Raw genomic sequence first — 62,319 nt, forward strand, 5'->3', positions numbered from 1 at the left:
CACTACACCATAAGACAATGAAGCACTCCATTCATCTTCCTCATCTTTTCCATGCCAACCGCCAGGCTATTTCATTCTCACTTCAGTCTGGTCTTTGAATGAAACAACACGCTAGTCACAGTGATAATGAAATAGCCAAATTAATAAATCATTACCGTGTTCTGTTATAAATATTTAATTTCTCACAAACAGTCATAATCATTCAGCACATGCCTATATCTATATAAGCTCATATTACGTCCACTGCAGGACTGAATCTTCCCTGTGGAAGGAAAGTGATAGCCAGAATTAATCCTTCCCCATGTTGGAGGCGTGCAAATGGACCAGAGATGTTTGCAGTTGTAGTGATCATGTAAAACCCGAATTATTGTATTAGCTATTTTCGTGTGTGATAGTGTTTCCATGTGTTCTCGGTAGATCCGAAAAGGTGCAGACACACTTTATGTAAGTATATGAAAGGACGGACTACCAGCATCCATTTTAAATATCCTCCGCGGTGAGGGCCAGAAAAATGATACCCTAACAACTGAGCCATCGCAGCTCCATAAACAAATATAATGATCTAATAAACAGGAGAGGAAATCCAGTTTTCTTAATACCCTTCACTAATATCTCTTTGTGTGCTTTACGAGGAGGTATACCCCCGGACGAAGGTGACGTATTCTATAGACAAGTATATTTTTCTTACCTGCAGGCTATTTTGTTCACCTGAGAATCCACTTTATTATGACTGAAGGGGTTGAATTCAGGCTTCATTTACCCTGTCATTTACTAGGGACCCATTAAGTTATTTCACTCAGACTGTCACAAGATTTTGTTCAACTGAGGGAAATTCTATTTGTCAGAGGGATATAAACTATCATGATTCATTTTTAGTGTGCAAGAAATTCCCTTGGCTATATGGAAGGATCTTGATTTAGTCTCAGTAAACCACCCAAGTGTATCCTTGACAACCAAAATGATAATACATCCAATGCACGACCTCTCCCCCCCAGTTGAAAACAATCATCTCGTGAAAAAAAAAAAAATATATATATATATATATATATATATATATATATATATATATATATATATATATATCATGTTAGATTTTTTTTTTTTATCTCTTGTCCGTAAACGCTAATTATAATTAACTACGTGAAAGATTCTCCTCACCAAACATTAGTGTAGAGCCATCGAGACTGTGTGGAACCAGATTGTCAATATGTGGGAACCAGGGAAGGAGAGGACACGGGCAAGCCTCCACCAGCACACCAAGGACGAGTGGGAGTTGTTCAGACGAAACCAGCAAACCATTACCAACATTGTTTCTTCGGTATCACGAAGAGCGCAAGAGGTGAGACAGGAGGCCACTGGACTACTTACAAAGGCTTTCCTGGTTGCTTTGGCTTGACCAATGTCGGTAAACACTGACAGATATGTTTTGGGAGTTTGGGTAGGATTTTGTTTAATTTTCCTTTTAACAGATTATGGGAGATATCGTTATTATATCCATCCATACGCACAGACATCAAACTTATTTACCTTTTATGTACAGTTATTTTCAATAGCCTTTTCACATATAGATGTCATAAGAACTGACATGATATTGACCGTATAGAGGGAGTGTACCGAGAGGATGATCAGATTTACTGTGGACACAGCCATGTCAGAGGTTGCATATGATATTTAGTTCCAAAAAATAATTACACGTAAGGGTTGAGGATGTTTCCTACACAAACATTACGGAAGTCAAAACCATCCAGATTCCACTCTGCATCCGAAGTCAAAATACACGGATAAGCACAAACATCTGGCTCCGCACTAATGTTTGATCTGTCACGTCAGTATATTTCTCTCACGAGCCAGCCCTTGAAATCACCACCTATCTAAAGCTTGTTATCTGACGCCGCTGTTCAAGGTGTAATGCAGCATTATCTACCGAATATTAACTTCTTTATTTCATGCCCTGAATGAAAGAAAATAGATCATGTGACCACCACTTCCCATTTCATTCTCCCTCCCCTACCTTCCCTCCCTCCCCTCCCTCACCCCACCCCCACACCTTCGCTCGTCCCCCCACCCATCTTTCCTTCTCTCTCTGACCCCTCCCCCTCAGCCCCTCTTACTCCAGAGTGACCGCGCATAAAGAAGTCAGCCTGAGGCACGGGGTTCCAGAGGATAGGTACTTATTTATGACCGCGACTGTAGCCACATACAGATATTAACAGCCTTTCACTGAGGAATAGTACTTAATACACTGATTATGAATTCTAATCGTCCAAATGGGAATCGTCAGTCCAGGAATCCTCCATCTAGGAATCGTCTAAGTGGAATGGCAAAATCGCCTAAAAACACATGATCGTCCAGATGGGAAACGTTCAAGCGGGATCTACACCCCTACATACCCCAGTTATTAGTGGGAAATGGGATCATGATGACGATGACGATGATGATTACGATGTGGGAAATGGGATCATGATGACGATGACGATGATGATTACGATGTGGGAAATGGGATCATGATGACGATGACGATAAAAGCTCACAATTAATTCCGGAATGACGCTATCGCCATAATTCATTTTCTGTGCTAGATATGCTAACAACCTTTGATGCTACGTTACAAAATAAAAGGAAAAGAAAGAAGGAAAGGAAGGAAGGAAGGAAAGAAAAGAGGGGAAGAAACCATACTTTTATTGATCAAACATTATGATTTTCTTGTGGCAACTGGCTATTAAAAATCTTACACAGAGCATGTGATAATCCCAAGGCAAGGGTTAGAGCAGACACAACTGCGTCGTTTTCCACTTAATGACGAAGAAAAAAAAAGAGACAGTGAGCAAAGACTTTTTAAAACTCATCATTGCGACCTTCCTAGCCCAAACACAGTTTCACAATAATACGTACATGTTTCTTAACTGTTCATTTAAATAGTGCCGTATAATTACGACTGTAATTACTGGTCATGAACTGAGCTTCTCGTGACCCAAACATTTTTTTTTTTTTTACACTGTGTACGAGTGTCATGACTGTCCATTTTAACAGTGAAGCAAATATTTCTGGCCGCAGTTATGGTCATGAACTGAGCAACTCCTTTACCCAGCGTCTCTCTCTCTCTCTCTCTCTCTCTCTCCCTCTCTCTCTCTCTCTCTCTCTCTCTCTCTCTCTCTCAAATTACTGTGTACGATATTCATAACTGTTCATTTAAATAGCGGCGCGAAATATCTAGCTATAAGTATTGGCTATGCAATGATCATCACCGGAACCCACCATATTTTTTTAGATACTGTGTACGGGTTTCACAGCTGTTCGATATAAACTATGAGGTAATATTTCCAACTGCACCTTCTAGTAATGCTCTGACTATAATGGCCGTCAGTACTCACATTCTATTTCTAATTTGTACACACCGCATGCTGGCTGCTATCACCTCCCATTGCTTACTTGATTGGCAACTGTATCTTAAGTTCTTGTTTTATCTATCTATCTATTTAACCCTCCATCTGGCTATTGATGTCTGTCAATCTCTAACTTGGCTGATTTTCGTCCCGTTTCCTGCTTAATTCACGTAGTTCTGTCACAACATATTATAATACTACAACTCTTAGTTTTTCCTACAGCACTTCTTCGTGACCAGCATCATATTCTAGTGCTTTTTATTTTTTGTAACGGCATAGCATTTAAGATGGAATGATACCAGTTTTAGCCGAGGTTAAAGTAACAAGACTAATCCAATCACAGGGTGCTCCCCTAACATGAGTAGAATCGAAAGGAAGGCGCAAGAATATGCTAAGAGAGAGAGAGAGAGAGAGAGAGAGAGAGAGAGAGAGAGACCAGCGGATTCAAAGGATGAGTGTACAGAAAATTACTTCGTACCTCAGAGCTGCCAATTAAAGCTCCATTATCCTCCATTCAGTTGAATATCCAGCAGTAAGTTTTTCAGTGTGTTGATGTATTTTGTTCTTCTTTCTTGCTCCTTCCTTCAACTCAGGAAAAGCCCTTGATGATGGGGGGATTATTACACGCTGTATCCAATCTCTCCAGTCTGAAGGAAACATGATTAAATATATAAACACGTCATTGTACCGAAGGGGTTAACTGACAGTACCAGTTTTAAGGATAAAGTTGTGACATTATGGAATGCATCTCTTGACTCACGATGAGGACTTGTGTGAAAGGGAAGCCGTCATGTTCCAGCACCGATATAATAGGGCGGTAAAACTGCCTTACTATACAAACGTCCCTCTTTCCCCTCCTATCCCCCGACAGGAGAATGATGTATTATGGAAGAAGGGTTGTGTTGGCTTGCAGTCCACCGGGTTCAAGTTCACTGCTATATTGATGGTAGACCAGTGTACATCAACAACAGTTAACATCAGTCATGACCGTCCTATGAAACCATTAGTCAAAATTCCTCCAATCATTTTTTCGATCCTAATGATTTATGAATGACGGGTGGGGGATGGGTGGGGGGATGGGGAGAGCTGGGAACAGGGCGAGAGGCGGGTGGAGTTCCCTTCGCCCCCCCCCCTCTTCCCCAGGTGGACAGGGGTAGGAGGGAGACACTCCTGAGTCCCCTGAGCAATATTTAGTGCTCTCCGGTATATTATTACTAGTTGCAGCGTGCCAACTATCAGAACACTTCGCCGACAGTCTTCTGCCAGCACTCCCGCACTGCACATTCCTTCCGGGACGTCAGACAGCACAGTGTCTTCTCATTGGATGTTACTTATTTTTTTTTTTTTTTAACATTCTATACATCTGCGTTCGTTATAGATTCTTCACAATTACATTAGGTGCTGGAGAGAGACGCCATCGAGCGGTGGCACCGTTATAATTGGGTGGTTCCATTGCCTGATTATACAAACGTCCCTCTGTTCACTGGGTTCACGTTTCAGATGACCCTTGTGCTACATTAATTACTGCTACAATTACATTCTTTAAATTACGGAAGACTTTCCTATAAAGGTTCCATTCCTACCTATAAAACTGATTAACCAGTTTCCCTTAATTTACAGTACTACAGTAGTTATACAAAACTGTTGTATTCGGGTACAAATCCCCGACTTAAAATGGGGACTGAATGTGTTCTTCCCTCTGTGCTCTTGTGCTGTGTGATTCATAATGCTCTCACGAAAAGAAATCATGTAAAACTTTGTATCGCGACAGCCGGCAGTGCAACGACTTTTTAAAACCGTGTTGTTACGGGGAGTGATAATCGAAACTACCACTGTCTTCCCTGACGATGTATGAAAGAAGAGTGCACAAAAATATTTCATGTAGCACCGTCCATCGCCACAGCCGAGAACTTTCGATCGTGATGGGACTAATGTCTGGGACAAAACTTCGCCCAAGATTTTAGTCATCTCAGCTTCTGTCATCTCAAATGCAAGGTCAGTGCTGGAAATGCTCTTACTTGCAAAGTCTTTTGTCTGTCATCCACGTACGTTCCTTTCCATGGTGAAGTAACTCTTTAAAGGACTATTTTGTGGAAAATGGTTAAAGTACATATTTATTTGATAGGCCAGTGAAAAAATTTCCTGAGCAACTGATACCAGCCCAAACAATGTTCCTTTAAAGTGAATAAAGATGTAGTCTACACCCCCCCCCTCTTTTTTTTTTTTTCCCTTTTCTCTGAGAGATTTCAACGAAAGTATAAAATGCCTTTATTCAAGAATATCAAAGTTTTACCCAAGTAAAAGCTTTCGCTTCGTTAATCTGATCTCTTTCAAAATTGGATCACTTTCGTTTTAAGGACTCTATGCCAACTGTCGCGTTCGTTGCTTATTTACTCATCTTCTTGCCTTAGTTAACAAATAGGATATACTGACCATACCTTATATGCCTTGAAACACGCACCGGCGAACATATGGGTCAATCTTACAGAAAGAGTCACAGGCTCCAGTCGCCACAATATTCTGCATTGAGGGACCATGGTATTCATTTTAACGTTCGTCTCAGAAGCGAACATTCTAAAATTCTCGACAGATGCTCTAGTGACAGAGTAAGAATTTTAGAATCTCTGTATCAATTTGCACAGGCCCCAGCTTATGATCATGCTTCCTCCTGAACATAGTTTAATTCACGTATATGCCTTACTTTTTATCTTTAGCGTTCATCACTTACGCTAAATATCAGCATTTCGCTCGTCACAACTTTGTGCTTTACTTTTCCAGCTGAACATCCGGCTCCCCAGAAAGAAATGAGTAGTGCATATTTCTCATTTTCACTTTCCTCTTCTGGCTATATTCCCAAGCATCATATGTTGCTTTCGCCAATAATGGTTCTCTCTGATATGATGCGTCAGGAAGGAAGGCGGCGGGCATGCCTTAGTGTGAGGTAGACCAGAGGAATAGTAGCGCGAATAATAGGACGAGTTGCAACTGAAGCTGCCATTGTCGTTCCAGCTTCGTGTGCGTGTGGGAGAGAGTAAGTGTGCACAATGATCGAGAGCATCTCCCCCGCCGACCAAGACTTCCTGGACAACTGCCAGTACACCGACCGTTGCATCCTTTATTATGCCAGGACATTCGGCCCGGGATTCCAGTCCACAGGAGGACCGACCACCACCAAGGTATCTATGCACATTAATCCTCGCAAGGTTGGGACGATTCTTGTATTCCACATAATACCATATGATTTTACTCAGTTACGAGTGAGTCATAAGAGTCTGAGAGTATGAGGAAGGTGAGTAACTGAGCCTGTTCTATATCCCCAGGACTTCATAGCAAAATTAAACCTGGCACCAGGGAAGAGGGTTCTGGACATTGGCTGTGGCACGGGAGGTTCAGCTGTCCTCATGGCCACGCTCTACGGGGCTAATGTGCACGGCATCGACTTATCCACGAACATGATTAATGCGGCCAGGCAATACAGGGACAAGCTGGATCCTGAGCTGCGGGAGAAGGTAGATGAATCCACTTGTAAATCTCTTTAATCCGATGACATATTTTATAATTTATTCTTGTAAATGTCGGAAGCTTTATTTTAGCTTAATAAGGGTCCTAAAGTACCGTAGGGGTTTATCAATGCTAAGTCTAACTCCTCCAGTTCGAAAACTCACATCACAGCTAAAAACAGGTACAGTCGTCCGAAGGTGGCTAGAGCCAGCTAGGCAATATATCATCGAAATGACGGAGTTAAAGTCTTGATCTACGTGGATACAAAATATCCAGGAACTGATTAAGTACAAATCGAATGTCTGAGGTTTGGGTTACTTGCTTGTCAAACTGTTTTAACGCGATTCAGATCCCTAGACTGTTCCCTGATCCACCATAGATCGATCACGCGTCCGTTTGGTCAGCAGTCCACTGCCTTACCACCTGACCACCATTGCTCTCTCCACTCCAACAGCTGGAATTCTCGATGCACAACATCCTGGAGGTAGAGCTGCCTGAGGAGTCCTATGATGTGGTTTACAGCCGCGACGCCATCATGCATATTAAAGAAAAGGACAAACTCTTCCACAAGATCTACGTAAGTGCAGCGTGTTCATGCCAGGGGATCTTAATCTGTTTCTGGAGATTTCGTAACATCTCTTCCTTTAGCGATTCATTCAAAAAATTACACTTCAATATCCTCTTGTATGTTATTGAAGAACTGGAGATAGGAAAGCATTGGCGTTTTTTTTTTCCTTTGTTATTCATGCAGCCCACGGATAATATGATTCAGCTTAAGACAGACTTTTCGTTCCATGAGTTATATAGGCTTCATTAACCACGTTACTGTGATGACGTATTTCACATTTTCTTAATATTCTAAGACGATTTCGCTCAGTTCAGGAGAGACGTTTCGACCAGGAGGGATTAAACATGACTTCCATTACTCCCTTCAGTGCAAGACATCCTCTCCAAGGTGGGTAAGATGCTTTGGAGGAAGCAAGAAAACAAACGCTTACTAAAATAAACAAAGCAAAGCAAATGATCGGATTGGCAACCCAGTTCAGTGCGGAGACGTTTTTTACAGTTTATTCCTGCTGCCACCAAACAATTTTCTTCACCTAAAAGAAAAGCCCCTGGCAGTGAAGAGGCAAATGAAGGCTGTCTCCAACTATGCCAGTTTGCGAAAGTCTGTTCTAAGTGAATATAATCGTCTAACGTCAACATGAATGTAAAAGGCATGTCATGAATTTTCAAAGTCACTGAATTAAAAGGAATTCATAAATAAATAAGAGCGTTATGAGTAAACAGATTATATACGTCATGATTAACAAAACTAAACTGAATGAATAGACTAAATATAAAAATAAAATGTCCGGGATAGATAGTCATGATTTTATACCCGTATGGGGTGGCCACAAACAAATCTCCTCCATGTCGACCTGTCCACCACCATTCCACTGCACTGCTCCCAGTTCACACCTCTCTCTCTCATACTGTATACCTCTCCACTCCATCCCTCCATCTCATCCTAAAACACACACACACACACACACACACACACACACACACACACACACACATATATATATATATATATATATATATATATATATATATATATATATATATATATATATATATATATATATAACCATGAATAAACTGAAAATTATGCGGGGTCTAGTATGAAAAATTTGTCCTGGGTTGACTAAACCGCCTAACAATATTATAACTAACGTAAAAATCTGCTTTGAGCAGAGGTGGCTTAAGCCTGGCGGAACCTTCTTCGTTACGGACTACTGTGTGTACCCCACCACCCGCTACACCAAAGACTTCCTCGACTACATACACAACCAAAGGCGTAAGTAACACCATCTCTCTCTCTCTCTCTCTCTCTCTCTCTCTCTCATATACTCGTGTATATATATATATATATATATATATATATATATATATATATATATATATATATATATATATATATATATATATATATATATATATATGTATGTATGTATGTATGTATGTATGTATAATATTATCACACTGTGCCAGGCTACTTTATGCTGACCGTGGAGGGTTACGGTGAGAAGCTAAGGTCTGTGGGGTTCGGGGACGTAAAAGCCGAGGATCTGAAGCAGACAGCAATGAACGTCAACCAGAGGGAACTGGACGCGTTCACCGCCAACCGCGACTCCTTCATCAAGGAATTCTCACAGGAAGAATACGACGCGGTGGTTAAGAGATGGGTCGACAGGGTGAGGGTGTGGTTTTATTGTAGTGGGTGTATTAACAGTAGAGTGAGGGTACAGATGTTGTACTAGGTTTATCACTGACAGGATGAGGTGTTGGGCTGTTATAGTGACAGCATTAATGGCAGGGTGAGGATATAGGGATATTGTAGTGGATGTAGTTCTAACAATGCGAACTTGTGGTGATACATCTGAGGATATTGCTGTGGGTGTATGTTTGTGAAACTGTTTTTTAATGGTATGTCTGATATTTTCAGAGTCGGTTTTTTGAAGAAGGCGAGATGACCTGGGGAGCGATTACAGCTCGTAAGACCATCACAGCCAACGCCTCTCATTAGTGTGACCCTCTGTACTGCCACATCCTGTAGTATGACCCCATCAGTAATGCAACCCTCTGTAGTGTGACATCATCTAGTATGATTACGCCTGAATGCTAAGACCTCCTCAGTATTGTGACCCTCTGTAGTGTGACATCCTGTAGTATGACCCCCTCAGTACTGTGATCCTCTGTAGTGTGACATGTTTGTAGTATGACCCCCCCCCTTCAGTAATGCGATCTCATCCCCTGAACTATAGTATGACTCCCTCCCTCTCCCTTACCTGCAGAATGATCCTCTCAGTAGTGTGACACCCTTCCCCGACCTGTAGTGTGACCCTCCAGTCTAAATAGTATGATTTTCTTCTGACCTCAGCTGTGACTTCCTCAGTAATGTGACACTCTTCGTCTATCCTAGTGTGACTCAGAGTACTGTGACTGCCCAGGTGTAATCGTATTGTATTCTTGCAGGAACGACAAGGACAAAGGGAGTGCAAAAACTTTCCACATTTCTCGTTCTTAATGCAAATGCAAGTGTTAGTTACGAGGGGAAAATTATTACAAGATGCCCAGTGAATCCAAGGCCGTCATCTCTGGACTCTTAGACAAATGGAGTCCCTAACAGTTCAAGGCAATGAGGAGGTGCACATAGTAATATTATGCTTTGAAAGATAATTAAACTCAACACACACACACACAGACACACACACACACACACACACACACACACACACACACACACACACACACACACACACACACACACACACACACACACACACACACACACACACACACACACACACACACACACACACACACACACACACACACAGAATATGAGAGCCCACTTTTGGTCTAAGTGTAGAACATAATACTTGTTTGAAGTCTTTTGCAATATAGGGAAATTTATCCTCTTTTCTCTAGCGAATACGTATAGTTGATAATTTATCCAGGCAGAAATTATGTAAATACACTTTTAGTAACGTACGACCAGTAAGGTGCATTTTGTGAGCGCGTGGCGAGCGAGCAAGCGCCATGTTATTATCATTTCCCTCTGACATAAAATAGGCGGAATCTCCGATTTTTGATTGCTAGAGTTGATGCCCAAAAACAGTGTTACAACGGAAAATCTTTTTTTTTATTGGCTTTCGTAACTGAGATGTTCACCGATTTGAGCCGAACGCTCCCATGGAAAACTCAAGAGTCCAAGGGGTTCCTGAACGTTTATTGGTGAGTTTTTAGTTGATAATAAAATTTACTGAATGAATTTATCACAAGCAGAAACAATTTCAGCTCTACTTCACGTACGAGAAAAGTTATTAGCTTCTGGTTAGCGTGACGGTCGAGTCGGGCTGGTCCAAACTTAAAGAGTATAAATATCACTCGCTCGCTTCGCCCGCTCGCTCGTAATAATATTTTGCTGAGTATACTGTGAGTAATACTGGATAATTATTAGGAAAGACTTGTTACAATAATCATACATTTAAGTGATATTCGTAGGGATGAAAAGGGTCTCTTTGAAGATGGTGGTGGTGGTGGTGGTGGTGGTGGTATAAGTAATTTCCAAGTGAGAAGCGTAAGAAACAACTTTGACACTTCGATGCAACTCAGTTAATACATGTAAAAAAAAATGTTCTGACTACGACAAATGAACAGATTATTTCGATCAGTGTTGATTGTGTTCCTTATACCGTCACTACAGGAAAATAAAGCATATGAAGAGACACGTGTTTATGTTTGTGAATAATCCCAAACGATCAGTAATAATGCCAATGAAAAGCTGGCTGTTATGTTCTTACACATGGTGGTCCCTAAACAGTGCTCCATAGGACACTCACTCGGAAATATTTTGTGTTGTGGGGATAACTCAGTCTGCTGGTGTGGGCGGATCTGGCACTATAAAGTCTGAGAAGGGTTATGGGAAATATGAAATAAGTAAATGAATGTAGGAAAAACAGTAATCAGTGAAAATTAAATGATGTCGGACAAAACAGCGGTAAGTAAATGATGTCGGGCAAAGAGTGTTAAGTAAATGATGTAGGGAAAACGGTATTAAGTAATCTCTCTCTCTCTCTCTCTCTCTCTCTCTCTCTCTAAGATGAAGCAATAGTTATGAAAATGATGATGATATTCCCCTCAATCTAAAAGTGATTCCTGTTATCAAACTTCTAGTCAGCACATCAGTATCATCATCCCCGGTCTCCCATCGGCACCTACTGATAAAAGATAAACAAGACCCCTCCCTCCTCTGATAACCAACTTCAAATACACTTGTTCAGTTTCCAAGACAATCTACCTAACACCGACCTTGTTTATGCAACCACTACTCGAGATGCTTCGTATAGATTACTTAATGAAGTGTCTAAGGGAAGGGGAGGAGGGGAAGGAGGAGACCGAGGGTGAGATGGAGGGATGGGGCGAAGAGGTATATGAGGGAGGAGTGTGAGAGCTGGAGATACGACAGCCTGATGGTGGATGACGGAATGACGAGGAGAAGACTTATTTGTGGTTTCACCCTATCGGCATTGATTTGTTTGCCTGTAGATAGACCTGAGGAGATACTACAGCTCTTTCAAAGTCATTGCCTGCGGTGCTTATACTAGAAAAAAAAAATCGTCCGTCGTAAATTGGAATAAAACACGAAGTTCTTCAATCTTTTGTTAACCGAGACAGTTTTTAAATTTTTGGTGCCCCAGGTTTTTCTTCAGCATAGCGCAATCGTCTGACGTTATCCGAGACAAAATGTAAAGTGAGTCAATCGCAGCCAACGTACGATATTAAAAGCAAGATACTGCATACCCTGACGAGTGATTATTATTATTATTATTATTATTATTATTATTATTATTATTATTATTATTATTGCAGTAGTAGCAGTATTGTTTAACCGCACCAGTACGGTGACGCCTTTTTAATATATTCTTGCTACCTCCAGTCAATTTTATTCATCTAATGAAAGCCTCCAATATTGTAGGCGTTAATTAAAAAAAAAAAAAAAAAGCTTTCGCATGGTGGCACCGACATAACCACGCAGCTCCACTAACTATAGTTACACCAACGTCCCTCACTACTCCCTCTATCCCCTAAAAGGAGGAAGGGTAACTTCAGCTTCAACATGTAGTCCACTGGGTCCACATTCAGATAAACCTGGGGCTACTGCTACTACTACTACTACTAGTTCGGCAGGTCTCTCCTAGACCTCGTAAACCCGTCAGGATGTAAACAGTGAAAGACGTCATCGCAGTAGGCACAGCGAAATCATAGCCAACAGATGATGAAAAAATCTACGGTCTTCTAGTGCAATGTTTCACCTACTCAGCGCAAACTATCCCTCCAGTTAATCGTTCGGGTGCTTTGGAACGATCGGGGATTGTAAAAAATCATTAGCAATATGTATTGCATCAAAGAATAACATCTACAGTATATATGTGATAAAAAAAAAATGCAACCAAATTTATCAAAACCGGTCACCAAGTTAAACCTCCTATGAATTCTCTGCCTGCATCGCACCTACTACAGTACTACGGCAGTCACCTAACTCCCGTCTAGCATCAAACTCTCATCCCTTTTCTGTCCATCTCTCAAATGCAAGAGTTAACCGTTACTCCCAGTCCTTCATGTATGCAACAAGTCAACTCTGGAACTGTCTCCCTCTGTCTGTATTTCGTACTGCCTATGACCTCCAGTCTTTCAAACGCAGTGTGTCCACTGTCCAAGGATCTCGAAATGAACAAATCTTGATTTTGGCTCTCTGTTATCTTGTTTTTATTTTTTTTTCTTGGAGGGAACAATTGGCGGGCTCCTTGCCTATGGTTCCTTCTTCAAAGCATAAACAAACAAAAGTAGTATGTGTTGAAATATAACCACATTTCTTAAAACCGATCACTAACATAGCAGCCAGTACCGGTATGTGTTCAAATAAAACCAAATTTATCAAAACCGATCACTAAGATAATGCGGCCAGTATATATTAAGTGGGAGGGCGAAGATTCGATTTCACTGCAAAACACCCAGATTGGGTCGCATGAACCCCTTCATTTTGATGACGTCTTTTATGGTATATTTGGCTACTCTCAGATGCTTTTATTCAACTCAGGAGAAGAAAAAAAAACAGCAAACGAGGTAATAAGCACTGTCCCCACCCCTGTCCGCTCAGTAACACTCTCCTGAACTGAATATTGTGTGATGCAGCAAGAATATAACAAGAAAAATTCAACCTACGGAAAGACATAATATCAATCCTCGTAGCAACCGTAGTCATAACTTCGCACGGAAGTCTCCAAAGCTCAGCATAATTGCCTGGAGATGGCAGAAATCTAATTTAAAAAAAATCATACTGGAGTTATCATCTAAGTACTCGTGGCAGGTGCAGTCGAAACAACCTAAAAAATAAAGTCTTATGCTCAGCAACATCGTCTGGAGATACCAAGGATATAATAGAATAATCAAGGGAAGCTATCGTCAGTTCAAGTATTTAATAGAAATAAGCAAGGGAGCTATCATCTGTTCAAGTGCTTGTGGCAACCGCAGTCGTAACGTCACGCTGTTTAGCGTTCAGGCAAAAATGTACGGCTGTGACCTTCGTCTCTGTGGACCGTGGCTGCCAGACGTAGGCCCAGCGCCATTTTAGTCCATTTCAGCGGCGGCACTGGCACTCGGAGGCAACGCAGCGCTCAGACAACACCACGTCATTCAAGGTGAACCACGACGCTAATTATACAGCTTGAGTCGATCCACTAAAATACCAGATTTTCCGAGCTCGGATGAGTAATTCTGATGTTAGAAGGTTGTGTACAACGTGTGAAGCAAATACGGAAACGTACTTATTGCAAGTTTTGCGAAATTCAGAAAGGTTGCCTGGCGCCTGCGGCATGCAGTAACAATGTGCTGCGCGTTCACAGAACTGCTTCCCTATTTCACTGTAAACACAAACTGTACCAAATTATAGCACTTTCATTATTATTACATCATTTTTCACTGATGTCTATGAAGAAAGACGTGTTTACCTGTAGGTATACGACGCTCGCGCTTGCACACACACACACACACACACACACACACACACACACACACACACACACACACACACACACACACACACTTTTAATATATTCAGAATCAGTCACTGATGTCATCTTGTTTCATTAAAATTACCGTCACATTATGTACGTCAGACTAATTTTATTCAAATGAATCTTCCACAGTAATAATGTAAGCAAGAAAATTCATAGGAATCGAACAATCCGTCTTGAATAATAATAATAATAATAATAACAGTAATGTCAAGCTTCATTTTCCAATTCATGCCTGATGTATCTGTACTCATATTGGTGTGTGTGTGTGTGTGTGTGTGTGTGTGTGTGTGTGTGTGTGTGTTCTTACCTAACTGTATTTTTTTCTAAGATTCAGTTAAGTTCGTCATGACCCGTGTCTGTTTCGATTTCTTATATCCATCCATCCAACCATCCATCCGTCCATCATCTAATCCTCAGTTGCCCCATCAGGATAGAAGAGGCCCGAGGCTAGACTAATTAGTTTCAACATTTAAGGCAAGGGTGACCACCTTCATATTTCCCTGAGCAGAATTATGTGAACAATAAACCCTAACCAAACCTCAGATGGAAGTCTTTACAAGATTCATCCAGGAGGAACACCTTAATCCACTGGACTACTTGACGTCACTTGGTTATATCGTCACCACCCAGCAAAATAAATTATTTCCGTAGGTACAGGAAGCTGTTTGGCTTACTCAGCAGAGAGAGACAGACAGACAGACAGATAGACAGACAGACAGACAGAAAGAGGGGGGAGGGGTACTACATGGAGTGAGTGGATGATAAGCGTCCCCACCTGCCACAAACGATATTCTTATACATTTCTTTAAATTTATCAGTGGCTTTGATACACCACTTGATAGCTAATTCTCTCTCTCTCTCTCTCTCTCTCTCTCTCTCTCTGAAAGTGACCATGGTGTTTACGTGAACCCCCTCAGTCCGATTACATCAATGCAATTTACTTCTTGATACCTCCAGGTGGTTTTATTCAAGTCAGGGGAGAGACTGCGAGATGGAGGGGTTTAGTGACAGCTTTCATTACCTCCTTCGCTACCTGAGTGTTTTTCTAAACAGAAAAAAATCATCTGGCAGCAGCAATTTATGAAGGCTATTTCTAACCTCTCCAGCTAGAAAAGAGACTCAAGAGCTGAATAAAATCGTCTGAAGGTAGCAGGAACAGAAGAAAAAATACGTCATTGGATGAAAAGTGATCAATTGTCTGGTCTGGGGACTGTGTTGCTGTGGGAACGTCATGGTGATATGTACTGTAGAGGTGTTGTGGAAGGTTCGGTGGAGTATCTCTGTATGATAAGAAACAGTTGTACTGTAATGTGCTTATGGTATCATCCTGAGATCAGTGCCAGCTGGGGCGGGGGACAGGTTAATCCCTTCATTCCCTTGGTAAGCGTTTCCTTTTAATTAATGCCACTTTTAGGGGAGTTTATTGAACGATTTAACTTTACCGTGGTACTGATAAAGTTGAATAAAGGCATACCTAACCCATGTACCGTAGTCAGAAAAATCTCCCCAAGACTGAATATATCCCCCAAGCATAATGTAGATCGTATGCAGATAGTAATAATGAAATTACCATGATATACCCGGACTGAAAGGGTAAAGGAACTGAACTTGAAGAAAAGTTCCCTCTGGATATACTTTTCTTTACCCTCTATATCAGGCAATAACGGACTAGATGATAAAGGGATGGAATTTCGTTGTCTTCATTGATCATCCAGTTACAAAGGCTACCAACATGTCACAAAACCACCCATGCTAATAACGTGACACCAATCCTGACTAAAATAAACCTACCATGCTTCAGTATTAGAACCCAAGCAGTGGCATGGATAGGTATGCGTGCATTTTTTAATACGTGGAATGACTTCCGCCTGAGGTCTCTCTCTCTCTCTCTCTCTCTCTCTCTCTCTCTCTCTCTCTCTCTCTCTCTCTCTCGTGGCCATCCTAGACAAGGAATCTCCTTGATCCTAGATGATCCCTGTGATTAGATGTCAGTCAGGCAATAAACTGACAGATGCACGTATGCAGCTTAAATTTTTTTGTTACAAAGTTTGTCTGTGCTTAGAAAAAAAAAAATCCATGTCCAAGATCATCATCATCATCATCATCATCATCATCATCATCTCTCTCCTTCCCACAGGGTGGGATGGAGCCTGCAATAGGGCCAGATAAGTACGTTTCTCTGTCCCTCCAACCTCACCCATATCCAAAACAGTATGATTATTCACAGATAGGCATCACAGTGGACCGTTTACGTGACAGCGCATTCACATTGTTTTTTTCTTTATTGATCCTCTCTCTCTCTCTCTCTCTCTCTCTGCGTGTGTGTGTGTGTGTGTGTGTGTGTGTGCCTTAATAACATGCTACAGGGCAAAAAATAATTATGATGGAGGTGGGGGTTGTGGTAGATGGGGGCGCTCACCATCCACTCACTCGATGGAGTGCTTCTGTCGGGTGTCTGCCCTTTCCTCTCCTCCATCTTTCTTTCCTTCCATCCTCTTCTGTCTTCCTTTACTTCATTCTTTCCTTGTCCTTCTGCTTACGGGTAACTTTACACTCCCTCTTATGTCTTTCTTTCCTTCATTCTTTCCTCGTCCTTCTGCCTGTGGGTGACTCTACACTGAGTGATAAGCCAAATGGTTTCCTGTACACCAGGAAACCATTTACCACGCTGGGTGGTAACCATATAACCAAATTTTGGCACCTGGTGGTTTAGTGAGTAATTATTGCGCTCCAATCGGATTGAGCCGGTGAAGGTTTACATCCAAGGGGTGATTGGGGTTGATTGCTTATGTAATGCCACTCAGGGATGAGTGAGGCTGGTCACTCTCATCTTAAATGTCGGGACCAACTGCTTAGCCCCGGGCTCCTACGCTCCTCATGGGGCAATGTAGGATTGGATGATGGATGGATGGATGAAAAAAAAGCTCACTGTAGCAACACTTCAGATCGTATTTAAACCTTCCAGAGGTCAGCGTTGTTGTAAGTGGGATCTGGAGGGAAAGGTGCTTAGCTTGCTGTCCTTCACCTATCAGATCATAATCTCGAGATTCAAAGGTCCCTACCCTACAGTTCCCTTAGTATTTAAGTTCTTAAAATTTCCCAAACCGTCACCACTGTGTGACCATGGACTGCAAAATGTTAAGTGGTTGGGTTAACCACAAGTTGATTAAGCAAACCTATTACATTCCAAGTACAGTATCATATTCCTCTTAAATACATTTATTTAGTACACCTGGACTGTACTAATTATATTCCTTCTAATACAAGCATTTGCATTAAAGATATAATCTGGTATAAACAAGAAAAGGTAAGGATCCAGAAGCATAAGTCCACAAGACAGTAATGCTCTATTTATCTGTCTGTTAATCTTGCCATGAACATTTACGTATCAAACTTTATGCTAATCTATCCACGAACAGTTACATATCAATCTTTGTCAATCTGTCTTGTTACTGATCTATTTACCTCTATCCCTCATCTATTGTATTTTCTGTATATCATTCTGTCTGCCACTCTGTCCATCAATCTACCAGTCTCTCTTTATGCCAAACAGTGTGTGTTGGGGTTCTATCGCAAGGCAATCACAAGCAATACTGTACATTATACTCCCGCATCACCTCCCTTATACACCACCACCTTTTCCCTGACAATGTATGCAAATAGGGTGGTTGTTGTTGTGGCCCAAGATTCATCTGAATGAGAGCCCAGTGGACTGCAGACTAAAGATGCTTTTCTCCTGCAGTCTACCATCCCACTTTAGGGGGATAGGGCGAGATTTGAGGGACGTTTGTATATATCAATAATACAGGTGCCACCAGGTGAAGGTGTCCTCTTCGGCACAAAATGGGGTGATGAAAGGGATACTGTATGTGAGTGAGTTTTTGAAGATGGGAAGATGTACAGCCAGCCAAAAAGAAGGGTGGATGGATGTGGTAAATTAGTATGTAAGAAAGTGACGTATTAAAACTGATAAGACTAATGAACTGACAGGGGGCTGGGTTAGAGGGATGAATTATGTGCTGTATGCAGGAGCACACAACAAGGCACCACTTTTTTACATTGGTAGTCAGCAGACCAACTCCATCTGGCAAGTATTGTATTGTGAAGTTCATTTGTAAAGAGAAATATTGCTAATGTCCAGATGGTTAGGCTGGATTCCAGTGGAGCTTGAATGGTCAGTGAATGAGCAACTGACCTGTTTCATTAGGCATGCTGTCGATTGTTCTCCCAACTACGTAATTTCCCTTAATTGTTTTCTGGATTCTATCTTACCCTTTCCTTAGGCGACAAGGAAAAAATGTCATAGTGATAAAAATGCATTCTCTTACCCTACTTTTATGGTACAATAGTTTAGCTCTTCTTCTTTTTCAATCTGACCACGAATACAAACGATGTTGGCTGGAAGATATTTCTTTCTTTCTTTATGTTTTTGACTCTAGGCATAGACTAGACAACCAGTTCCCTGAGGCCCAGTAATATTCCTACATGCCACACATCTTCAGATGTCATCCTTTTGGTACAAATATCTACTGTCCATACTGAATACTTGTATATTCTACCAACGTCTCATTCAGGACTGATGAGATGATAATAATAGGGGTGTTTCATAAAAAGTCAGTAGGTGCTGTAGAGATCAGTAAGCTCTGTTAAAGAAACTCATGTATCAAAACTGCTCCCCGACCCTGCTGGAGATTAAACTCGTTCATCCAATCTGCAAACCACTTCTCTAACCACCTGACTACCACTTTGTTTTCAGCGAGACAAGGACTGTAAAGGACTCCAACTGGAAAAATGAGCAACACTAGGGATCCTGCGTCCCAGGAGTTCCTGGACAACAACCAGTACTCAAATCACTCAATCCTGCGCTATGAGAGGATATTTGGTTACAGCTGGGTTTCCACTGGAGGTGAAACTACTACCAAGGTACTGTATACTGTTTTATGAAGGATTAGTCTGAATGGGGATTAACAGATGATAAAGGTTAGTGAAACAGGAAAATTTGACAAGGGTAAAATACACAAAATGTGTAAAAAATAGTATGATCTATGGCAGTTAGACTTGGTCTGTAAGAGACGAGGATACATGTTGACTGGAATGCACAAAAATGAAAATGTTGAGACAGGTTAGCAGGGACTCATTGAGTTACAAAACAGAGACCAATGTATTGTAAGAGATATGTGGCATAAAAAATATCAGAGATGGTTTTGACATGATGAAAGGAGGAAGGAAGATGGCTATCTGAGGAGGGTCACAGGTGAGAATGTGGAGGGATGAGTGTCCAGAGGCAAACCGAGATGTGGGGTGAGGTCCTGCATGGAGTACTCTGGGGATTGAGCAGGGGAATGGCTTTAGATGCTGGTATCTGACGAACTGTCACTGCAAGAAATGACCTACCAGTATGGTCAGTGATCTCTAGATGTAAATGGAAATGTTTCTGTTTCATCTCCAGGCACTGTCTTCATTTTCATTTTTTTTTAAGTATGCCATCATTCTTTATTCTTAGGGCTAAATTAAATCAATAGCCTAGTGCATGGTCTTCAGAATTATACAGCATAATAAGACCCTACAGCTTACTAATCACCCACTTCCTGCCTTACAGCTACACTTCTAAGACTGAGAAGTATTTTAAAGATATTTGCCAGTGCTCAGTCATTAAGATAAGTCCAGTATGTAAACTTTTTGGATTAGATATCTTAGGCATATGCTCACCTGTAAAGATGCTACGGCATATCTTTCATGGTTCAGTAAAGGTTATTTCAGCTTTATTTAATTTGAAGGGAATGACTACGTGACAAACAGGTTAGTGGTCAATATTTACACTGATCAATAAGAAATATGGACAAACTAAGCATTGTCTGCATACAAATCAAAAGCTAGTATATGTAGAGAGAGATCGTTACAATTTGGTTAAAGCTTTGTATGTCTGAACAACATATGAAAGCTACCTTTCAAAAAAGAGGTCTTCAGACAGAAAACCTGTCTTGATATGCTATTCTAGCTATAAGTTCAAAATGTGGGATGAGAGACTACAAGAGATAACAAAAGAATATGAAGATAAAATACCAACTTGCCTACTCACTCACTCCAAATCCACCCATTTTCCATTTACTGTACTTATCATCCACTCATTTGCTGGTATTATAAGTGGCATCCATTCATTGCAGTTTGCACTCAGTCATCTCAAGGTATCATTCATGAACCCGATATATCAACCATTCACTCCATTTCCCATTCCTTTTACACAAGTTAAAACTCAATCCAGGCAACAAGTCATTTCATGTACTTCAGGTTACTCACTCACTTAAGGTACCATCCATGCACTGAGTCATTTACTCATTCTAGGTACCATCCATTTTCTCTATGAATACCTGACCCACTTCACTCACCTCAGTACACTACATTCACCACTTATGATGACTAAATCATAAGCACTCACCTACACAGTAGCAGCACCATAATCCCACAAAATTTAACAGGCAAATAAGGTCTATACTGTATAAGAAATACTAGTAATAGTACTTTGTCACTAGGCATTTTTGTACAAAGACAACTATTAGAAACTGGGAACACTATATGAGGCTGTATGTACCTTCAGGACTTCCTAATAAAGCTGGGTCTGCTGCCGGGGCAACGGGTACTGGATGTGGGCTGTGGGACTGGTGGCTCAGCCTTCTACATGGCAAGACACTATGGTGTCCATGTCCATGGCACTGACCTCTCCAACAACATGATTAGAATTGCTCAGAACCGCCTCAAGTTCATGGACGACATACATGACAAGGTGAGCTCAAGCTGTCCTAGTAGTTAATGGTGATAAGGTGAATGGTATATGTATTCACAGTAAGGAAATCTACACAAGATGCAATATTGTACATACCTCTACCACCCTACTACAGTACAAGAAACCCTTTCATGACTACACAACAGTAATAGTAATATGTAAGCTACTGTATATGAGTTAATACCTCAGAAGTTGCAACAAGCAAAATATATTTTGTCTGTCTCTCTGTAAAGCTGTCTGTCTCTTTCCATGCACACACACACACACACACACACACACACACACACACACACACATACGGGTGCCCCCTGAACTTCTAAATTAGTCTTGCTATGATGTCTGTCTGCATACAAGCCTCCACTCACACAGTTTTCTAAGCCTTTTACAATGTTCATTCTTTCATATTTTTTCACCTGTTTTCGATGCCTTTTACAATATTCACTTTGTCACAATATTTCCTATATATTTCCTGACAAATAATGATCCTCTGATGTTCATTGGGTTACAGGTTTGTTGACTACATCCCAAGCCAGAAGCTTCACTATCATCTGCATTCCACTCTTTCCTCACCTTTTCTTCACCCTAAATGCTATACACTGTTGCCATCTGTTGCTTAACAAAATACAGGTAATGAGTCTTTAGAACTACCTAAGTACTCCTACCTCAGACTGTAGCACCCTAACATATAAAGTACAAGAAAAAATCCTTTAATGAAACTTATTCAACTTTTTTCCACAGGTAAAATTTGAGGTGGCGGACATCACCAAGATACAACTTCAAAATGAGGGATATGATGTTATATACTCCAGAGACACCATCCTACACATCTCCGGGAAGGAGGAGCTCTATAAGACATTTTATGTAAGCAATACCTGTACTGGCAAGCACACATAAAATGAAACATCTACCACCACCAGGCATATATACTGTATACAGGATATATATATAGTATATATATATATATATATATATATATATATATATATATATATATATAGTATATATACATACAGTACACATAAATGGATGTGGTGGTCTGTTTCTTGACTGACAAATGTATTTCCAAAAGGGTTCATGTTAATCAACGAAGTCTTTTAGGAGTTAGGCAACACTGACGAGAGGATGAGATGCTGAATCTTTCTGCACAGTACGAGAGACAAACTTGCGTAATATATCCTTTTCGTTTGGTTTGTGAAGGTTCAGAATCATCACAGAACTGTAATACCAAATTTATAGTATTCCTTCATCTAAGATTCAAGTTATGTCAAGTTATACGGACATCTCTACCCTTTTCATACGCCTTACTTTTTACTTATTAGACTTGGCTGAAACCAGGTGGAACCTTGTTCATCACAGACTACTGCAGGGGAGACCAGGAACACTCACAGGAGTTCAAAAATTATGTTAAGAGTAGAGGTATGTATTACTGCCTGGTGTACAGTATGTTGTTTTGGCAGAATGATACTTTGTCCACATTAACTTGAGCTAAAACTGACTTCCCTCCCTCTTGTGAGCTGTAGCAAATGAAACATATGGTGTTAGTTATGGCAAAACAATATGGATGTGTTGTAGGACCATAGTACAGGTACAGTATTGTAATACTGTGCCACTAAACAACAGAAAATATGATGCCAAAGAATGAAAATTTCTTCTAAGTGAAAAAACTATATCAGCAGTTATGGCTGAATTTACTGATGGTTGTGGTAAGAATTGCTGGTGGTTATGAAAAATACTGGCTGTTATTGTGGCACAGATATGAGGCAAGTGAGAACAGCAGGTCATTGCTGATTTCAGGTTGGTAAAGATTATGGTAATGGTTATGATGGGTGTGACAGGTCAGTGTTAAGTGAGGTGGAGGTTGGCGGTGGTTGTGGTGTAGGTTGGAGGAAGTCATGGTGGAGGTTGGTGGGCATGGTGGAGGTTGGTGGTGGTCATGGTGGAACTTGGTGGCAGTCATGGTGGAGGGTGGTGGTGGCCATGGTGGAGGTTGGTTGTGGTAGTGGTAAAGGTTATGGTGGGCGTGGTAAGGGCTGGTTCGATAATGTTACAGAGGATGTTTGTAGTGCTTGTGGTAGAGAAAGTCTTCATGCAACGGCAGGCTGTCACATTATCCAAACATCTCCCAGCTTTCTTCCTATCCCCTGATGAGGATAATGGACTGTCCACAGGCCACCAGGTTCATGTTCATATGATCCGCTGACCACAACAACAACAATGTCCCTCATTGTACAGAAAATCATCTTCACATTGCTCTCAATCATACCAACACCAACCCTGGATACCTATACCTGTATTCATTTATATTATTATGTGCACACACACACACACACACACACACACACACACACACACACACACACACACACACACACACACACACACACACACACACACACACACACACACACACACACACACACACACACACACACACACACACACACACACACACACACACACACACACACACACACACACACACACACACACACACACACACACACACACACACACACACACACACACACACACACACACACACACACACACACACACACACACACACACACACACACACACACACACACACACACACACACACACACACACACACACACACACACACACACACACACCATATTCTCCACATTTCACACTCATCCACACCATCTCCAAGTAAAAGGCATTCATATCACCATCTCCAACCACCTCACCCCATTCATTTACATCAATTTCCCTTTCCTCTGATCTTTTGCCACAGGGTATGACTTGCGGACAGTGAAAGAATATGGGAAGGTGATTGAAGCAGCTGGGTTCAAACTAGTGGAAGCCAAAGATATCACCCAAACCTTCATCAATTGCCTTATAAATGAACTGAAGTACTTCAAACCACAGCACCAAGCATTTGTAAAGGTTTGTGTTTTCAGTAATGTATTAGCTTGCTTACCAACTGTGCTGCCCTAATATTGTGCATAATTATTTGCCTTATCAGATTATATGTTATCTGGATTTTCTTTTTTTAATAACTCACTCTACTTCATTGCCAGGGACAAATTTGTTTGCAGAAATATCTATTATATCTTATTTTGCAATGACATGACTGTAGCAAAGGATATTCCAAGAAAATATGTTTAAGTAATACAGGTGGCCTCTACACTACCCTCACTGAGATGGAGTAGGTGTTTCCATATTTCTTTGATGCATTATATCACAGGGATAATACTTCAATTACAATGTCATATTCTGCTAAGATATGCTGACAGTGTGTTTAGCCAAAACATGCATGAGTTGCTTTCTCTCTTGGTACAAGTTCTAAGTTCTACTAGTTTTACAAAAAAATTCAAAACAGTAACAATTTCATAATGTTTTTATTATTCCGAATAAAGAGTTTTTGCATAGCCAAAAACCTAATATTCCTTTCTCTAGACGCTGTGAAGGCACTTTAAGGAAAGAGGCTCACTCTTTCACACTTATGCCCCACACAAATGCAGTGCAAGTGAGGGATTAATGGTGATACACCCAACAGCTCAGAACACAAAGACACTGTAACTCCAAGGTGCTTTTCAAATACTTGTGATACTATCTCATTGTTATTTAATGAACTGCATGATCAGAAACTGTGAGAGAAAAGGTTCCCCTCTACTTTTATTATACCATAACTAGAATAGACTACTTTGTGTATAAATGTGCTGCACTACAAAGGTAGCCATACAGGTACAACTAAAGTTTAGGAAATCTGTGCATTAGTGCATGTAAACAACAACAGAATGGGTATCTTGTACCTTCTTTCGCTGGTACAGTTTGGAATTTGTGGTAAGGTACTGTAGCCTTGAGACATCCGTCACAGCCAACCCCTGTTAAGAAGTGAATGGGAGGTAGCCATATTTTAGATTTTAGTTAACCCCATTGCTTAAATGACACATTTCTTAATAAATTCTTGCTATTTTCAGACATTTTTTTTCACCTTGGGTGATACTTTATTAATTGAGGTGGTTAGATACTGCCTTCATTAACCCCTTCACTACAAGAGGTCTCCCACAAACTGAATAAAATTGTCTGGAGATAGTAAGAAATACTGTACATAAAACTTACATTATCTATCTATCTATCTATTGCCAGACGCCTCAATCCCGTTTGGGGTGGCCACAAACAAATCGCCTCCAAGTCGCCCTGTCCCCCGCCATTTCACTACCCTGCTCCCAACTCACACCCCCCTCTCTCATATACCTCTCCGCCCCATCCCTCCATCTCATCCTCGGTCTCCCCCTCCCTCTTCCACCCTCCACCTCACTCACATACACTCTCTTCGTCAGTCTTTCACCCTCCATCCTCTCCACATGGCCAAACCACCTCAGTGTGTTCCTCACAACGCTTCCTATCACATCCACATCAACACCACAACGCTCCTTTATATCCTCATTCGTCAGCCTGTCTCTCCACGTGACTCCACAGGCTCCTCTTAAATAACTCATTTCCACTGCTCTCACTCTTGACTTGTGTCCTTCCAACAATGTCCAAGCTTCACTTCCGTACGTTAGAGTTGGTATCACAATACTGTCATGTAGTAACTTTTTCACTTCCATGCTCACTTCCCTGTTTCTTATCACTGCTTTCAAGGAACCAGCAACCTTTCTTCCCTGCTGTACCCTTTCAAGCACTTCACCCTCCAAACCTCCATCTTTACTCATCACACTACCCAAATACTTAAACGTACTCACATTTTCCAATTCCTCACCATCCAACCTCGCTATACATTCACTGACTTCACCTCTCTCAAAGACCATCACTTTACTCTTCCCTACATTCACCTTTAGGTTCCGTTTCTTACACACTCTCTCAAACTCATCCACCAAGCCTTGCAGCTCCCCTTCATCTTCACTCAACAACACAGTATCATCTGCAAACAACAGTACAGGGAGTTTCCAAACACTATCCTCTCTCACCAGGGCCACTCCAACATCCACTACCCTACCTTGTACCTCTTTTATTACCCCATCCATGTACAGATTGAACAACCATGGAGACATGACACATCCCTGTTTCAAACCAACTTTCAAAGAGAAAAATTCACTTTGTTCACCATCCACACGCACTGCAGCCTTCGCACCATCGTACATACTCTTCACAGCATTCAACAACTTCCCATCTACTCCATATATTCTTAACACTTTCCACAATCCTTGTCTATCCACCCTGTCATATGCTTTCTCCAAATCCATGAAAGCCGCATACAACTTCTTTCCCTTCTCTAGAAACTTTTCCACTAAAGATCTAAGAATGAATATCTGATCTACACAACCTCTTCCCTTCCTAAGCCTCCCTGTTCTTCTCCAACTAGTTTCTCTGTTCTTTCTCTAACTCTGTCTATAAGTATCCTACCATACACTTTTCCTATTATACTAAGAAGACAAATGCCCCTATGATTACCACACACTTCTTTTTCCCCTTTTCCTTTGTACAAGGGAATAATTATACCTGACTTCCAATCCTCCGGGACTCTACCATCCTCCCAGGCCAATCTGCACATCTTCCACATCCATTCTACTACTATCTCTCCCCTATACTTCAGCATCTCACCACACACTCCATCAATTCCTGGGGCTTTCCCAGATTTAACTTTCTTCATTGCTTCCACAACCTCTATCCTACTGATTTCTTCCTGTCTTCTCACCTCCCTCCTTCTCCCAGCCATTCCCCAGCCACTTATACTCGCATTACTTCCATCCTCTACGTTCAACAATTCCTTAAAGTGTTCTCTCCATCTGCTCACTTTTTCTCCCTTCTCCACTAGTAATCTACCATGTTTATCTTTCACTCCCCTGCTAACTTCACTTCCACCCTGTCTTACTCTTTTCACTTCTCTCCAGAACCTTTTCTTACAGTCCCTCCACTTTACACTCAAATTCCTTCCAAATTCCTCATCCACTCTCTTCTTACTCTCTCTTACTAATCTTTTCACCTCTCTCTTCCTTTCCACATATAACTCTCTCTTCCGCCTCTCAACTTCTTCCACGCCCCTATTTCTCATCCATTCATTGTATGCTTTCTTCTTTTGTGCCACAGCCTGTTTCACCTCTTCAGTCCACCACGCTGTTCCTTGCACCCCCCTCCGTCTTCTCTTCCTTCCACACACCACATCACATGCTGCACATATTTCTTCTGTAAATATCTTACACACACCTTCCACGTCTCCCATCTGCTCCAATTCATATTTGCCCAATCGTTCCTCCACTTCTCTCTTATACTCTGCCTTTTTCTCATCCTCTTGTAACCTTTCCACTCTCCTTACATTATCATTACATAAAAATTACATTATCATTTTCAAGAGTTAACACGGAAATTTACTCCCACACTATGTGCTCACTTCCATCCCATAGTAAGATATCACAGATTAGACATAGTGACTAAAAAGGGCCTATATTCGTGTGGGCAAAGAAGGCTTCCTAATACTGTGACCTCTTCCTTAGTGATTTTCTTTGTATATTACACCTCAGTATTTGCTTTTATGCTATTTTCAGTATATATCATTTGTATACTGCCATGTGGTAGAGTGTACAAATGAAATATAAGGGAATATGAACATACCATATGCAAAAATAAACTGGTAAGGTAGAGGTGCTAGAGAGACTCCTAACCTGAGGAGAGTATAACTTCATCCTCCCTCTGTTACCTGCAGGATTACTCAGAGGAGGATTACAAGTATATCGAGGATGGGTGGGAGACCAAGCTGGTGCGGTGCAAGGCAGGGGATCAAGCCTGGGGTATGTTTATAGCTACGAAATAGATATAATCCTTTTTATAATCTAACTTCACCTACAACTGCCACCTCTCCATCATGATGCTGAACTGTATGATGTGATTTAACACTTGAATATAGTGAATTACAAAGAATTACTATGGAAATCATGTAGAACCATAGCGATGTCTTTTCCTGGCATTCTCCAACATGAAATAAGCTGGAAATGGACTACAATCTAGATCAAGTTAGGGTGAACAAACTATAACATGCATCACACGGTCAACTAGGAAAAAAAAAAAAATGAAAAGACAATGCCATATACTTCATAACTCTCAGTCCAATGAGAAATTTCATTAATGTTAATTTCATACTATTATATTCAGCTAAGAGAGACTATTCTGACTGTTGGGGCTGGATGTAGCCTTCACTAAACCCTTCACTACAAAATGTCTATTCTTGGTTGAATTAAATAATCTGAAAGCAGCATGAATATACTAAGAAAATATCTTGCCGGATTCATGGAGCTAAAATATATCTAAAAGTCTCCTCTTGGCTGCTCAAGACTAAAGACAACTGCAGTGCACAAGCACAGCCTGATATGCATTTTGTTACTGCAGTATACAATACTTAATTAGACTTGTGCTGCCTAGGTCTTCACTGATCAAAATATCAAAAAAGGTTCTGTTTCTTAGCATTAATGTCTTCATCCTCCTAATAACTGTAAAGTAAATAAATAAATAAATATAAATAGAATATTATCTACCATCCTTTTATTGCTGATTTATGTATTTCACCCTATAATACTGTACTACTTTCATAAATGAATATTATCTTTTATGACATTAGATTCATTTATCCTCTGCTTAGGAGTGGCAGAGGATAAATGAATCTGTCATAAATGATAATATATTGTATATGAATACATGTTTTCTGTTCATTCCTTTCTATCCTAAGAATGTGATGCATATCTATAAAGAAGCCAAAGGTCATCTCTCTATTCCACTAGCCCCATTTTCCTTACATACGGAGGTAGGATGGGACTTGAATGTATTAATGTTTTGACGAGAAGGGCTAAACTGAGATGGTTTGGGCATATGCAGAGGATGGAAGATGACAACTGGGTGCAAAGGTGAAAGGTGTGGACATAGAAGGTTGAGTTGTGAAAGGCAGACCATAAAAGACCTGCAACGAGGTCATAGAGTGTATCCTCAAGGATGAGAGACTGAATATGGAGGCTGCTAGGGATCGAGCAGCATGGAAAGCCGACATTTGGTGACCAAGGCCAACACATGCATACATGTTGCGGCCTTTATAAACAAAATGAAAATAAACCACACAATATACTATTCTCATCTTTTACATGCACTATATACTCTAGAAATCACTATGCACACATGATATGCATTCTTAATGCTCACACTGTTCAAGAGATACAGATGTGTTTGGAGTGATTGATTGGGTGTTGAAGTTTGGGACAGATAGTTTGTGGCCTTCCTCCCCTTCAAAGGATTCTAGGATTTTTCAAAATCCAGCCTATTCCTACAATGCTTAAAAAGAGTCCCTTATTGCAGCATGTAAAGCAGGGGTGGGGAACCTTTCTCCTATTTAGGGCCATTAGGATATTTTTAACATCATTTGTGGGCCATACAAAATTATCAACTTAAAATCAACTGTAGCTCAGTACATTTTATATTATGAAATTGCATTTGTGAATTGCCTCACAGGCATGATCAAATTGTCTTGCGGGCCTTATACAGCCTGGAGGCCGGATGTTTCCCACCCCTAATGTAAAGCATCCCTAATACCTGTATGAACTGTCTTAGCCGTGATGAAGCAAAATGTTGGGTCATTCTACGTACCATCACTAATGTCAGTTCAAAGGAATGATGGTAATTTCATGACTAATTCTGTAAAATCAGGATCAACTGGATCCATTATGACTAATTTAAGGCCATTAAGGTCAATTCAATGCCATTTAAGTCCATTCTGACCAATCATGTCTACATTCATTTAGTTTCCTGTACTCATCATCAACTATCTTGCAGGATAACCCTGTGACTATTAAATGGATACATGGTGGTTTAGAGGGTTAAGGCATTCCAGTCAGTTGTGAATCTGGCACCACTCAACTCTGGTGTGCAATCACCCTCTATGGGCTGACAAAGTTAGTAATAAGGGTATCACCTTGGGAAGGTAACTGTGGTAATGTGGAGGATGCAGTGGTCTTGTATCCCAAGATGGTGGGTTAATAACCAGCCACTGGCTCAGATGCCTTTCCTGCACGTACTCAGCTGGCATGGAAAAGGCCTAATTCTAGGTACAATATCACTATCCCTCCAAGGAGAAGATCCAGCCATGCAGTGGACCTTGCACAAACTGATACACACAGACAGATAAAGAAACAGGTAGTGAATGTATTAGGCATCTAGAGAAGTCATCATTTAGAAATGAGATTTTTTTTACCTCATAGTAAATCTGATAGTATTTGGTAACCATACTAGAGTTACCGGTACCTGTAAGACAATATAGACTACTACGTCAGTAAATTATCTTGATTTGACTCGCACGAGAGTTGACAAGAGTCCTATTCCCATTCATATTTGGCCCACAAGATGGTATCCACAAAACTAAATCAAAGGCCAGCACCTGCAAATCCAAAAGCCAGTCCATATTTTTCGTGGCCTCTAATATCATCATATAAATATGTGCAGATGGTTAGGTCTGTGAGGTGAAGCCACACTTCCAAAGGTTTCAGTGCTGATTGAATGACTGTCTGGCCCACTTCACTAGGAAGGCTTGTTACTAGTGCTCCAGGTACCATGCCGTTTCTATGTTTGCTTTTTGGATCCTACATTAACCCACTGCTACAGAGAGATCAGGATGGTAATGGAAAATAATGATGATAAGTAAAGATTTTCATAACAATGCTAGCAAGTACAGTACAGTATAAATATGTTGTTACTACATTATACTGATGCAAGTCCTCAGACTTAAAAAATATATATATTTCCAGTAAAAGTCCTCTCATTTGGCATCTGGTCTTACGGTATTTCCAGTCTTTTGACGGTTTTCATAACCAGTCCCATAACGAAAGTTCTCTGCTGCTCCAGCACATATGGTGAGCCAATCGGCCAATTTGGTGCTGTTGGTGCTAGATCCAGTGCTTTTCATAATAATTTAGCGTTTTTCATAATAATTTAGCACCAATAAATACTATATTTTCTTCTATATCTTGCATGTTTTGAAGTCCAATTTAGCGCAACAGTTTGAACAGTTCACCTATAGCTTAGCGTGTTTTAAAGTTGAGCCTAACGCTTTTGAAGATATCTGCTTGCCGACACTGCATCGGCCGTCGGCCATCATGACTTTCATGTGTCTGGCTTTGTGAGTAGGACCTTTTGAAAGTTTGGAAACTTTGTCATGCTATTTTGCGGTCATCCTCTCGTTCTCATGTTGTGCTATGGCCTCTACTAGTGCAAAGCCAACTGGCGTTGTGAAAAAACGCACCCATACAGTGCTGACTATCACCAAGAAGATTGAATTATTGAAAAAACTGGAGGCAGGTGTTCCTAGGAAGAAGATACAGTAAAACCTCGATTTAACGGCATTCATTCTAACGGCAACCCCAAAATAACGGCAAAAATCTCCCAAGGAATATTTTTGCAAAAATATTTTAAAATTTCCCCCAAAATGGGTAAAAATTAGAAAGAAATTCAAATGTGGCAGGTGCCGTGTGCATCTCAATCATTTGTTTGCAGTTTCCCGCCAACTGGGTATGTTTATGCTCAATCACTCTTCCTCCCGCCTAGCCTGACTCAAAAGTGTCCCACGTGTGTGCTTATTTCTTTAGATAAAACCTCTCAAAACTGATACCTCGTGAGAAGGAATATTGATGAGCTTTTGACTCTCACCTATGAATTAATGCGAGAAAGTACATACACTATGGCGGTGTAAGCCCCACTCTAACATAATTTCGTTCTTTCCGGCATGCTTAGGGTCCCCTAGGGTGCCGTTAAATCGAGGTTTTACTGTAATGGAAGATTTCGGTGTGAGCTCATCTACTATATACAACCTTACAAAAATGAAGGCCGATTTAGTGCTCAGGGTTGACCAACAATACTTACTAGACAATGTGATTGCATCAGGGTGACTGACCATGATTGCTAGAAACTTTCTGGCCGGTTTTCCCCGTCATCTGGCAGTTTCTGCTCTTTCAACATCTGCTTGGTCCCAAAGATGCCAAATGAGAGAACTTTTACTGTACAGTATATACTTATGGAAGGGGACTAGAAGAAACCAATGTATTTAGTAAACTATACTCCCAATTTTTATTGTTAAATTAGTGTCAAAACTCATGAAAAGAACAAATTACTAAAATAAAGCTCTATGGTATACAGGACTAAGTCCTACTTAATCTCTCCATATCACAAATGCACACTTGAACGTTGCTCTACAACCTGGATAAACGCATAATTTTATACTGGAGACAACACTACAAAAACAGTGTGCCTGGTATATTGCAGACTAGAATGGATTTTGGCTCACATGAACTATTCTGCACACAGTAACAACTCATTAAACAATTCCACAATCATTAACAACATGCGATATACACAACAACCTTTTTCATATACAATATGTATTGATTTTCATTTCCAGTGCATCTAACTACCCACACTGACAAATACTATTTATTATTTTTTATGCTGAGACTGACATGTCAGCTCTCATCAATGCTACTGCCACTACACTACCAAATATCATATTGGTACGCTTTATACAGGATACATAACAATAAAGATATAACTATCTTAGTACTGTAATGGGTTCTGCATTATTTCTTGGCTTCAATATTTGCATATACTTTACTGTAAACAAAACAGAGGATATTTATAGTCTGTAACTGGGTACCAATGAAGTGCTACAATATAGAACCATTTTATACTTAATACATTTGCTAGCAACCAATAACAAACACAGAAAAGCTATACAAATGACACAATAATTACCGATTAACTATATCACATGTGTTTCCAGTAGTTATACTAGTGACAAATTTCAAACGATATAACAGTTTTGTTTAAGTATCACATTTCCCATACTGTACCTGCAGATATGCTACTCTTTAACACTTTGCTACAACATATTCCTTCAGCCAACTTTTTCGAGAACAATAGCAACTCGACATGGAATGTACACCTGTAATGCAAAGAAATGAAGATTAACAAGTGAAAACATTATTATGGAAAAGTTATTTAGATACTGTAGGAAAGGTACCTCGAAGAATAATATTATAACAGAGAAGATACAAAAGATATATCAATGTACCGTGAGTGATAAACAGCGTGTTTTGCAGAAAGCCAGGGAAGGTGTGGATTACATATTTGTGATGAGGGAGATACAGTAATGGAGAAAGCAAATGATAAACAAATAAGATATGGCATTTATAGGGCTGGAAAAAATGCATGTCTGGTGAAAAGGGACAAATTATGGAAGGTATTATTACTACGTAAACTGTAGATGGAAAACTGTTAAAAGCTGTAGCATAAGTAGTTATAATGATGAGTGTGAAAGATAGGTAAATGCAGAAGTGTGTTTGAGTGAATGGTTAAATCTCAGTGGTGAAGTGATATTTAGAAGGCGATGACAAAACACATTTCTGCATCACATCAACCAACATTCACTGCATATCAGAGCAACAATGGTAATTGGTTTATACAGTCTCACATACCACTTTTCAAGGTTAGGTATGGTAGTTTTATTACTACCATTTTTTCCTCATAATTCAACTTAACTACACGATACCACACCATTTGTGGTCTTCACAGAATTCTGAACTGGACTGTAAAAATATTAATGTTAATTACTACCAAGCAGGAAAGCATCATCTGTTAACACATTAGATTTGAAACACTACATCCTTCACCATTCATCACCAGACTCATCTTGACTTACCTCTAGCTCTGACCCCTATATAACTATTCATACATATACATTCTAGACTAAGATCATAGCACAACATACTATTACATGTGAAGCCTACATATCAGCGCACAACAAACTATTACGTGTGAAGTCTACTTACCATCATACTACAAGGACGGTTGTTGTACCCTTCATTATTGGTGTAGAATTCAGTATTATGATCAAGGAGTTTGTGTCCCCCAAACTCTTCAGCATCTGTATCCAGGGCAATCTTATACTTCCCACAAGCACCAATACCAATCTGTCAGGTAGAAAACATGAAGTTGCTCTGGTATGCTTTGGCAATAATTATGGTAGGATACAAGACTTTTACAGTAAAAAAAAAAAAAAAAAAAAAAAAATGCAATTAGTAAATAACAAAAACTGGGAGCCTGTAAAAGTTATCCATTTCAAAACAAGTTGAACAATGCATGCAAAAATCACAATCTGCTCATTTTCAAAAAGCTAGAAAACATATCTGGTACGAGTTTAAATAATTGGTGCTGGTAGGTACAGGGCAAAACAGACTGAGGAAATTGGAAAGCACTGAAATATGGTATCAGCCAGTTCCATATTAACCATTTTGGGCTGGTGGCGGGGGTAGGATCAGGGCAAAGGAGAGATGGAGACTCGGCAAATACAGCCCACACCATTCAAGTGCAGCATATCACCTTAAGTCCCTGGAAGCACTATATACCTTGCCCTTCCCCCCACACTAGTTCTGCATTTACAGGAAAGGCTTATTTTTTCAGTAATCTCTAAATCCACAAATCTGTTCACTAGTATTACTAGTCATCTCAATCTCATCGAATGTTATCTAGGCAGAAGTTCATCCAGTCATACCCAATATATAAACAAATGTAATTTGGTCACTCTGTCTGCAATTTGAAACCAGCCTGTAAACACAGAACTCTTGAAAACTGTACATGCATATGTTTAATTTGAAGTTATATACCATGAAATCTGATCCCCAACAAAGCAGCACAATAAAATAAGAAATGTAGGATAATCAGTGGCCTGACCTTGTAATCAGTGTAACTCTTGCTGGTGTGGAAATTGAAGACAAAAACGCAGTTAGCCCTTTCAAACACGATGACCTTGTCCCCTTCATGTTTGGTGCTTGTGTAACCCTGGGTAAAAGAAAAAGATATCAGAAACTACAGGAGGAATAATAATTATTAAACACTAAGTATGGTAGCACCTTTTATATCTTATCCTTGGTACAGCCAAATTATTTTATGCAGCTCAAGTCAAACCCCTCATAGTGAAGGAGTTAATTCTTTATGGTACAGTACCTCTTTCTTTAAGTTTAATTGACCATACCCAACAATCTTCCGTTCTCAATCACCTTTATCACCACCCTATTCATATATATTATTTATAAATATAACCATATAACAGAAGCAACTCTCTTCTGCTCTTTAATCAATAATTTCCTTAATTCATATCTCTAACCCATGCATCTTAACATCCAAGCAATCCTCAATTCAAGCTTCTGAGGGCAAAGGACAGGCATTACATAAAAGGTGGGCAACTCAAGTATAGGGAGATATGGTATGTAATATATACAGTACAATATTCATAAATGAACTCTCCTACACAAGTTCACTCTAACCATGATTTTCCTACAATGCCTACCGGTTGTGCATGGAGCCAACCATGTTTCTCTTCCAAGTGGTTCATGGCTGCATCAAAGTTATTAAGGTACTGGTACTTAAGGAGGGGGTCATCTGTAAGATGCCACTGCCGTCGTGCATAGTGGTAGCTCTCTTGGTTGCCAATCCGGGGGAAATCAAGCCATTCAGGGTGACCAAATTCATTACCTGGAAATACATATTTTTTAAGTTCAGTCATTCATCAATCAGATGAGCCTGGGCAACAATAATTGATCTCTACTGGACCCACAAATAGTCATAAAAACACCCCTACTAATGTCACACATTCAAAACACGAAAGCCTCTGCATGTGTTCCATACAGACAGTGGGGATTTTTGCTGAAGTGATGACATAGGAAAGTGTGAGGCATTTAGGAAAACTGCTGGGCTGCAGGAAAAAAGGTACCATACATATACTCAGAGTTGGTCACATAAAACATATACAAAAGTACTAGAACTAGGAACTTTAAAATCCTTCAGTTAATGCTCTTGACATCATGTGGTGTGGTGTGGCTTCAACAGAATCACAAGAGTCTTCAAATGTGAGGCACCATACATCTGAAAAACATTAAATAGAGGCAGATGGACTGATCCACTCAGAGAGATCCCAATACATCTAAAAACAAATAAAACATAAACAGCCCTCTCAGCTGCCTTATATGACCATATGGAAGAAATAAAATATTTTGATTTGACTGACTAACCTCTGAACCTAAAACTTACCCATGAAATTGAGGTATCCTTCCCCACCAAGCCCGTGAGTGATGAGGCGTATCATCTTGTGCAGCGCCAGGCCGCGATCAATGATAAGGGATGGCGATGACATTTTGGACATGTGTGTATACATCTCCTTGTCCATCAACCAAAATGCTATTGTTTTATCACCAACCAATGCCTGGTGATAACACATCAAAATCAGGATACAGTATATTGTAAAAATTCCAGTTTATCAACCAAAGCCTAGAATTCATGTATCAAAAATCAGCATACCTTATCCATCTACCACAATGCTAAAGTCTTACCACCATCAAGAATGTGGAATTAACATACCGGTATTAAAATCAACATATCTTCTTTATCATCCAAAATGCCTAAACTTTATTTTACCTGTGCACAAAATACACCACTCTCTCACTTCCAATAAACTTCACACAGCACAAACTAAAAAGCATTGGAAACGTACTCACTTAATGCATTTCAGTCACCTATTAAATTTCATTCATGCAGTCATCCCTACAGTTAACTGGAAAAAATTAATCTGAATTATTCTTTAAAAAATAAAAAAAAATCTCAAAATGAATATTCACAAGCAGTGTAAATGACCCACCTGATCATGTGACTCGGCATATGCAATAGTTTTCTCCATGTAGCGTCTGTTCTCTAATAAGTGGCAGATATTGCCCATGTTCCAGTCATCATCAGACTTCTCCTTGAGCAGTTTGATCCACATGTCTGGAATGGCCATGCCCAACCGGTAATCAAAGCCACCACCACCTTCTTCCACTGGTCGGCAGAGACCAGGCATCCCAGACACATCCTGAGATATTGCAACAAGGGTAGCAGATGTGGGTTGAATTTTAAAACAAATTAAAATTTGTCACAACAGAACACAGGTCAGTGGGCGATCCTACCAGGTGACTGCCATACACTAATGTGACAACAAAGTTTCCTATAATTCAAGAAACTGTTTACTGTAGGGTGATAACCACATAATCAGTGCATGAACTCCTTGTAACCTAATGGATCATAGCATTCTAGCTAGATGTGACTTCATGTAATGCCACTCAGACATTATTAACCCCTTAAACGCGGATCGTCTCGTTTGCGACGCTCGGCAATAAGGACATACGGCAGATCGTCGCATTTGCGATTCTAGTAAATTTTGAATAACCGCGGGCAAGCAGGCTCCAGCTGGTATTGTCTATCAGTACCACCACCCTCTAGCTACAACTAGCATACTTTACCTTTGTACTACTGACCTCAGTTGTTGCCAAATATCGCGTTTTCCCCTCGTCCCCCCCCCCCACCACGGCCCGGCCAGCCTGGCTGTGATACATGGCAGCGCTCTGAGCGCTCAGAACTATAAATCTGTGCTCTCCTCTCACAAGCAGTTTATGCTACTAGGAAACGCTTGTTTCCCCAGTTGTAACACTAGCTTTTTTTCTCACGGTTTGCCCCTGTTTAGCTTCAGTTTACTGCAGGCTTTCAAAGTGACATTATGGCGAGTTCTAGCTCTTCCCAGTCAGTGCAAGCGGCCGACAGGAACAAGAATAAAGTGGCGGGTGTAAGGCAGAATAAAAAGCGCGCCGTGGTGATCTTTTGGGAAGTGATATGATTGAAAATAATGTAGTATACATGTTTTTAGCTGTGAAAATGGAAATGTTTGTTGAGTGACGGGAAGACCGCCGCCACAGTGCATGTCGGCCGTACGCTCCGTTGATTTTAGCCTTATTTTCAGTGCTTATTGTACAAATACAGATTCCTAACTACCTTTACGTTGTAGTATAAAGTTTACTGTGACAGAATGAGGCTGTGGTAGAGGGGAAACCAGGCTGCTGGAGGTGTGAAAGTGAAGATTTAGTTACCCAACTTTGCATGTCTCCACAAGTCCTTCGGTAGTCCACGAAGGCTCAACACCTGTCTCTGGAGAAAGCTGAATGTAAGTACTATCTGCCATACCAAGTATAATGTTCTAGGGTTAATCTCTGATTTTTGGCGAATATTTTCCTACAGGTACTCAGACCACGATACAACCCCGCCACTCGGGGGGGAACGACTGTACATGGCCGCGTTTAAGGGGTTAATTACATGGTTACCCTTATCCTATATTTTTTGGATGACTGGAAGGTACAGGTCAAAAAATGTTTGGGATGATGAAAGTGATGAAGAAAAATCACCAAGGGCTACCATGACTGAGAACTGGGTGATACTGTCAGTTACCTGGAACAGTATGAATTAAAATCAATCTCTGAAGATCATACCAAATTTCCTTGAACTCAGTGAAACTAAATATACTAGTTAAAGTGGAGATTGAAGGCTACTAACCCCTTCAGCCTTAGTTAGTCAGTTATCTTTTATCAGCTTAAGCTATTGGGATCAAGGAACATAATTATTCTAACTTGTGGAACAGACAGAATTCAGGAATGGAAACAGGATAGTATTAGCAATCTCTGGCTCCTATGACTCATTTTCAGTTACATAAAATTGTCTAGTATTAGCTGATATACAGTACTAGACTTGCCCCAACCATGAAAGGATTAGGTGTCACTGTGAAAGGGCTAACTGATATCTATTTACCTTTCCCATGACAGGCTGCTGAAAATTTCATCTATACAAAAAGCTGTCAATGAATGATGTTTCATTTTTAGCTGCTGACGCTTTAACTCCTTTCTTCAATTAAGGCTGCTCTTGATTAATTATAGTTGCCTTAAAGATAGCATTTGTGCATTTAACTTAGTCATGAACCAGAGGCATGTGTCACTTAAAAGTTATTCCACTACAATTATCATTTGACTTGCATACATCCTAGACTTAACCCCTTAAATACAGGCGACATTTGTTTCAGTATGCTCTTGCTGCTATCTAATGATTCTGTTCAACTTAAGGCCTCTTGTACTGAAGGGGTTTATTAGTTCAAAAGGTCTGCCGTATCCTGAATAACAATGTCTGGAGACAAAAATAATACCGTACAATGAAACAGACATCCCTGGGCACGAATTAAGTAAGAACTGGAAGCACAGTATATGCCTCATTAAATGTATATAATTACCTCTGCAACAGTGATTATGTCTGGGTGGAGCTCATGTAGCATGTGATTGGCCAGCATGAGGTAGACAAGAGCCTCAGTGTCAACATTGAGGCCAAAGTATTCATGATATCCACCACTGAACCCCTCACCCATGCCATGTGAGTGGTACAGCATCGATGTTACTCCATCAAACCTGACGCAGATTACAAATGCTTAAGACACTTCACAAATGGTAAAAATTCTGTGTAACAATGCACACTATTCTGGAAGTGCTATGTTCAGTTCTTCTATTCATGAAAAAATACTGTAACAGCATGTAAGAAATTCAATACATTGCTGTACTATAATATCCAGTTCATTTGTAAAAGTTCTTAATATTACATGGAAAAATGATATTCCCTGTAAACTGCACTCAATACGGTGAAAGATTTACAGGAACAAAAATTACCTGAGTTAGTATTATATCAAATAACACAACACTAAACAGTGATTTCGTTAACATCACTTTAAACTTTGACCATGACAAACAGAGAAATTCTTACCTGAATCCATCAAATTTGTACTCTTCCAAATACCATCTGAGATTTGACAGAAGAAACCGCAACACCTCCCAGCTGTTGAAATAAAAAAAAAAATGATCATTATACCACCTCACTACTTAGTCAATGTAATACAGATAGTCCTCACACTATGTCAAGGATGTGTTCAAGTATTGCATAATCATAGCTACTTTATCCACAGTGCTGGTGCTGTACAGTAGGAGAACTGGCAAATCAACATTCGAAGTAACAGTAAACTAAAAATGGTAGTACTTCCATGATTTATGCTGTGTGCTAGGCAGATGAAACTGAAAAATTAGAGAAAATTGCTACACAGCCCCTCTAGCTCAAGTGGCTTTATAGATCTTTAGAGCAGAGATAATATCATGTAAAGTATGAAACATAACTCTGCTGAATCTGGCATATCCTGAACAGCGTTATGCTACAAAACTTTCTTCTGTATCCACTGAATGCAAAATCTCTAAAGCTTATCTATAACTGGGTATGTGGATACTGGTACATTACAACGGCACCTGTGTAACTAGTAACCTACAAATCACAGACTTCTACTAATCAAACTTCAGTGATATCAGCATTACTCGCCTGGAGTAGTTAAAAAGTCGCGAGTCCCAGAGAGAGTGTACCCCTCGTGAGCCACCATGGAAGTAGCAAGAGTCTGAGCCATCAAATTCATTGAGGCCATCAAGAACATTCTTGGAAGCATGGGAATGGACCACATCAAGCATCACAAACAGGCCCATACCATGAGCTGTATCTACAAGCTCCTTCAGCTCCTCAGGTGTTCCATATCGGCTGAAAGTACATTTAGTTCTTGTTACATGTTAAGTGTTCCAAAATATCACAACTTTTTTCCATACAACTTGTACTCTTAATGTGGAAACTGGCATTTGAGGCCAGTTTCCACATTAAGGTAGCAATGGAACTTGGAGAGGTACCTTGGAGAGGTAACAAATAGAGTTAGATACTTAGCATGTAGCATATCTGCAAGAAAAGAACACACACTGGGACTGTGAACCACTGAGTAACGCTTAATGAGAGAAAACTTTACAAGGCTAAATTAAAATATCGGATACAATTATGTGAAGCTACAGAACGTGGTGAATGTTTTTGGCGTATCCGACAGAGCCAGGATTCCGGGGGCTTGAATGATGAGTGAATGGAAGTGTGGCCCACTGGACTGGGCAAATTTGGGCTGTCTGGACAATCCTACTCTTCACCCTGCCCTAGGGTGGGAAAGGAGATCCAGATAATGATGATGATGATCATGTTGATAATGATTACTGTATATACATAAATGACACGATAATCAAAGTGCTATAATTCTGACAACATTTAAAAAATACAAGCAAACAAAATTATACATTATTCTTAATCCACTCCCCACCAAAGATCCTTCTGAAACTGACACTGCACTGAACGGCTACATCACATGACTGGCACCGATACATGTACCTTATGAAGTTACACATATATATTAATAACAACTCACCTGGAGGCAGCAAAAAAGCTTGTGACTTGGTAACCAAAGCTGGCATAATAAGCATGTTCCATGATGGCCATTATCTGGATGGCATTATAACCTGAAATTTAAAAAAACGTAATGATTACATCAATTATGTACTTAAACAACTATTCTTAAACTGTTATATACCAAAATGAGAGAGCAAGACAAAATAGACATGACTTGGACAATCAAAACATATCCTACTGAGTAAAAATATGTCAATGTGATGCACAATGGTTGATATGATTACAACACTGCCCACTTCATTACTTCTGTTTAGCCAACTTCTATTTTTCCCCATTTGTTTAATGTGGCCATAAGTGCCAGTCAAGACTGCATGTCCTGCCATGCCTGAACATTTTTGCCTTGTGTTGTCTCTTCATTACATATGCAGCCTCAAAGAAAATTATAAGCCTGTCGCACATGGAGCACAATAAACAAGAGAAACATTATCATGCACAGCAATACAACCCTGGATTACTTTGCTAACCTTATGAAACAGACTTACAAAATATGGGTATTATTATGTACTGTACAATCCTCTGGTAACCTTGACAAAGAATGATAATATACATACCGTACACAATGTGATAGAAAAATAAAGTCAGATAGTAATCACATCAATTTACAATGAATGGCCAGTGATTTGTGACATTCCTTGTTATACATAACACACTTTTCTAGGTACCATGGAACACCAGACAACACAAAACCACATGCCAGTGCACCATAGCAAGGGCATGAAAGAAGTTATGTGACCTCCCCATATGGTGCAAGGGCATGAATGAAGTTATGTGACCAACTCAATGTCAACTATTCACAGTGCTCAGTCAGGTCACCACACAAACATGATACAGTATTTTGCTTCTAATCTGGCAGGACTGCAACAGAAAATTACAATTTGCTATCAAGAGAATACGATTATACTTTTTTTTTTTTTTTTTTTTTTTAATGCTATGAAGAAGGAACCAAAGGCCATGAGCCTGCAATAAATGTTTCTTCCAAGAAAAAAACAAAATACAAGAGAGAGCCAAGATTATGGTATAATTTTTATATGGCCTGGCTGAATTCCGAGAGGCAATGAGTCACTGAAGGATGAAACATAGGGTGACCTATCAACATCATGAAGTGAAGACCTCTCTCAAATTTAGGATTTCATCCACTTTACAGGGGAAAAAAAAAAAAAAAAAAAAAAAAAAGTTCCATAACCACATCATTGACTTGACTAAGCACCATGCAGCTTCTGGTTGTTGCAAATAATGAAAGATCATTTTGATACAAATGAAGAATTCAATTTGAAATGACAAGTATCCTGAGGGACACCATAAAAAAAAAAAAAAAAAAAAAAAAAAAAAAAAAAAAAAAATCCAGTGATAACCCCATTTGTGGTTGGAACACCAAAACAATTGTGAGGAGAAAGACAAAGAGTAGCCTGAGGGAGATAACTGAAGTGCATGTAAAATTATCAATAAGACAGAGTTTGCTAATCATAACCAAAGCTTTTCAATCATACCTAGTAAATCATCATCATCATCCAGACATCCTTTCCCACCCTAGGGCAGGGTGAGGAGTGGCAACATCCAGACAGCTTAAGTTTGCCCAATTCAATGGGCAAAACTTCCCCACATATAATGTTAAAAAAAAACTTGAAAAAGTGCATAATGCTGAGAACACAACTTAGACTACTACAATCTGCTTCTTTGAGCAAATATTTTCATACAATACAAAATAATCAAACCACATCATTAGTAAAGGCATCATCACACAAAACATATCACCAGTTAAATACTTAGGCTTCAGTGACAAAAGAAAGAAAGAAAAAAAAAAAAAAGTGTTGTCAGAAACCTACAAATACAGTCACACTATGACATAAAAGGTTTATGAGATATGGGTTGCATAAGGCATGAAATTCAGCAGTTTTTGTTGAGTGGCTGTAACATCACTGCACATTATTAATAACACAATATAATCATTCAGTGATATAGTTAATATCTGATTGGCAACAATTATGCAAAAAAATACTAAGTAGGACTAAAACACTAATGCATCTACAAAGCAATTTTTTTTATTAGCAAAATAATAACTCGGTGGAAGACTCACCCAATTTAACTACCCTTGGTAGAACATTAGCAGCAAATTCCTTGTATGTGCCAACTTTGGGCTGGTCAGTCCCAATACCAACATGGCACTCATAAACCTTTAGGCTCAAGGGTCTGCGAGGTCGTGGACGTTTAAATGTGTACCTCTGCATAAAATTAAGGAAGTTAGTACCGTACATGGACACATATAAGAACTGGAGAAGCATTCAGCAAAAGCTTCACGATAATCCCATACAAAAAAAACAATACTATTGGTTTCCATCAATAACTAACTACAGAATAGCAATATACATTTCTGCTAATCAATACCTGCATGCAGTTTACTGGGCTCTCAGGATTATACTTAGAGAGTGTACTGTACATTATTTAACCTAACCTCAGTCATATGTATGAAAAACTAGCATATTACAGTAGTAAACATAATTATGGGACTTGCGGTTCCACGATACCTACGATGAACATGAATTAATGCATTTTAAATGAACTGCACCTGAGAATCAGTCATTCTCACACTAAACAATGGCAATCTAACAAAGTCTTTGTAAAGCTAAAATAAACACAGTTACCAGTAATCAGTCCAACATAGTATCTCTGAATTTAATACACCGTTACGAGACATACAAAAGCTATGGTAATGCTTCATCATCAAATGAGATTAACTGAGCCATGATCATCACTGGTGACTGATCACTAGGTAAGGAGTTAGATCACTTAACATAAGTTTGTTACACAGTTAATATAGTACATAATTCTTTCCTGCTACCTCCAGATGATGTACTGTATTCCCTTTAGGAGAGACTTTTCAAACAAATAGAGTTAGATACAGCCTTCAATCACTTGTAAAAGCCCCTTCTTAAGGTGAATAAAACCATCTGGTGGTTACAGGGAAAGTAGACTAAGTTCTTGCTTTGAATCACCTTTTTTCTTTTTTTCTCACTGTAGGATCCCTCAAATTCTATCACAGCTGATGCCAAAAAGCCCGTGTGCGTTAATACAAGTACCAGTAACTCTCTCGAGGCTAGAAAAACCCTTGAACTATCCAGCTGATGCATTATTATTACTGTATTATTATTATTATTATTATTATTATTATGTAGGTGGGGGTGCTCACCATCCATTCTCTTGATGTACTGCTGCTCTTGGGTGACTTCCTTTTCCTCTCTTCCTTCCTTCCTCATCTGTCTTTCTTTCCTTCATTCTTTCATCTTCCTTCTGCCTACAGGAGACTCTACACTGAGTGACATGCCAAATGATTTCCTGTACACCAGGAAACCATTTACCTGTACTGTCCTGGCTGGTAATCACGTAATCAAATTATGGCGCCTGGTGATTTAGTGGGTAATTAAGGCACTCCAATAGGATTGAGCCTGTGCAGGTTTATACCCAAGGGATGGTTGGGTGGAGTTTATTGCTCACATAATTCCACTCAGGGATGAGTGAGGCTGGTCACTCTCATCTTAACCCTTTGAGATTCCGAGGATGTGTTTTCGTGTCATTTCAAATCCAACATCAGAGATTCTCACTGCACATTTATGCGTCATTTTAAGATACTTTAGTAAATCATTCACCATAAATCGCGTTTATACGTCATAAAAGGAGACTCGAGTGTGACGTCATGGAATGTTTGCTCTATGCCTGGCAGGTACCACTTAGCTGGTATGACACATGTCTCTGTCTCCTTATTATTTATTCTTGGCAAATACTTTTCTAAGGCATGGTATGAAATTTTTGTTTTTTGCCTAACTTCACCTCCTCATTTTGACATTTTAATATCATTGTTTTCCATTTTTTAACATACTGTACTATGATAAGTAAAAGTATTCAGCTTTAAAATGACACCAAAACCAGCATTCTATCATGAAAAGTATATTTACACACATCGATCAAAGAAAAAAAAATCACTAAGTGAATATGCGGCCGAGAACCATACAAAATCATGCATCTTTTTCCTTTCGCTTAACCACGCAAGAAAATGCAGAAATAACCATAATCTGTATATCATTGTAGAGGTAATTTATTGTCATTTTGCATGGTTTAAACCAGATTCATGTACTGTACAGTATATATCTTTATAATAATTATTTTTTTTTTTTGCCAAGTATTTTTCTATGGTAATGTACAAAATTTTTGGTTTTGGCCAAACTTCAATTCGTCCCTTTGACTTTTTATTTTTTTTTGTTTTCCTTTCTTGGGCATACTACAATAAAGTAAAACTATTCAACTTTAAAATAACACCAAAACCAACATTCTACCATGAAAAGTGTATTTACACAGACTGACCAAAGAAAAGGATAACGAAGTGAATTTGCGGCCAAGAATCATAAAAACTTCTGCATCTTTTTCCTTTTGCTTTACTGCACAATGAAATGCAGAAATAACCATAACCTAACTATCACTACAATGGTAATTTACTGTAGTTTGAATAGTTTAAACCAGATTTATGTATCTTTATTAGTTTTATTTAGCCAAATATTTTTCTCCAGCAAGGTATAAAATTTTTGGTTTTTGCCTAACTTCAACTTGTCAGTTTGTTTATTTCTCTGTTTTCCTTTTTGAACATACTTCAATAAAGTACACCTATTCAGCTTTAAAATGACATCAAAACCAACATTCTATCAGAAAAAGTGTATTTACACGGAGCAATCAGAGAAAAATACCGCGGCACGAAGATGTGGGTCAGCGCGAGAGCAGCTGACTCTAGCACAGACAATCTGCGCGACCCAGAAACCTGATAGGGTTAAATGTCAGGACCAACCTGCCTAGTCTTGGGCTCCTACCCCCCCTCATGGGGTAACACAGGATTAGTTGATGGAAGGATGGATGGATGGATGGATGGATGAATTATTATTATTATCAGCTGAGAGTGACAAGAGCCTGAGAGTTTAAGATGACAGTAAGTCGCAAGAGAGCGACAATAAATGAAACTGATGATAAGAATAGGTTATGAAGGGATTAGGGAAGATATGATAATAAAATGGATTAAGAGTTGCTTAAATAAAGTAAAATTGCATGAGAAATAATGAGAACACCACTGTACCTGGTCAGGGGGAGGATTCCAAAAGTGATGGTCAAAAGCAGTGCCCTCAGTCTTAGGAGGCTGCACTACATATGAGGCCCATGGACACAGCCGGTCCCCCATAGCATCCTTTGGTGTCAGTACCCCGACCTGTCAACATGAAAATTGAAAATGCAGCCAGAGCATGGTAATTGGTTGGGTGGAGGATAAAAGGAGAGGGTAGGGCGATGAATTGCAGGTGGAGTGAAAGGTGAAAGTATAGTAAATGATTGGGGAGAAGAAGAAAGAGTTGGAGAGAGCATGAATGGAGGAGCTATGGTGATGTCTCTGAGTAGAGTGAATGGATAGAATGGAAAATAGTTGGGGAGAGGACGAAAGGACAGGGTGTGGTGATAAGCTGAAGGGTAGGCTTAAAAGTGAAAGTATGATGAGGAGCTGGAGATGGTGTGAAGAGCTGGAGTTTGACTGGCTCAAGGAAGAAAAGAGACAGGGAGCACAACGATATGAAGAGTAGTGAGTAGGGCACTGGCATGGGGAAGGGGCACAAACGCTGGCATGGGCGAGACCTATATGATGTGAATATGAACGTAAAAAGTTAATTTAAAAAATGTATACATCGCTCACCATCCACTCACTTGATGTTGTGCTGCTCTTAGGTGCCTGTCCTTTCCTCTATTCCCTCCTTCCTTCCCATCCTTCCTTTGCTGTCTTTCTTTCCTTCATTATTTCCTCTTCCTTCTGTCTACAGGTGACTCTACACTGAGTGCAAACCAAATGGTTTCCTGTACACCAGGAAACCATTTGAAGCGTCTAGCGACAGAGTAACGTATGCGCCAGGGGGTTACTTTCAGGTAAAGCTTAAATTTGAAGAATGTGTATATAAAAGGTATAAAGAAAAAACTAATGTTGTTTTATATCAATGTAATGCTCTCAAAAAATGCAATTTCAAGAATTCACTGTTCGGAAAAAATAACAAACCAAAACCAAACACACAAGTGCACACCCCCCCATTGGGGGTCATACACAAAAATATTAACATGGGTTATAATTATGTGATCCAAATAAAAGTAAACATAAAAATTAATATATTGTGAAAATTTTATATTAATAATGCATTTTTTTTTATTTTTAATTAATTTATATATCATAATTTTTTAATTAAATCTATTTTCCTGGATTATTACATGAGTTATCTAATCTATAGAGTGATTCTGGGTGCTTAATATTATAATTTCAGTATTCACCAATCCAGTTCTCATCTGTTGTGCATGTTCATGTTGTGTGGAGGGAGGGGGGGGGTTACTCATCGAGGAAGTACTCTCATAATACCGTTCTTAAGGTATCAGTATGGCAACACTCATTCATTTGCCAATCAGCTACCCGCCCAACTCTCTCTCTCTCTCTCTGATTTATAGCTTTTATAAAATTATTCTAAAATCATTCCATTCCAGTCTTAATTATGCTAAAACTTCTAATATGCTGAAAAATATTCCAGATTCAAAAATTTCATCAAAATTATGCTAAAAGAATATAATAATGCTAGATATGGTAACTCTGCTGGTGGGCGACTGGCTGAGGCTGGGGGCCAGTACTGAGACGCGGCCTCCTAATGGCTAGCCGCTTCTGGCGCGTACGTCCTTCTGCCACGTGGAAGCAGACATCCTCTATGGGTTTTCAAGGCCTAAAACATGCAACACTTGCCCATCTGCCAACCAGCCATAAGGATCCTTTTTGTATGTAGTTTTATACAGGGAGGATCTAGAAAGTTCCACCTACATATTGGCGGGAATAACTCACCATCTGACATTTTTGGCGCATACGTCACTCCGCCGCTAGACGCCTCATTTACTATGCTGGGTGGTAGCCATATGACCAAATTATGGTGCCTTGAAGTTTAGTGGGCAATTAAGGAGCTACAATAAGATTGAGCCTGTATAGGCTTATATCCAAGGGTTGGTTGGGGTTTACTATTCACGCAATGCCACTAAGGGATGAGTGAGGCTGGTCATTCTCATCTTAAATGTCAGGACCAACTTGCCTAGCCCAAGGCTCCAACGCTCCTCATGGGGCAACACTGGGTTAGAAATACATACATACACACATATATATATATATTTATAGTTATATCGTTGTCATCATCCAGACCTCCTCTCCCACCCAAGGGTAGGGTGAGTAGTTTTATATATATATATATATATATATATACCTGTATATACGGTATATATAGTTTATACCTGTATATATATACAGTATATATATATATATATATATATATATATATATATATATATATATACTTAGACTGCTTCCCCCACAGAAAGGGAGGTAGCCGAGACAGGATGACAAACTCCCAATTTACTCATCCATACACACACATTTATTCGTATCTTAGCCCCATGGGGAGAAGGGACATATCCTCACCACACCACACCCCATTTACGTACAACCATACATCTATCTATCTATTTATCTACTGCCAGATGCCATAATCCCGTAAGGGGTGGCCAATTGACTCGGAGTTATTTGTTTTACAGGGAGGGGCACTAACCCTCCACCAACCCACTTGTTGACACGTAGGGAGCACGTATGGATTCGTTATATGGTTACCACCCAGCATTGTAAATGGTTTCTTGGCTTACAGGAAACCATTTGGCTTGTCACTCAATGTAAAGCTACCTGTAAAGGAAAGAAAAGCAATAAGAAGTGACAGGAAAGATGAGAGAAATAGGAAGAGAGGAGGGCAGGCAGAGAAAAAGAATGATAAAGGCTAAGGAAGAAGTAGGCAGCACTACATCGAGTGAGTGGATGATGGTCGCCACCACATACCACTAATGGGCCAATAATAGCACAAGTAGTTAAATACAGAAACTGGGATTGGAGGATGTAGGGAATGGGTTCACATGATAACACAATAAAGGACATTCGTTCTCAAAGTAATTTCTCAACTTTTAAACCTGATTCCACGAAACAATAATGTATTAGTATCACAGATGAACTGAAAGGTGTAAGTACAGAACATTAACATGTGAAAAATGAATTATATTAGCAACCCCACTGTAATATAAGGTGACAGTACTATGAATATAAAGACACAAGATGAACTACTGCACTGTATTATGAAAATATCTCACATAGAAACGGCAAGGCAGATAACAAGTAAAGGAGGACATTAGGGGCTTCTATATACTGCAAGATCATGACAAGCTATCATATTAACAGCAAATGAATCTCCAGACAAATAACAATCCCCATAAGATCAATAACATGATTCACTGCACCCCAATATTCACACCAGCTGTTAAATGTCCATGGCAATGTACTGTATAACTGCATTTGAAACTTATTTAGTGCAGTGCATTACCTAATCCACCTGTACTAATCAACAGCTAATATGCTATATACAGCTCTCATTTATGATGCAAAACAGAATTATGAGGGTCATCGTGGTATGAGTAATATTTGTGGTTCCTGGTGAGAGTTCCAATGGGCAAAGATTTGGTGACAAAAAGACTGAAAAAACATGGATACTGAAACTAATATTATTCCATCCATCTTATTAACCAACTAAAAATTTATATAAAAACTGGCCTTAACCCCCTCAGTCCAATGACATAACTTATATTTTTTTCTAATCTTCCAAATTATTTAGCTGGGAAGACCTTTGGAAGTGGAGAAGTTAAATATAATCTTCATTAACCCTTTGCTTCTAAAGTGTTCTTAAAAGCTGAGTAGAACCGTCTAGTAGAAAAAAAAAAAAAATGGGGGGGGGGGGAGACTGGGACTGAATGGGTTGAAACAGGAATTGTATCCTGCACAAATGCATAATGAATTATGTAAGTGTTTCTGGCTGTGTATATATTCTAGAGGTGTGTATAGTAATATTAGGAAAAATCTAATTTTACAATAATTTACATGTATTTATAAAAGAAAAATTAGTTACTATGTCATTTCAAATCATTGCTCCCGTACAGTCTTCAAATGATATGAAGGAAAGACTGATAAAATACATATACAGTAAGCATGCATCAAATATTCTGCAAGCAAAAGATGGAGGAGCTTTCCAATTCTTATATACAAACCAAAGCATATACACATGTACAAAGGGACACTCTGGTACAGAATTCCTAAAAAAAAAAAGACCACCATGTACTACCGTAACATAAAAAAAAATAATATAAAATCATAAAAACAAACATTTACTACAGTCCCGTGGGTATGAAAAGATACCTTTTAAAAGTATGAAAAATAGTTCAGTTATGATCTACCGTACTTAAAGAAAATTATACTGCCTAAGGTATAAAATTTATACAGGGAATAATGTACCATACACCATCCGAAAAAAAGCCTATAATGTATGAAGAAAGCTATTCTGTACTGTATAAGGGAGAAAGCCCGTACTGTATCGGAGGTAAAATGCAAGACAAGTTTCTATCCCTAGCTCGATGTGACTGAGGGAGTACTGCTAGTGTTTCTGGCCAATTTTTGGATGCAAGTTCAGTTTTTATTTTTTTTATGGAACATGCTGGACCACGAATACATTTAATACATGTACAATGCACAATGATTACGTGCTCATAGAGATGTCAATGTTGGGAATGGTTTCTGATACAAGGGCCGTGAGAGGACAACGTGGAGGTCTGTCAGATCATATGATTGTGGTATGCAAGATCAAGCTGAGAGGAGTGAGGTGGACCAGGAGAAAGAGGAACAGTCAGGGAGAAAGACTGAAAGTCAAGAAGCTGAGGATCAAAGAAATGGCAGATGAATACAGGACCAAAGTAGAGGAGTTAGAATAAGTGAATTGGAATTAATTGGATCTGGACAGCATGTGGGATGCATATGGGGATTGCTTAGAGATGCTAAAGTGGTGTGGCAAGAGTAACAACAGAGAAGAAAGGTACAGCATGGTGGGTTGAAGAGGTTAGGAGAGCAGTGGAGGAAAAGTGGAAGAAGTGGCTAGAGTGGTTACAGGACAAGGGTTCAACTGAAATAAGAACTGAACATATTGTGAGCAAGAAGCATGTAAAGAGACTAGTGAAATGGAAAAAGAAGGAGGTAAATGATCCAGGAAGAAATGTGAATGCAAATTACTCTGAAAAAAGGTGGTTATTCTGGAAAGATGTGCGGAAATGCAGAAGTGATAATGGAAAGAAATGTGAAGGTGTGAAGGATGTAGGTGGTAGACTATTAACCCATGAAATGAAGTAAATACCAGATGGAAAGAATATTTTGAAAGCCTGATGAATGGGAATAGAGAGAGCAAAACGGCTGTAAACATGACCGGTTTTGGGGGTGTGCAGAGAAGGAATGCAGTGCCAGGAAACATGACCTTCACACACATGAAGAGTGCTGTGAAGCAGCTGAAAAATGGGAAAGAAGCTGGGGTTGATGAGGTGTATGCAGAGATGATTAAGTGTAGTGGAGAGAGTGGAATGAAGTGTTTGTTGGAGATATGTAAGAAGGCATGGATGAGTGTGCCAGTAGAGTTGAAACAGGCAGTGATTGTACCCCTGTACAAAAATAAAGGTGAGCGAAGTAAGTGCAAGAATTATCGTGGCATAAGTTTATTAAGTGTGGTAGGGAAGGTATATGGAAGAATTATTGTAGAAAAAGTAAGAGATATATCAGAAGTCCTAGTGAGTGATGAACAGGGTGGCTTTAGGAGTGGCAGAGGATGTGTGGATCAAATATTTGCAGTGAGGCAGATGGTGAAGGCTTGTGAAAAGGACTATGAGGTGTTTATGGCATTCATGGATCAGGAAAAAGCATATGACAAAATAGACAGAGAAGGATTGTGGAGGATTCTGCGCATGTACAGTGTAGATGGTAAGCTGCTATGTGCCGTCAAGAGTTTCTATGATGGTACTGAACCACGTGTAAGGGTTAATGGGCATCTAAGTGAATGGTTCACGATTGGTGTGGGCATGCAATAAGGTTGTGTGATGTCCCCATGGTTGTTCAATATACTGTATATATATTGGTGGGGTGATGAGAGTAGTAAAAACATGAGTAATGGAGGGTGTTGGTAATGAATGGCGATAGATGGCATATCTCAAATTTGTTGTATGCTGATGATGCAGTACTAATTGCAAATACCACACAAGAGCATGGTAGACTAGTGCAGTTTTGCCGAGGTCTGTGAGCATCGTGTACTGAGAGTAAATGTAGAAAAGAGTAAAGTCATTCTTACTTTGAGAGCAGGTGACTCCCAGTGCAATGTTGCAGTGAATGGAGAAAGACTGGAATTGGTGAGAGAGTTCAAATACCTGGGTACAGTGATAGAAAAGAGGAAAATGTGCAAAAGACGTGGAAAGTAGTGTGACACAAGGTAGGAAAGTAGCTGGTGCAATGAAGGCCTTGATAAGAAACAGAGGCTTGAGTGTTGCTGCTGTACGAGGCTTACATGACGGAATGTTAATGTCAACTTTAACATATGGATGTGAGACTATGGTGTGGCATGAAAATGAAAAGTCAGGAGTGAGAGCAGTGGAGATGGGACTGCTGAGGAATGTATGGGGAGTAAAGAGAGTGGATAGGATATGAAATGACATGATTCATGAAAGATGTGGAGTATTGTAAGGAAGTCTGTGGACACCAGAATCGAAGAGAGTGTACTGAGATGGTACGGTCATGAGGAGTGAATGGATAACAGTTGAGTGGTGAAAAAGGTATAGCTAAGCGAATATGAAGGAGGGAGGAGGCGAGGTAGGCAAAGGAGGAGGTATAGGGATATGGTGGATGCGTGTGTGAGGAAAAGAGGTTTGGAAGTCGGTGAGGCTAGAGGACTGACAAGAGATCGAGCTGGCTGGATGAATTTTGTGAGGAGAAGCACATGACCTGGGATTTGGCACCCCTTTTAACGTGACAGCGTCTGGATTGACTCTATTGGATACATTTATGTGAAGCTACAGAACGTCGTGAATGTTTTGGGCATATCAGATAGAGCCAAGATTCCGGGGGCTTGAATGGTGAGCCAACGGAAGCGTGGCCCATTGGATTGGGCAAATTTGGGCTGTCTGGACATTGTTACCCCTCACACTGCCCTAAGGTGGGAAAGGAGATCCGGATGATGGTGATGCATGAACAAATGTTTGCTTTAGCATACAATGAATGAACTTCATCAGATGAAATACAAAGCAACTTTAAATGGATATTCTGGTACTGCATAATGATATTTCATATTACCACACATGAAGGGAACTGCCTTTCAAAAAATATATATATATATTCTGATACATTTTTACAGCATTAGCACATTTTATATACAAATAGGAGTAAATTAAACACTTTTGGCACCCTGTTAGTGTCCAGCAGAATACAAAGACCATGAAACTCCAGGAATTAAAGCCCCTGCACTCATGCAAACCCAAACATGGTTACCTTATCCTTGGATGTCATGACGCCAATCTAGAACACAAGTTTTGATAAGTAACGTTAAGATGTACTTGTACCTTAATTATGCTTAAAATTAAGATGATGCCAGGTTGCTCATGGATTTTATACAAACACGTTCTCTTGGTTAGGCAGGAAAATATTAGCACATATTAGCAAAAACTTACTATATTAGTGATTACATATCATAATGATTAATAAATTAAAATCACTAGTGATTACATACCATAATGATCAAGAAATTAAGACTTTAACAGTAGTAAGAGAAGTCACTTACTAAAGATTAATGCTTTTTTGTAAATATAAACTACTCAATTCATACCAGTAATGAATTTATAATGACTGTACAAGCTTATGGAACTATATGGTATAAGATTATGGCCACATGCAATGCAAAAGTATCTTCTGAATGATGACAAAAATCTTAATCCCTGTACAACCTTAGTAATAAACATCAAACATTACTTAATGCATAATTAAACCACTAATCCCTTCAATCAGGTGATATCTTTTTTAGTTCATTCTTCCTAGTTCCAGATTATCTTTTCAATTCAGGAAAGGTCTCTTACACTGGAAGGATTAATGAAGGTTATACCTAACTTCTCCACTTCAAAAACTCACTCTCAAGCTAAATAAAATTATCTGAAGATAGCAAGAATAAAAAGGAAAATATGGCATCGCAGTGAAGTAGTTAAACATCAAAGGGTCTTGTCCAATAGAATCAACTGCCTGTACCATAAAAATGGGAGTGGTACTCACTTCCAGTACAAATGTATACTGTACTGCCCAATGACTTAAGAGAAAAATTCATATTCATTAATGCTTTGTACTGTATCATTTATACAGGCTCCAACATGCTTACATGTGTTGGCCTATCATAAACATATGAACATGTGATACTTGGTTAAATTTTCCCCAACCTGAGTGTAACAATGAAGAAAGCAATAAATAACATGTGCGTAGTGCGGGGAACAAATTTATGACTTATTTATTATCGAACACTTAGGGGGTGGGAGGTTTAAGCTGTCTTCACAGAGATTAGCATTTGACAAAGACAAAGCATATACCTCCCTTACGCAAGATTAGGTGGCACTTTATACATTTGAAATAAGGTAAATACTCTACAAACAGCAACAGGCATAATTCTTTCTGTTCAATGATGTAATTTTTCATTTTTCTTCTTGCTACCTCCAAATGATTTTATTCAACTTTGGAGCCTTGTGGTAGGTGGGGGTACTCACCATCCACTCACTCAATGTAGTGCTGCTCTCGAGTGTCTGCCCTTTCCTCGCCTCCATCCTTTTATCCTTCCATCCTCGTGTATTTTCCTTCATTCTTTCTTCGTCCTTCTGCCCACAGGTGATTTTACACTCCGTTTTCTGTCTTTCTTTTCTTCATTCTTTCCTCTTCCTTCTGCCTGTGCGTGACTCTACACTGAGTGACAAGCCAAATGGTTTCCTGTACACCAGGAAACCATTTACTATGCTGGGTGGTAACCAGATAATCAAATTTTGGCGCCTGGTGGTTTAGTATGTTTATTTGTTGCGCTCCAATGGGATTGAGCCAATGAAGGTTTATATCCAAGGGATGGTTGGGGTTTATTGCTCATGTAATGCCACTCAAGAATGAGTGAGGCTGGTCACTCCATCTTAAATGTCAGGACCAACTTGCCTAGCCCCGGACTCCTACGCCCCACATAGGACAACGCAGGATTGGATGATGGATGAATGGACGGTGATACGTCATGTCATAAAGGGGTTATTTGATGTTATATCAGACCTCTTTGGCTCATGAACTATGTCAAGAATACAAAATCATCTCATGGAAGAAAGAATAATACAGTACCAGAATGAAAAATATGTCACCTGAATGCAAGCTTTAATGATGCAACATAAATGGAATGATGTATGGTGGGGGCACTTACCATCCACTCACTCAATATACAGTAGTGCTGCTCTCAGGTGCCTGCCTTTTCCTTTCTTCTTTCCATCCTTCCTTTTCTGCCCTTCTTTCCTCTTCCTTTTGTCGACGGGTGACTCAACACTGAGTGACAAGCCAAATGGTTCCCTATACATCAGGAAGCCATTTACTTTGTTCAGTGGTAACCATATAACCAAATTATGGTGCCTGGTGGTTTTGTGGCTAATTATGGAGCTCCACTCGGATTGAGCCGGTGCAGGTTTATATCCAAGGGATGGTTGGGGTTTATTCCTCACATAATGACACTCACGGATGAGTAAGGCTGGTCTCTCCCAACTTAAATGTCAGGACCAACTTGCCTAGCCCCAGGCTTCTGCGTTCTTCATGGGGCAACACAGGATTAGATGGTGAATGAATGAATGAATGAAGTAAAACTGCATCTCATCAGAAAAGTCAATACCATACTAACCTTGACCTTTGACAAGTGTTTGATGGGACATGAACCATCTGGATTGGCAGGTATATTAATTTCCCATTTCCCAAAGTCAAGTTTTCTGAAGGGATGAGAACACTTGTTCCAACCATCTGAAAAGTAATTGGATGAAAAAGGCATTCAACAGAAATCAAAGTAGCACTGTCAAATCAGAAGGTGCTAGAATACTACATTACCAGGGACAGAATACAAAATTCCAAAAATCACTAGAAAATTATGTCTTAATAATACTGATAAAATCTCTAGAGCATCCCAAAAAATCACTATCTATCTATTGCCAGATGCCTCAATCTTGTAAGGGGTGGCCACAAACAAATCACCCCCACATCGTCCTGTCCCCCACCATTTCACTGCCCTGCTCCCAGCTCACACCTCCGCTCTCATATACGGTACCTCTCCACTCCATCCTTCCATCTCATCCTCGGCCTCCCCCTCCCTCCACCTCACTCACATACACTCCCTTCGTCAGTCTCTCACTCTCCATTCTCTCCACACAGCCAAACCACCTCAGTGTGTTTCTCCTAACGCTTCCTATCACATCCACACCACAACGCTCCTTCATATCTTCATTTGTTAGTCTGTCTCTCCATGTGACTCCACATACTCCTCTCAAATAATTCATTTCCATTGCTCTCACTCTTGACTTGTGTCCCTCCAAAAAATTTAGCATGAGATGAAAGTAACTATTTCTAGATCCGATGGCAAAAGCACTAAGCTGGCAACTTCAAAAACTGGGATTCAGTAAAAGGATATCATTATTATATCATCACTTCAATTGGCAGGCGACATTATTCTGCAATCTTTTTACTGTTAATAGAAGATTTATTAAGTTTAGGTGAGACTTTTCATGTTGTCAGGGTTAGATACAGCTTCCGTTAATCCAAAAATGAATCTACATCTGGTGGTGGCATACTCTTACACTTGCCTCACTTCCATCATAAAAACTCTTTAAGCCACTGATTCTCCTTCCATAAACACATACGTCTGCTTGTGGCAGTCAGTGACAATGCTGCCAAACTATATTTCCCTAAGTCTCAGCAAAGATTAACCAGAAGACCTATATACAGCTTGTGATAGGCTACTCTGTGGAATAATCAGACTGGAATAATTAGACAGATTACAACTGAACTTCTGTCCAAGAACCAGGAACCAGCACAGATTTGTATCATCAATAGCAAAGCATGATGCTGTATATTAAGATTGAAGCTATTTCTGTTTGGATTATTAAGACAGCTTTGCCCTAAACTAGGTTACCAGAGTGTGGTATGATGAGCAGCAGTGCATTTAATGATGTGCTAGAAATTAGAGATCCTTCTCATCCACAGTACTTATGAACTGCTGAATGTCGCTACGGATACAGATTTTTTTTTTACACTGTAGAGTATTTTCCTACCGTACTCTAAGAAACATGAACACAAGCATGTATATACTGTAAGATGACCAATGTGCATTTTTTACTTTTTGCATTTTCTAGCCTGTGCAAATAATAACAATGCTGACACCTCTGGGAATATAAAAGAGAAAGATTTTAATTCATCTTCCAAAAGTTTTGTAATTTTTGAGGCCTGAGGTTGAGAGATTCAATCATATAACTTTCAATTCATAGCAAATAATTGATGACACTTTATAGTAACAACAAAAGGAAAAATATTGTACTATTTAACATATAGCTGAAGCTTACTAAAATCTCCTTTAAGGAAGAGTCCCTGTGCCAGAGGTGCCCACTCAGTGCAGGTTATGCTGTTGTCCAGGTTGACATGAAGACCATAAAATTCATAGCCTCGAGAAAATTTTTCCAATCCTCCTTCTGCTGTGTTTATATGGTCCAGAAGTTTCTTGAAGCATCCATACCTGAAATTGACGGTCAAACTGATAGAAAAAAGCTTTCAGCAGTAACAACTTACCATTCAGCATGAAGGAAAACTTTGGATGAAAGTTTTGATACTGTCCTGCATTTGTTCACTGCTTTCATATTTTCTTCATGTAGTGTCACATCTTACTGAGTTCATAGATGAAACCAGCAATGTTCATTACTATATACTGCTCTGTATTTTCTCACTGCTTTAAAATCTTCCTCAAGTAGTGTCATGTCTCTATACTGTGCTCAAAGTTCGAAATTAGTATGAACACTAGGTATATGCTGTATTTGTTTACTGCTTTAAAATTTTCCTTACTGTGTTGTGTTTCCTTACCATGTTGATAAGTTGAAACCAGTACAATAACTTCTGAGCTATCTCTGTTCACTGAGCTGATGAATAGCCTACACACGGTGGCTCTGTGCACTCTGGGTGGGCGGCTGGGTATGAACGCACGCATTTTTTACATCAACTGGCAGGGTAACATCCAAGGTATGGTATTTGGGGGCACTTTTATTAAATTCAATATATCTGTAAATATCGATTTGTGAATGGGGTTATGGGGGTTTATTAGCATTCTTAGGTATTATACTACCATATGCATTTATGGTGGTAATATCCCTGGACATGTGGAGAGAATGGAGAATGAAAGACTGACTAAGAGGGTGTATGTAGGTGAGGTGGAGGGAGGGAGAGGGAAGGGTAGACCGAGGATGAGGTGGAGGGATGGAGTTGAGAGATATATGAGGGAGGGGGGGGTGAGTTGGGGGGAGGGTAGTCAAATGGTGGGTGACAGAGTGACTTGGAGGCGTTTTGTCTGTGGCCACCCTTTGCGGGATTAGGGCGTCGGGCTATAGATAGATAGATAGAATATCCCTGAGCTGCATACTGGCAACTTGTAAAATAATACCCATATCTCTAAAACTAGTACTGTAGCTATGCTAGCATAAAATCTGATGGAAATAAAGGTAAAAATCAAATGAATTACATTAAAAAAAAAAAGGAATAAATTGGAAAAACCATATATTTATTGTCAAGTATGGCTGAAATGAGAAAATTACCAAAGGACCAATTACAATGATACCAAAGGAAACATCAATCTTACATTCTGACTAATGTCATATATATAGGCTAATTTCACTCAGATCTACCACAGAATGGTTTCTTGTCATCTAAAACAATCTCAACATACTCTGGATTCATCTTGGAACTCAAACAAAAGAAATATGGCAAGACCATTTAAAATATAGGCCAGCAAACATGAAAGAGAAAAAAATGGAAGCATAAGATCACTTAACAGTGGTCTCAGCATTCTTCAGTTACCACAAAAACACTATTTATTGGCAGATCCATATATATTATTCATGGTATATGGTACTGTACAATATACATACATACATACATATATATACCCGGTATATATATATATATATATATATATATATATATATATATATATATAGATATAGATAGATAGATAGATAGATACAGGTATATATATTACAGGGAATTTGTGTAACCAGTTATTTCATGAAATCCCTTGGGAATTCATGAAATGAACAGGATTGAGGCGTCTAGAAATAGACGGATAGAATTAATTTATGATGGGTTGATTAAGGTTAGGATAATATAGCAGTGGTTAGGTTAGGCTGAGATAATCTAGGTTAAGTTTAGGTTAGATGGGGAGGTTAATTTAGATGAATGCTGTTATCCATTCATATAAATTAACCTAACTAACCTAGCCTCATCTAACCTAAACTTAACCTAGAATCCTAGATTATCCCAATCTAACTGCAACCTAAATTAACCCTGCCAAATTCAAACTCATTTCACGAATTCCCTAAGGATTTCATGAAATCACAGGCTACACAAATTCCCTGTAACATATATAAAGGCACAGCAATGTTTGCCTAAGGTACAATGCTTTGGTACAGGGAAGGTCTTTAAATGACCCTTTAAACGATGTTTTTTTAAATGGAATTCTTACCTTCTCCGTATCTCTCTTTCATATGGCTTGAGGTATGGATCTCTTGCCAGGACATCCTGTATCTTAGGCACTTCCACTTTCATTGGGTCCCCGTCGAACATCATTTTCCAGTGTCACAGTAGAGGTAACTTGGGAAGAATTAAATCACGCCTTTCCCTAGTCCCTTTCCCTGTCAGCCCCCAGAAGCTGCACTAGCCTCCACCTTCTGATGCCACACACCTCTTACCGGCTGTGACAGCTGTCTGCAACAATTCCTATCTTCTACTTTTGATAGCAACTACAACAACCCGGTCTGACGAGTTGCTAAGGCAGACAGCGGGGCCGCACACACGCACACACACACACCCCTGCCACACGTAAGAACACACAGAGTGAAACTACGTAATCTTCATTAATAATTATCTAATAGATATTTATTTTACTTAATTATAATAGTACCTGAAAAATAGTAAAATATCTTTGTTGTTGCTTGCAAATATACTGATAGAACTATGTAAAAATATATTTGAGACCACCCATATCACGTGCACAGAGACAGTAAGATATCTTCAATAATGTTTTGACTTAAATGGATATATTCTGAACAGAATTATGAGTAACTGCAAAGTTAGAATACGTTTTCATTGCTCTGTGCTAATCTTTTATGCTGTGCAAAGATGCCGTTTAAGGACCACTTGCATATCACGTGTACAGAGGCCGTGGGATGGGTGGTGGTGAGGTGGGGGATGGTGAGAGAATCACGGGGTTTCTAAATACAGACCAGCCAGTTTAAAGGAAATATCTAAGTTATATTTAGTCATCTTGTATTGCTACCTTCATTAAACTGAACGTACTGTTAATTGGAATCTAACTAACTTCACATATATGTTGCAGTGGACTTCCTTCACTTGTCATTGGCCAAGGTCAATGAGCTTATAGATTCTGAAAGCACCACTCAGAGTTTTTTTTTTTTTAATACACTTGTACAGTGCATTCACATACCCAAACAGACTGCACATACTCACACGCTACTTACACTTTTCCACAGACGATACAGACCACATGCATGCTGTGGAAATGAAGCTATGTGTTAGTAATGCTTCATCCTTTATTGTCCTGTAAGGAGCATAGGGGCCCCGGGTTAGTCACCGCAGACTTAGTGGACACTATACAGTAGACTCTACTCTAGTGGACACAGCACATGCTATGCAAATACAGAATCTTGATTTTTTTTTTTTTAACATTTCAATTTTCACTGGAAAATTTCTGTTGCAGGCGTTCTGACCAGGAACGTGCATAGGCCAACAGGGGCTAGAACCCTAGCCCCTTTTCCTAGATGGTTATATAATGCCCTTATAGCTGATTCTCTCTCTCTCTCTCTCTCTCTCTCTCTCTCTCTCACCGACAAGGGTTGCGGTGCCCTTTTTTTTCGTCAGAGCAACTGCCCCCAAAAATGTCTGTGCACGCCTCTGGTTCAGCCTTTGATTCTTCTCTTTTTTTAAACAAGAAGTGGCGCAAAGGCACAGCAAACCCGTCCCCGGCGGTCATTTTAGTGCTGATGCATAAACACAACAGGACATCTAGTCAAAGATATCACATATCAAATTGTCCCAGTTTGGCTCAAAATTTAATAAGGTGATCAGAAGGTCATAGCCCATCATCCATGTAATTTTAGTCAATATCACACCAGTAATTTTTGCTTAAACTTGTTAGCAAACAGACAAAGGTAGACAAACAAACAAACAAACCGAGTGAAAACAATAACTCCCCTACCTCTTCCGGGGCGGGGACGGGTAATAATCGCTCATCAGGGTGATTTCTCTCTCTCTCTCTCTCTCTCTCTCTCTCTCCACGTATTTTATTACAGGACTGAGGTAACTACATGCTAACGAACTTATTGAATTTGCCTTGTGACCTTGGCCTTTGACCTACTCCAAAAAAGATAGGGCTCTTCATTGGTTGATCTTCAACCCTTCCACCAAGTTAGGTTAAAATCAGACAAGCGGACCAGAACTAATCTCATGGTAGTTCCGTTAGAGAATACTCGATATTTTTTATCAGATTTTAACCAAACTTGGCTGAAGGCCTGAGGTTCATCTAATGAGAAAACCGTA

General features: G+C 39.6%; 3 protein-coding genes across 6 annotated transcripts in view; 2 read left to right on the forward strand and 1 right to left on the reverse strand.

Moving 5' to 3' along the window:
• The window catches only part of LOC145409294 (uncharacterized), a 36,019-nt gene extending 7,240 nt beyond the window's left edge, over positions 1 to 28,779 (forward strand). Inside the window, exons 11-16 of the mRNA XM_080279771.1 lie at positions 19,285 to 19,435; positions 21,108 to 21,293; positions 22,032 to 22,154; positions 22,613 to 22,709; positions 24,055 to 24,206; positions 27,970 to 28,779. Coding sequence (XP_080135897.1) covers positions 19,285 to 19,435; positions 21,108 to 21,293; positions 22,032 to 22,154; positions 22,613 to 22,709; positions 24,055 to 24,206; positions 27,970 to 28,077 — 817 coding nt within the window. The 3' untranslated portion in view covers positions 28,078 to 28,779. The remainder of the gene's footprint in view (positions 1 to 19,284; positions 19,436 to 21,107; positions 21,294 to 22,031; positions 22,155 to 22,612; positions 22,710 to 24,054; positions 24,207 to 27,969) is intronic.
• Positions 4,652 to 11,154, forward strand: LOC145409381 (uncharacterized). Of its 3 annotated transcripts, none has more exons than XM_080279858.1 (8): positions 4,652 to 4,692; positions 5,004 to 5,378; positions 6,393 to 6,559; positions 6,704 to 6,892; positions 7,339 to 7,461; positions 8,625 to 8,727; positions 8,922 to 9,124; positions 9,376 to 11,154. In XM_080279858.1, the coding sequence occupies exons 3-8, from the start codon at positions 6,428 to 6,430 to the stop codon at positions 9,454 to 9,456; spliced, it is 831 nt and encodes a 276-aa protein (XP_080135984.1). In that variant the 5' UTR covers positions 4,652 to 4,692; positions 5,004 to 5,378; positions 6,393 to 6,427; the 3' UTR covers positions 9,457 to 11,154. The 3 variants fall into 3 exon arrangements, with proteins under 3 accessions (XP_080135984.1, XP_080135985.1, XP_080135983.1); XM_080279859.1 differs by having other exon boundaries at positions 4,652 to 4,679; XM_080279857.1 differs by lacking the exon at positions 4,652 to 4,692 and having other exon boundaries at positions 4,722 to 5,378.
• A 2,185-nt stretch (positions 28,780 to 30,964) lies between the features above and the next one.
• On the reverse strand, positions 30,965 to 60,534 carry AGBE (1,4-alpha-glucan-branching enzyme). 2 transcript variants are annotated; one of them, XM_080279852.1, is made up of 16 exons: positions 60,227 to 60,534; positions 58,065 to 58,234; positions 56,360 to 56,475; positions 53,959 to 53,985; positions 46,600 to 46,728; positions 43,564 to 43,708; positions 41,449 to 41,539; positions 40,542 to 40,751; positions 39,942 to 40,013; positions 39,421 to 39,592; positions 36,979 to 37,188; positions 36,375 to 36,546; positions 35,635 to 35,819; positions 35,019 to 35,126; positions 34,118 to 34,258; positions 30,965 to 33,231 (listed from the first exon to the last, which is right to left on the reverse strand). In XM_080279852.1, exons 1-16 carry the CDS (start codon positions 60,328 to 60,330, stop codon positions 33,184 to 33,186), a joined length of 2,100 nt encoding a protein of 699 aa, XP_080135978.1. In that variant the 5' UTR covers positions 60,331 to 60,534; the 3' UTR covers positions 30,965 to 33,183. The 2 variants fall into 2 exon arrangements, with proteins under 2 accessions (XP_080135978.1, XP_080135979.1); XM_080279853.1 differs by lacking the exon at positions 53,959 to 53,985.
• Between the last annotated feature and the right edge of the window lie 1,785 nt (positions 60,535 to 62,319).

Source organism: Coenobita brevimanus, chromosome 80, assembly GCF_032717465.1.
Source record: "Coenobita brevimanus isolate Jiangsu-jjx chromosome 80, ASM3271746v2, whole genome shotgun sequence".
In the NCBI taxonomy this organism is placed as follows: Eukaryota; Metazoa; Arthropoda; class Malacostraca; order Decapoda; family Coenobitidae; genus Coenobita; species Coenobita brevimanus.

What these genes read in the sequence shown, in the direction of transcription:
- AGBE (XM_080279852.1), bottom strand. Translation starts at nt 60,330, where the DNA reads ATGATGTTCGACGGGGACCCAATGAAAGTGGAAGTGCCTAAGATACAG. An exon ending in GAAAGAGAGATACGGAGAAG is followed by an intron (nt 58,235 to 60,226) that starts GTAAGAATTCCA and finishes CGTCAATTTCAG; the next exon opens with GTATGGATGCTTCAAGAAAC. An exon ending in TACAAATTTGATGGATTCAG is followed by an intron (nt 39,593 to 39,941) that starts GTAAGAATTTCT and finishes AATCTGCGTCAG; the next exon opens with GTTTGATGGAGTAACATCGA.
- LOC145409381 (XM_080279858.1), top strand. Translation starts at nt 6,428, where the DNA reads ATGATCGAGAGCATCTCCCCCGCCGACCAAGACTTCCTGGACAACTGC. An exon ending in AACTCTTCCACAAGATCTAC is followed by an intron (nt 7,462 to 8,624) that starts GTAAGTGCAGCG and finishes TGCTTTGAGCAG; the next exon opens with AGGTGGCTTAAGCCTGGCGG. An exon ending in TTAAGAGATGGGTCGACAGG is followed by an intron (nt 9,125 to 9,375) that starts GTGAGGGTGTGG and finishes TGATATTTTCAG; the next exon opens with AGTCGGTTTTTTGAAGAAGG.